Source organism: Aethalodelphis obliquidens, unplaced genomic scaffold (genome assembly GCF_003676395.1).
Source record: "Aethalodelphis obliquidens isolate GAN/ISIS:26980383/991018 unplaced genomic scaffold, ASM367639v1 scaffold58, whole genome shotgun sequence".
NCBI lineage: Eukaryota > Metazoa > Chordata > Mammalia > Artiodactyla > Delphinidae > Aethalodelphis > Aethalodelphis obliquidens.
In genome coordinates, this window is record NW_020838002.1 from 6,943,134 (window position 1) to 7,014,724 (window position 71,591).

The 71,591-nt window shown below is 41.6% G+C and overlaps 2 protein-coding genes and 1 long non-coding RNA gene across 12 annotated transcripts; 1 reads left to right on the top strand and 2 right to left on the bottom strand.

Moving 5' to 3' along the window:
- Positions 1-5,752: 5,752 nt before the first annotated feature.
- Positions 5,753-37,709, bottom strand: VEZF1 (vascular endothelial zinc finger 1). Of its 8 annotated transcripts, XM_027087152.1 has the most exons (9): positions 37,596-37,709; positions 35,635-35,684; positions 26,321-26,499; positions 21,315-23,000; positions 15,903-16,597; positions 15,079-15,142; positions 13,839-14,040; positions 12,230-12,364; positions 5,753-9,143 (listed from the first exon to the last, which is right to left on the bottom strand). In XM_027087152.1, the coding sequence occupies exons 4-9, from the start codon at positions 21,345-21,347 to the stop codon at positions 8,716-8,718; spliced, it is 1,557 nt and encodes a 518-aa protein (XP_026942953.1). In that variant the 5' UTR covers positions 21,348-23,000; positions 26,321-26,499; positions 35,635-35,684; positions 37,596-37,709; the 3' UTR covers positions 5,753-8,715. The 8 variants fall into 8 exon arrangements, with proteins under 8 accessions (XP_026942953.1, XP_026942955.1, XP_026942954.1 ...); XM_027087154.1 differs by lacking the exons at positions 35,635-35,684; positions 37,596-37,709 and having other exon boundaries at positions 21,315-22,516; positions 22,853-23,000; positions 26,321-26,434; XM_027087153.1 differs by lacking the exons at positions 26,321-26,499; positions 35,635-35,684 and having other exon boundaries at positions 37,596-37,705.
- On the bottom strand, positions 37,435-41,288 carry SRSF1 (serine and arginine rich splicing factor 1). Of its 2 annotated transcripts, none has more exons than XR_003428769.1 (4): positions 40,894-41,288; positions 40,292-40,476; positions 38,877-39,929; positions 37,435-37,961 (listed from the first exon to the last, which is right to left on the bottom strand). XR_003428769.1 is itself a non-coding variant. In XM_027087160.1 (4 exons), exons 1-4 carry the CDS (start codon positions 41,085-41,087, stop codon positions 39,363-39,365), a joined length of 747 nt encoding a protein of 248 aa, XP_026942961.1. In that variant the 5' UTR covers positions 41,088-41,288; the 3' UTR covers positions 37,435-39,362. The 2 variants fall into 2 exon arrangements, 1 of the variants encoding a protein (XP_026942961.1); XM_027087160.1 differs by having other exon boundaries at positions 37,435-39,557; positions 39,757-39,929.
- A 66-nt stretch (positions 41,289-41,354) lies between these two features.
- Positions 41,355-44,444, top strand: LOC113609694 (uncharacterized). Of its 2 annotated transcripts, XR_003428772.1 has the most exons (4): positions 41,355-41,767; positions 41,973-42,243; positions 42,902-43,109; positions 44,395-44,444. It is a non-coding gene; the product is annotated as an uncharacterized LOC113609694 (long non-coding RNA). The 2 variants fall into 2 exon arrangements; XR_003428771.1 differs by lacking the exon at positions 44,395-44,444 and having other exon boundaries at positions 42,902-43,868.
- Positions 44,445-71,591: the final 27,147 nt, after the last annotated feature.

Sequence of the window (71,591 nt, forward strand, 5' to 3'; positions counted from 1 at the left end):
TTAGTTGCAAGGGGGAAAACAGTAATTATATGATGGAGAAACTAGGCAATGTCTTGACTGACTGATCTAAAGTAACATCACCCAGGGAGATCAGCTCAGTGCTTTGTGACCACCTAGAGGGGTGGGATAGGGAGGGTGGGATAGGGAGGGTAGGAGGGAGAGAGACGCAAGAGGGAAGAGATATGGGAACATATGTATATGTATAACTGATTCACTTTGTTATAAAGCAGAAACTAACACACCATTGTAAAGTAATTATACTCCAATAAAGATGTAAAAAAAAAAATAAAGTAACATCACCTATGAGGCACAGAGGGCTGTCATGTGCCTCTAGATATGATATCCTGAGGACACATTACCTCAGCAGTATTCCAGCTAAGAATGAATAATCTCAATTTAATCACGGAGAACATCAGACAAACATAAAATGAAGAATGTTATATTAAAAAAAAAAAGCAGGGGTGTGTAATTTTTTTTTAAAAAAGCCAGCTATATAAATGGTCCAAATTTAGGGAGACTAAAGAAACACAGCAACTAAACGCAACACCTGACCCTAGACTAGGCCTTGTCCTGGGAGTGAAGATGCTCTCAAGGACATAATCAGATCATAATTGGAATGTAAGTTAACTAAAAGTATTATATAAGTGTAAATGTAGAAAGTTAATAACTCGACTGTGGTGTAAGAGCTTATCTTTATTTTTAGGAAATATACACAGGAGTACTTAGGGGTAAGGTCCATGATGTATAAAACCATGGAATGGTTCAGAAAAAAAAAATATATATATAGAAAGAGAGAGCCCATATGTGATTAAGCAAGGGATAAAACGTTAGCAATAGGTGAATGTGGGTAAAGAGTATACGGGTGTCTCCTGCACTATTTTCATTTTTGCAACTTTTTGTAAGTTTGAAATTATTTCCAAATAAAAAGTTTTTCAGAACTCTTCCAGGTTCACTTTGTGTTTTCCCTGCCCAAGCCCTGCAATCAGCTTTTTCTCCAGAGGAGCTAGTGAGCAGGAATATTTAACCACATTAAAAAAAAAAAAAAAAAAAAAAGTGAATGAGAAGGAAAAGCATTCCTACCATATGGAACAGCATGACAGAAGGCAAGGAAATGTGAAATATAAGTGTAGATGATAGAAAGGATCGGTGCTGGGAAAATGGCTCTTCTGAAAAGCTAACGCAGCAAATGGCATCCCGGGATAAGCCGAAGCCTCACCCCAGAAAGGCAAAACACAGCCCTCCTGCAGCTTCTGTCCATTCACCAGCACATGTGTGATTTGGAAATGGAATACAATAAACTGACAGATTCGGCCATCCTTCAGGGGGCCAACACTATATTGCGAAGCACATCATAGAACTTAATTTTATCTATTTACATAGAATGTGCACAACTATTGTGCAGAGTGTAGAAAGTGAAGCAGCATTGGAGTAAACTTCAGCGGGAGTGGAGCAATGCTCCCTGTGAATGAGCACCCTCACCCGACCAATCAGAACGCAGGAGACATCAACCAATCCCGGCTCCTCAATGCTCTAGTCGGGGCGGGGCTGACACGCCCAGAGTTGTTTGTTTGCCTCCGCTCTAACCGTAGTCTACCCGGGGCGGGGTCGGGGGCGCGGACCGCCGAGACGAGGCAGGCGAAGTAGATTTGGCCAAAGGGTGGAGGGCATCGGATGTTAGGCCTGGCAGTTTGGGCACCGTAGTAGGTTGACAGACCCATCCCTGACAAAACCCACATTTGCCGCGCGCTCTGCGGGGCTCCTCTCTCAGAGCGCCGAGTCCAGGACGCCTTCGGGAAAACAGGTTGGAGCTGATGAGGGCTGATTTAGGAGCGAGCAGGTCTGAGAAGTATGTCAGGCTTCTCTCCCACATCCTGCCTGGGTAGGTGGTGGCGCTCCCTTTCCTCTTGGGAAGGAAGGAGGTCAGGCCCGTGCCAGGCTAGCGGCAAGCTATAAGAACTAACTCTGTCAGGATGGTGAGATTGCAGAGGGAAACTGTACAGGCGACTTCTCTGGATATTAGTGCATGTTGGTGAATGACGTGAGATGGAACGACTTCTCTGACAGGCACATATCCTGACATTTTCCATGTCTCCCATCCTGGTGACTATTCCCTCGGTGTAACTTGAGCCCTCCCTGCCACATATTGGGCAGCCTTCAATTAGCTGCTGGTCAGATGTGTCTCCCATCTAAATTTCTCCTTCCCGAGATGAGGTTCTGGCTCCCATGCTGATGCCAATCCTCAAAATCTCAGCGTCTGAGATGGGGAAGCCATGAAGGAAGGCAATCAGCTCCTTTGCTCTTTTGGAGAAGGCAGTTGGTGCCTCTGAGGGAATTGATGTTGCTGTTACTACATAGGGTATAGGAGGACCAGGTGGGGGGAGTATATTGAATCTGAGGCTCCTTCCTCTATATCAGGCTCTGTACTAAGCACTTTACATGAATTAGATCTTCAAAAACTTTACCAGGTTGGAACTATTATCATCCTTGCTTTACGGCTGAGGAAACTGAGGCCAGAGAGGTTACATATCTTGCCCGAGGACACACAGTTCCAACTGGCATAGCCTGAATTTACACCCCAGCCTGTCAGACTCCAAGCCCCTGCTCTTAATTGCAACCCAATATTACAGCACCTTCCAGCTGTCCCTTATGCCAGGCCTTGCCCTGCTCTGGATCTTCTGGGGGCCTTACTTACCTGTTGCTGCTGTTTCTGGCCTTGGTACTTGGTGCCTTGTGTTTTGGGCTTCCTGAACATTGGGACTCATTGATACGAGGGCAAGTCAGCAGCAGGTTGCCATGGTCCCACTAATTTGGAACCAGAGATTTAGGGGATGTGGCAAAACATTTGGAATATACAGTCCGACTTAGGAACTAGCCTCCCTTCTGTGGGGCCCTGGACTACCTCCACTTTATTTGGGTATCTCCCAATTCTGCCTGTATACCAAGGAGGAATGAACCAACTGCCTAAAAGTTACAGGGAAGGCTTCGGAGGGAACAACATTTTAATTAGACTTTGAAGGATATCTAGTGGTTCACAACAGAGAAAATGTGTTGGAGGGTTGCTTGGGGGAGGACATTCTAGGCCTAAGGGACAGAATATACAAAGGTTCTATCTCCTTCCTCTTTCCACAACTCCACCCTCTCCCCAGTCTTCTCCCTCAGACATCCTTGATAGCCACAGTTTCTGGTGTTGGCAAAGTGGCAGAACTTCACTTGTGTGGGACAGGCCACCCTGGAGTCTAGGCCTACTCTCCTGGGATGAAGCTCTAGGATTTCAGGAAGGGGGACCCCTACCTCCTCAGCTGGAAGGGGCTCCTGGGTCCCCACCACAGGTGGGGATTCCCTACTAATCACCTGAATCTTGCCTGTTTCTTCAGCTACTGATTTTGTTCTTTTTCTGGCTAAGAAGAGCATGTCTTCTTTTCTGCCCATTGACTGGAGCTGAAATCATCACAGCTGGCTTACACTAGCAGCCTGTCTCAGGGTCCTCTGAGTAATCATGTCCAGCTCGGGGCAGATGCATGGAAAGGGGAGGAGGACAGGGTGGAGATGACACCACAGGAAGCACAAGGACAATTTCTCCAAAATCTCTCTCTCTCCCCCTTCCCTGGGCCTCTTTCTAACCTCCAAATTCCCCCTTTCCCTTCTCTCCCTCACCTCATAAGCAAAGCTGATTTCTCTCTGGCTCTTTTCCCACCATTAACAAAGCTCGGAATTTCTTGGCTCATGACCAAGGGCCTTGGGGATCCAGGCTCCTTCAAGCCTGATCTCTGAGTGGATTTAGGCTGACTCAGTAAGAACCATGGCTTTGGTGGCCTCCCAATTGCCCCTGAGGTTGACAAAGACTTAGCTTCCTGTCCCAGTCTCTGAGGCTGGCTCCCCTCTCCATGAGCAGCCTCTGGAATTGGTACATTACTCCTCCCAGCCTTGGACCTGGGCACTGACTGCCAGACAGAGCTGCTGGACCAGTCACTAGAAGGGCATGTCCCTTCCATTTCCCTTGGTCTCCTCGTCCTCTCTAGCTGCGTGCCAAAGGAATCGCTCACAGGCAGAATGAAAAGTTGTCCTCAAGTGTCCATCGTTAGCATATTAGTTCTTGCCCAGGGTCTTTATAGGTGTACTTAGGAAAAAATGACATTCAGGTGAAAGGGCTGACACAGCCAAATGCAGGTGGACCTCACTTTGAGAAAACTCCATAAACAATGTAAATTTACCAAAACACCCAAGAGAATTCTTCTTGAATGGTTGGCAGTTATATACATCAGAAAGGATTCACTCCAATAAGAAGACTGACTTTAAGTTCTTCTTCTTCTATGTACTCTTCAAAGAGATATTTAACAGTTGGGAAGGTGGGATGTCAACTTAAAGATCATCAGGGATGAAGACAATTTCTGAAGCTATGATGCAAGTCAGTGGTGATACAGAATCTGAAGTGTGAAACTCCATTCCCTTCCCATGACAGGGCAGTTTTTGTAAATGACAGAATACTTGACCCTCATGGTCCAAGGCCAAGATCTGGGTCAAGTGCCTGTCTTGGGAAGAAGAGAGCTAACTAGTCAACCCCTGATGGGCTGGTCCAAGGGGAGGGCTAGATCACACAAAGATCCTAAGCAGAGCCCTGGACCCTCCCTCCATTCCTTCCTTGGGAACTACATGGGCCTTTGCCCAAAAGTGAGCAGCCAAGAGAAGCTGGAGTCTAGATCAATGCACAAACTCAGTCAGTATTCAGCCGTGAACCATAACGCACTGATCTGCCTGGCCCCTACTTTTACAAGACAGGGAGAGATTATCCAGTAATCTGCCAGGGTCAGATCAGTTGTGGGGGAGATTTATAGGCCCAAATGGGGACAAATGGCATTCTTTCAGGCTACAAGACTCTTTAGAGAGGAAAGAGTACAGGACTGAAGGCCAGATTTATTAAGCCTGGGAGGGGAAAGTGATTACCATTCCAGGCAACGATACTTGAGGATACTACAGGGAAAACCTCCACCATGCCCTCTACATCCCGAACCCAGGTCTCTCCAGAGAGGACCAAACAGCAGCGCCCCTTGAGAAGAGTGGAAACACCTGGACAGCCAGGACGGTTAACTAGCAATTCAGTGAAATAACACTTCCCATTCCAGACAAAAGCAACATAAGGAACTCTTCCTCCAGCTGTTTTCACTGAGTCAATAAAGAGACTAAAGCAATTATCAGAGGAAGTTTGGAAAGCCTCAATTATATATGAAACAGATGTAGGTATCCAAAACTTTTTAAAAAATGGTGTGAGATCCATCTTGATTTGCTGTCTGGTGGTACTGTCACTTGGGTACTTGTCATACCTCTCTTAGCCTCCTTGGAGGCAGCAACCATGTCTTAATCACCTTTGTATGCCCTTTAGTGCCTAACAGTGCCTGGCACATTGTTGGTACTCAGTAGACATCTGATGAATCTAGTTGAACATAAATGGGTAGGCAACCCAGCCTAAAACCCTTTTCAAGTAAAGAAACTGGGTTTAGAGCATGCAAAGAAATGTTTGAAACCCACCTGCTCTGGGCTTTACTCAAGCTGACTGGAGGAGGTTACTTCTCTTACTGCAGCCAGTCTGGTGCATTTCCACTCTCCCTTCTCGGTGGTCAAACCGGCCTGACATTAGTCCTTCCCTCTCTCTCCAGCCCAATATCAAGACGTGTACACCTGGAGAAGCAGTGCTTCAAAAATTTCTCTGTCATCATGGTGAAATGGTGAAGCTTCTGAGGTATTAAGCAATCCATCATAACGTTTGTGACCGGTTAACTTTAATTTGTCAAAATAAATCTGCAGTTTTTGCATGTTAGTAATACAGTGCTGGTATTGACAGGAAAAATCATCCATCTGCTTACATAGAAACCTTCGTTTAGGAGCACACCTTAGGAGGGAAATGGATACACAATAAAAGGCAAATGTAGGCCAAGCAGCGAGCCCTAGAGCGTAACAGGCTGGATGTCAGATTTGAGGATGATCTAATACAACTGTTTAGCTGCCAATCTGATAAAGGGGAAGCTCTCAACCAGGTTACAACCAGAAGAGAAAAACAAACTCTCTGCTTTTTTCGTGAGCGGTGGCCTTCTTGCCTTCAACATTTGGTTGAATCAGTTCATCAGCATCAAAACTCAATTCCAGTTCCAAGACAGGAGAATTTCACCACACAACCTACTCGGGCCCTGCTTTCAGTGGCCCACTGCCACCCCCAGCCTGCCAACTCTCTCCCTCCCAAAAGAAGACACGACGTGGGTTTATTATTGCAGACAAGCTTAAGTGAATAAAGAATGCATACAAAATATCATTTTAACTGAAGTCATACAATGAATTCTCACTCCTGTTTATTATACAATGAATTGATAAAGCAATCATTCCTAGTATATATCTTTTTTTTTTTTTTTTTTAAAGAACTAATACTTTTAGGGTTCTGACGACCACACTCTAGCCTGGGGGTAGGGTCCACACCTGCCCCCACTGAGGACTGCTCCTTGGGCCATTGTGGAGGAAGCCAGGGCCATCTCAATCATGGAGGATTGTGATTGCCAGCCCAGCCAGAGAGAGACGACAGGTCCTAGCGGGCAGAGCCAGAAACCGGTCCTGGGGCTGCATGCCAGGAAACGTTGGCTTCCTCCAAATGTGGCCAAGACCTGCCCAATCCAGACCTCAGCAGGGCCACGCATGGGCCTTCCCTACACGAGTCCTTCCAGTAGTCCACACATAATGCTCTACATATTAAAAACAAACCATTTTGGTACTGTGGATAGGAACAGTTGTAACAAAGTCATAGCTACATATTTTTCTCTACATTTTGTTTATTGAGACAAACTAATTAAAAGGCACAAACATAGGGCATGTTTACATGGACATTATAACAAACATATACATTAAAAGTGTAGGAATGTGTTGCCTTCCTGCTAAACAGAAAGTTCCTAAGCTTTTATATATACAAAAGTTGTACAATTTAATGTCCTAAAGTACAAAAGATCATTTATAAAATTATTTTACACTAAGTACTATTTATTTTATTTTTTTACTACGTAGTTCAACCCCCTCGAACTGTTTTGTATAATGACACACAGATACCTGTCCCTGATGTAGGAAGTCTGCCTCAGATGCAAGGTATTTTGATGCTTGAACTGACACAGTGGGGTATAAATGGAAGTCATCCAGTTTGATAGTCAGTCCTGCAAACATTCTGCAAGATTAACACAACTAATGTCCATTTCTCTTAACTGCAAGATTAAAAAAAGGAAAAAAAAACCAAAACATATTGCAACTTAAAAAAAAAATAATCACAGCGCCTTGGTTTTAGTAACTTCTTTTTCAAAACACAATGCTTTAAAAACATTAATGTGTGACATGATGGTGTAAAGAGTATCTGTCTCCCTAGCTTTTGGTTTCTACTTTGTACTATGTACAGAGATAACACATCCTGCTAAGAAATAAAAAGCACATGTCTTAACGTGCACAATCATTGCTGGATTTCTGCAGGGAGTGCAGACAGCTGTCTCCCTGAAAACCCGACAAAGCTGATACAAGTGTTTTCTCAAAGAACAAAAAGTGATGTCCATATTTACAAAGTTGAACAAATCTGCACAATACTTAAGAAACAGAAGGAGAACTTAAAAAAAAAAGATACACTCTGCTTGTTCTGAAGGGGCATACTACCTAGTTAGTGGTTAGAATAAAAACTGTATACAATTTAATATAAGACATAAACTCTAGTGAGCAACTAACACACCTTTCCCTGTTGAAATATCAACAGGCTCTGATTGGGAGAGAGAGGGGCATATCACATCCCAGTGCCTCCAGCGTCTTCCAATTAAAGCAATATATTTTAACTGTTCCAAAGTACTCCTTGACCCCTGAATAGGAGTCCCATTGGCCTCTGTTTGTTAGGAGTCTGCCTGTCCGCACACTTGACTTCTCCTCTGTCAGCTGCGGCCTTTTCTTACCAAAACACAATGTGTATATTTTGTTTGTTTTTTTAAGTTTTTTAAAAAAGTCAACTACAATGCTATATTCCATCAGGATTAGTATGCTGAGCAATATTTACATCTCCAAATATCAGGTCACAATCCCTATTATATGTTGAAGATAGAATGATAAATTATCATATGCTTTGCATATCAGAGCTGGTATCACCTTTCCCATAGGGAATGCTGCCTGAAATTAACATATTCCCAAAGGTAAAATGCATATTCTCTGAAATGCATTTTATTATGACAATGCATGTATTTACTCATAAAAACAATAAACACAGACAATTTTACACTAGCTCTCAATCCCTGGATTTAGAACTTCAGGTTAAAATCAGCCATCCACCTTGTATATATGGGGAGAAGAGTTCTGCTAGTGTTCAGAATAAAATGATTTCTTGGGATCAAAAACAGTAATGCTGCTTTTTAATTTTGAAATGGGTTTTGCTTTTTCATGATTGGTTTTAATTCCGGCTTTCATCTTGCCAACTACTATCCTGTTTAAGCAATGCTGTCAGCTAAAAGGAATTTCTGATTAAACTAAAGTGGTCCAGTGATAAGTGACATACACACCCTACTTTGAACAATCCCAGCCAAATTGGAGAATAATGCTACTACACTATTATTAACTAATGTAATAAATCTCCCAATTTCATGGTTTACTTTTTGCTTTAATAAACTAAAAGTAAGTTGCTGGTAAATATTTACTTGAACCCATATTTTGATTTTATAATACTGTTTACCAAGGTGGTGATGTAGGCAAAGCTTGGGGTAAGAAAGGCATGCTCTCTACAGGCCTCATTGCTATATTGAGAGGGGCAGCTAACGTCATAGGCGTGGGCAGGTTCATTGGAGACGTGATCGTGACAGGGTGTGCTATATTCACTGGGGCAGTGACGGGGGTGGGGAGGTTGACTGGGGTAGTGAGTGTTAAAGGAGAGGTCATGGACAATGGACTGGTTATAGTCACAGGGTGCCCTATGTTCATTGGGCTGGTTATGTTAACTGCACTTGAAACATTTACTGGACTTCTCATGCTCATTGCAGCTGCCACTGTGACTGGGTTTGACATAGTCCCAGACGACACAGAGGACGTTATATTGAATGGAGTAGTGAGAGTCACAGGTGTCGTAGCAGCCGTGGAGGTTTGGCACAGGTTAGCAGCTTCTAAAATAAGAAGACAAAAGGGCCTTTAGACTCTCAAAACAGTGAACACAATTCAGTTTCTGAATCAACTTCTTTTAATTAAAAAGGACAAACATTTAATAAATTAAATTACAGTTTTCTACCCTGTGGTCAACAGGAAGGGAGGATCCTTCTGAGCACAAGACTGGGGGCCAGGAATCCCAGCACGGGAGCAGATCTCTTCCGATGCTGTGCCTTTCACAAGACTGAGGCAACTGGCTTAGCCTTGGTGCTTTTGGTTTGGAGTTTAGATTTACTTACCTACCTCACAGTGATGCTGGAAGATCAGGTAATTTCTGCAAGGCACTCTGGGGGGCAGAGATATCAAGTAGGGCTAAGTTTTCTCACTACCACTTCCATGTAGTTCCTCTGAATTCTAAAGACTTTCCCGGGAAGAACCAAGCACCCACAGGCCAGGCTGGAAGAGCTTGTTTACACAGAGCTGGGCAGATGGTTACACAGTAACAGATAATCAGAAAAATCTTCTCACAAGGCATACTGTAACTAGCAGAGAGAGGTGTGTGTCCTCGATGCTATGTACTCTAAAGCCTTCTCAGAGGTGAAGCCACATTCTGTTAAGGTTTTAAAACTCCATTAAGTAGGGATGGATAAACAAGCTGTTTTAATATCATCTGTTTATTTCAGTCTTAGAAAAATCATTTTAGTTAAATAATCCTGTTGTTTCTGGTTGTTTCTTAACGTTGTTTAGAATGAACAAGTATCCCTCAGTAGGTTTATGTTCTCCTCCCCGCTCCCGTATCTTCTTCTCTTTCTGAGGCTAACATAATCACCTACTTTATGCCTGGTGTCATTTAACTATACGTATTCCACACACCACCAGCCATACCAAGGGGGACTAGCCAGGCTAGGAGACCCTGCAGTGAGCTGGGGGACCGTGGTCCTTGTTATCAGCAAAGCCTGGGCACTTCTTAAGGAAAACTTCCCTCACAGGTGACACCCCTTACACCACCCCGCAACAAAATTCAGCACCACCTGCTGGTGTGTCAGAAAAGTGCAGTAAGAAGACAGATGGGGGTGCTGGCTGTGACTTGGCTGTCAAAACGGAGAAGTGCATTTGAGACTAAAGATGGAGGTCTGCCCGCAGGCCACGCATGGTCAAATCACCTCAGGTGGACCCTTGAGTCAATGAGCAGCCCTTCCTTGATGAGCATGATGTAACCTTGGCATTGCTCCATACTCTGTATCAGGGATTCCCAAACCTGGCTGATGATCAAAATCATTTACCTAGGGAGGTTTTTTTGAAAAAAACTGCTTCCCAGGAAATTCAATTGTGAGATTTAGATGGAACCTGGATATCTATCTATCTAAAAAGCTGCTGAGATGATGATCTCATTGTCATCCAGGTTTGGAAACTTATATTACCTTATTTAAGCCCAATATTTAAAAGGGACATGCTGATTCAAGTTCAGGTTTTCAGGTCAGGAGTCTCTTCTCCCCCCAGACGTGACATTTACTAACATGAACACAGAAGTTTCTAACATCAGTGGTCGTTTCCAAAGAGATTCATGCAACAAATGGGAATACAATAGCATTTTGTTTCACGCAGATCAGAAGATGAGCTAAACAACTGAGTCTTATTGTGCAAGCACACTGAAATACAATACCAAACAGAAGAGTGCAGAAGAAAAGAATGAGGGAGAAAACCGACTCACTTTTGAGGTGATGGTAGCATGCTAAAAATATTCTCCTCCTGTTTTCACCAAATAAGCTTTCACTTACTTGGTGGGTGTGCCATCTCCCCACCTCCCCTTCATTTTCTTTTTAATCTAACCCTATCCCTTTCTGTAACTTAAACACTTTTACTCCTTCTCTGAGCAAAGCATCCTTCGTATTTCAACCTTCGCTTTCAACCCACTATGCAATTATCACGGCACATACACACATATAAATTTTTCTCCCCTACCCACCATTCTCCATCCCTTCTCTTTATCACAAAATATTTAATCAAAATAATGACAAATATTCATTTGGAAGATAGGAATAAGCAGCATCTGAGGCAAAGTGGAAAGCCTATCTGAACTGCTGCATTCTTTCCTCCAGTGCCAGTAGATATATGGAAAAGCTATTCCTTTTATCTTTTTCCAAGTACAGAATGTTTAGAAGGGATCTGAGGAAGGGAATAGCTGCACTACATGAACGCAAAGGATGGAAGAAACTACACAGCAAAGGAATTACAGCACAGCCTACATGCAGGGGATTCCTTATGAATTTAAAATAAAACAGTAAGACATGACAAGGGTGGGGAAGGCAAAACGGAATTTAGGAATCTGTCCTGTGGCTGATGATACATTGACAAAATGATTTAACTGAAATGGCTGCACAGTAGTCCAGAAGCCAAAGCTACAACTACTAAGTTAAAAAACTGTGCTGAAAACCGATACTCCAACCGCTTCTTTATGAGATATATATGAGAGAAAAGCAAACCATGCCCAGTTTTAGTAACAATTACAGTAAAGTCACTAACAACTGAAGTACATACATGTTAAGCTAATGCCAGCCCCAGTGACAGACTGAATTAGATTAAGGGTGAGACCGAGAAAAAAGACATCAGCGTTATAGAGTCTGAAATATGTAATAAATAATAAAATTCAGAAAGAACACTAAAGAGCAGAAAATAACACAGTTGTAAGAAAATGAACTTATGTACACATAAGGATATTTCATCTACCTTTAAGAGTGGGACTATTTTAAAAACACAAAAAGGAGCCTTTAATGCATGAAGGTTGACATAAAAATGAACATAAAAAGGAACTCTGAGCGTACACAGCAAAGGACCAAATTTGGCTACAAATGTGTAACAAAATTAAGTCACAAGAAAGAACCTGACAAGAAGTACTAAGAATTTTTATTTCCTAGTAAAAAAAACTTACTTGGAAGCTTGGAAGCTTTGTTGCTAATAACTTTACCAGGTATTTCCTAGCATACAGTATCTCCTTAAAGTGTTTCCATAAAGCCGAATTCTCTAAGCTGTGGCTGTTTTACTTTGTTACTTGGCATACTAGATGAAAACACTAGCCACGCTGTGAGCACTGGATGCCTCATCTTACCTTTCTTTCTTGCTTTGACAGCTTCTTCCCACAGTCTCAGTGTCTCTACCTGCTTCCCTGGCCAGCTCGTCACATGCTGCTGCTGCTGCTGCTGCTGCTGCTTCTGGCTGCTGGTCTCTTCACTCATGCACGCTGCTCCAAAGACAAAGACAGAAACGCTATTATTTACCTGGAAAAAGTGTGGCTATTTTTTCAAAATCCGAACTTAGATACTTTGACTCCTCATGCCTCTATGATCTTTATCATTTGACCTGATGGTTTTTTACTATAGTACATCTTTTGTGCTGCTGTGTCTCTACTGGTCAAAATAGATAAATTTTAAAACTCCAGAGAGCTAGGGAAAACCAACATAAAAGAATTCTTTGCTACATTAAAAAGCAAGTATCTTTTAGAATGGAACTTGGGTAATATTAGCATGGAATAATTAATGCTCATCAAAATATGTAACATAGTTACCTGACCACAACGATGTACATTAAAAGTAAATTTCTGTAAAGTTAACAAAGTTTGACGTGCTAGATAATAAACCCAATGTACTTACAAAGAAGCAAAAACGAATGAGATTGAAACACATTAACCATTCTTTCCCATTCACTTTTGGCCACCTATTCTGAGAATCTGATGTTTCTGCAGCATGAAGTACATATATAATACAGAATTAGGAAAACACTTTCTTCTGATGGTTAGGGAGATCTTAGAAAAAAGCCTGGGTAAATGCAAGTATTGAATTTTATCCACAAGTCCCTGGAATATTCTATCTTTTCAACTCTGAATTTAAGGTAAGCAAAGCATTTAAACGTTCAAATGGGTACGCTATCCCTTTTCTCTATAGATTTGGGTTTGAGAAGTAAAATTATGTAACACTGCTTTTATCTTTAGGTTATGAAGGACATGTTATCAATACTATCAGGAGTTAGGGGGCACTCGTGCCTGAGAATCTTCCTTACATTAAATAACATCAGTTAAAATTGCCTGGCATAAGATGCAGCTTCCTAGTATGGCTTCTGCTGCCACGATCCTAACACACTAAAGCTTTTTATTCAAACCCCATAGAAGAAGGGACACACTGAAAAATAGCTGCAGGGAAATTGTGCTCTTCTAACTTGGACGTTATTAGTAGACAGTACAGGATTAAAAGCAAAATAAGTGGAGAGTTTATCATTGTTGCCTGTATACATGTACGTAAAGTGTATTTCCAACACTAATATACACCGTCCATTGACGCGTGTTTGCATACTGTAGCAACAGGAGGAAACAAGTAAGGTGAACATTAACATAGTCCTGAGAACACAGGTGAAAATATCTTCAATATATTATAAAAAAAAAAAAATCTAGATTCCATCAATCTGAAACGCAAAAGAAATACAATTTGGGCTTCCCTGGTGGCGCACTGGTTGAGAGTCCACCTGCTGACGCAGGGGACATGGGTTCGTGCCCCCGTCCAGGAAAGTCCCACATGCCGCGGAGCGGCTGGGCCCTTGAGCCATGGCCGCTGAGCCTGTGCGTCTGGAGCCTGTGCTCCGCAACGGGAGAGGCCACGACAGTGAGAGGCCCGCGTACTGCAAGAAAAAAAAAAAAAAAAAGAAATACAATTTGAAGTGTCACCTACTTTTACTGATGCCTTGTTTACATGTATTACAGTTGATACTTTGGCTCTGCCCGTGTGTCTTTAAGTGGCTGGTGATGTATGCTGCGCTCAGGAGCTTCCCACAGATGTTACAGGATACCTTGCCTTCGTGGCGTACCATGTGTGTCCGCAGTCTGTCTTTGGTGGCAAAGGCAGCAGTGCACGTCTGCATGAGGGAGGAAAACTTTTTTTAAATATAGACTATCCTGTTCTACTCATTTTAAAGTACGTTATATTCTAGGTATTACCCTACTCATGTCAGCAAGCAGACTGAGTTAGCTGAATTTTAACTGCATGTGTTACCTAGAATTGTACTCACGATAAAACACCTGGTGAATTTTAGACTCTTACATTTTGAGGGGAAGAAAAAAATATCAACAGAGTAGTGAAAGATGTGAGCTGTAGAGTCAGTTAAACCCGGATTTAAATCCAGCTCCCTGACTCACTAAACAATGTAATACTCAGCAAGTTAGCTAACCTATCTGAATTTACTTCATCTGTAAAATGAAAATAATACCTACCTCACAAAATTACTGGTGGATTAAGAGCCTGGCCCAAGGCCTCATGACAGGTAATCACTCAATGACACTAGCTTCCTTCCTCCAATTGGATTTTTCTTAGAATTCGAATCACTTACTTAATAAAATCAGTCATTAACAAAATTTAACTGAAAGGAGCACAAAAAGACTTCCAGCAAAAAACCAGAATTACTGACGCCTAACACGGTCATTTCATTTAGCAAGATTCTTAACCTCTTCATTACCACAACTTATGTCATTAGAGAACGCTCCAATTTGGCGATAGCAGACAAAAATCCAGTAAGTGGTAACATTTGGGAGAAAATTCATATTTTCTTAGATTATGGTTAAAACAACCTCAATCATCAACCCAGAAGTTAATTTAAAACACTTCATTCATTTATTCTTTTCAAATAAACGACCTTTGCAAGACAATAAATTTTTTTTCTTATAACAATAAATACTGTTGCCCAAGGAAAATGAAATGTAGCTTAACAAAAACAACATTTACATTTTTAAATGGTCTTGCCTCACAGAAATAGAAGCTGTCATTTATATTTTATAAAACCAGAATTCAAATGGACCACATTTACTCAAGTCAGTGATTTTACGACTATTCAAGAAAGGTGAGATTTGACTGGCTCAGACCTTCTGGATAATGTGCATTAAGTGCTACACTAAGGATAAGTCATTTTAACTCTTACTTGGCATTTGAAGGGTCTTTCTGTTGAATGGACATGTTTTACGTGACAGCTTAAGTGGTCAGGCCTGTGAAAGAGAGAGTTTCAACAGAAGATGTAATGGAACACACATAGAGAAATGCTACTTACTGTGATGTTTACATGCTTGGCAGACATGGGTGGGGGACATTTTAAAGAAAGACAGCAGAATTACCAACTCCCCCACCCCCCAGTGCAAGCCTCCTTACCTCTCTTACCATAAACAAAAGTCTTAGTCCTTTATACCTGTTAATTTTCTTTCCTAGTCAACATCAAATCATATTAGGTCTTGATTCTTTACAATTACAAAATACCCAAAGTTTAGTCCTAACACTTGCCAGAGACAACTGCTACTACATTAACTTTAAAAGCCTTTAAAAATGAAAATTAGTGAAATGTTAGTAACCACAGAAAAATGGAAAAAAACGTTCTCTTAAAAGTTTTAAGAGATTCCAAGGTCATCCCAACTTCCAGGATATGTTTCTTTGGTTTGTGCAGTGAATCTCATGTCCAGCCACCCAAATGAATTGAAAACTAATGGTTTCGCAGTGATAAGAAGTACTGATGTGCCGAAAGAAGGCCTGAGTCCACCAAGGCACTTCTTAAATGAAATAGTAAGTTAATCACTATGTCACCACTTGTCAGCCACACCAAACTGGAATTAGACCTGGAGGTGTAATACTTTATCTGTCACCAATCTCCTCTAATAACACAGGCCTGCAAATATCTATTCTCACATAAACCTTCTAGATCACGCAGAGATCGTACTGATACCATAATGAAAAAAAAAGCAAAGCAAAATGCAGTACCTCGAGAAGCCTTTCCCACAAACACTGCAAGTATAGGGTTTGGTGATGCCTCCTTCGTGAGACCTCACGTGGTAAGTCATCCGGTCCTTCCTCTTGAAGCGCTGATTACAAATAGGACACTCGAAGGGCTTTTCGTCCGAATGGGAGAGCTTGTGCCGATTGAGGTGGTACACATCTCGGAAGGCCTTCCCACACATCTCACAAGCATGGTTCTTCTTGACAGGCTTACTGGGTTTCTTGACAGACTGCGTCACGGGCATAGCTGTGGTGCTGGCACTGCTGCTGGGGTTGGTGCCCGAGGAAGATGTAGTGACTGTTGACAAGATGCCTGCAATGGTTGAGACCAACGAAGTTCGGCTGCTGTCCCCAGCGATGGTGGAGATAAGGGGAACCACCGTGGTGGGGGTTTTCTTTGGCCGGGACACCAACTTGATGCCTGTGTGGCAGGACTCGTGGCGCCTCAGGTGATAGCTGTCCCTGAAAGCTTTACTGCAGTAAGTGCACACAAAGGAAGTTTTGGGTTTTTCTTTTTTAATCCCAATGGCATCCTTTAATGTTTCTGGAGCAGCCTGAGGTTTCTGACTTATTGGTATTGGAAGCAATGGTTTCTGATCAGGGGGCTCCACAGCAGAGCTCAGGAGGGGCAGCAAGCTGTTCTGTGCTGCCTGCTGTTGGTGATGGGAGGCTTCGTGGGCCTAAAACCAAACATTTACACTTCAGAAATTCAGCCTCTCACAATGACCTTCAAAATTCAACATGCTTCAGACAATAGAGACCAGAAGAAACAATCAAGGAGCCTGTAAGCTACTCTCTGCAGCAGAGATCCAGCAACCACCTAGCTACTCTCAGAGCTCCCAATACAAAGCATTAAAATCACTGCACAGACACAAAACTTTTGCGAGTAAGTTGCTGACAGTGATCTTGCTTTCAAACAGCTGACTAAACTACACACCACCCTGGTTCACAAGGGACATACCAGCTGATGAAATGGGTCTGCATTAGTCTGTCAGTGCTGAGACCAAGTTTAAATAACTTGTCAAAAAAATTACACTCCAGACTTAACTATTTAACAGTACCTTACTGCAGTAATCCACAAGCCACACTCACACATACACATATAGACATGTAATCATCTACTTGTCTATTTTACCTAGGAAAATAGATGTCTCTCCCCTTCCATCACAAACTCTCAGTGACCGAGGAAAGAGGCTGTTGCTAAGTAATACAAGGAATCTAGGTCTCTGAATACATATGCTAGTGGTTAAGTTTACGTTTAAAGTTTCCACTTAACTCTACTAAAAGATTTGGTTGAAATGGAATCTGCTATTAATCATCCTGGAAGGCATCTGTGAAGGCAGCCCCCAGCAAACACCTGTCAATTGTTTCTCAGTTCATTTAATCTTACACTAGAAGTCTGCATCCTTTAGCAACACTAGCTGTTCAAACCCTAAACTCAGACTAATAAGAAAGAACAAACTATAAATAATTTAAATTCCTTTCATTTTCATCTTCTTCTAGCAGTGGTAGGGCGAGTTAAAGTATTGGACATTTGCTGTTATAAAGTGCTTTTCCACTCCAAAACTGGGAGCTGGACAATGTTTGGAAATTTTCTTTAGCTGCACTGAAACCAAAATTTCATTGTGGGTCGGGTTCTTGGTATTTAGGAGTAGTTACTCACTTGGTTTTGATTCTTCCAAAATTCTCCATACCTCTATACTGATTAACATTTAGGAAATGATGGGAAAAAATTCCTGAAATAGTTCTTCCTAATATGCTGTATTTGATCAACATTATTTTTGAAACTCTGGACAGTGAGCTCGAGCCCCTATGCTTGAGTTTTGTCATCCTAAAAGGATACATGCACTCAGAGGTAAGAGTTCCAAATATTTTAAGCATACAGTGTCCTAGGAAGGGCCCATCCCATCATCTCAGACACTCTAGACACTTATTTACCCTTTTCACTCTAAATCTAAGTTCTACATTACACTCCATTAAGTAAAAAAATATGGAGACACACAGACGCACTCACACAGAGCTCCTCTCCTGACGAGTAAGAACACCTACCACACGCAGCTCCATGTTTACTTGATAGCAGCACGACAGCTAAGCCTAGAACCAGACTTCCCTAAATCATCAGGAGGTGTCATATCCAGAGTTAACCACTTTCAATTTAACTATTTTGACTGAATCTTCCTTTGAGTCCTGGAAGTACTCATAGAAATTGTGTGCTTACTTATGAGTATCTTTCTGGACTTAGTGCTCACACTGAGTCCACTTTTAATTTAATTTATGGAGCTCCTGTAATTGTCAGGGTCTACCCAAGTGACTTTAGTAAAAACTTTATAGAATTTGGACTCTAATCTTACCCCCTTTCCAACCTGGCTGTAGGATGCCCAAGCTTCCGTACAGTATACAAACGGTTAATAGCTGAAGATAGCTCAAGATATACAATTTCAAAGGCTAACAGATCAGATAATAGGGAAAGCAAATCTTCTGGACAAAGTTCAGACTTATAGTGTTCAGAGGCATTTTTCAATTCTAAACAACCATTAGTTCGATGGAGTACTAAAAGCACTTACTGCCATTTTACCAATTCAGATGTCTGTGGCAACATAAAGTATTTTTACAGCATTGCTGAAGCTCACTCTCACAGGAGGGTCACACCAGGTCCCTGCTTCTCGGGTGAAATGCTGTAGAATGCCTCGCCCACTACGGGAATCACTCTCTGAGGATTCCTAGGATCCCCACACTTCTATATGAAGCCTTCTAAGAGGGGAACTGGGTTTCCCCAACTTGTTCTCTGAGGGAGAGACAGAGTAAAATAACAACCATGGCCTGCCTTCCGTTAAGTGATTTTTAAAAATATGTAACTTCTGGGTAGACTTTTATTTGACTAGCATCATCAAACCAAAGTTTTAATTTTATCTCCCATCTCTTTCAACTGCAAGGCTTTTTTAACCCTGCCCAAGCTTTCCTCTTCTGGGGCTGGCAAAAAAAACAAAACAGAAATGTTATTTCATCACCCAGGGTGGTAGGATATGGCACCATGAAATCTCCAGTGCCAGAGGGTAAAAGATTTTGTTCTGAAGGAAACTGGCATCAGTGAGTCATATCTTGAATGTCCTATTAGGAGAATCATTCATCAAACACTTTAACAGATATGGGTTTCACTTTCCACCAGGTTACTTGGAAAGCAAGCAGGTATTAAATTGTTTTAAAATATAAATTCAACAGGACGCTCCAGGAAACAAATGAGAGAGTTTAACTCTCCATTTCCCCAGTGAAAATTACTTAAAACTGGAACTGAGTAAGTCTATTCATACCTTTCCAGAGAAAAGACTGAAATATTCTCTTTACCCATTCAACTGTCCTCGGCTCTAAATTATAAGTTTTCCAACAATTTTCACTGCACACATTGCCAAGCCCAGGATCAAATATTAGCTTTCACACTTCTCCATCAGGTGGAAAAAAAGATTTTAATAGCTGAAAAAAATTAAATAATATAAAATCTAATTAAAAAGTTGATCATTAAATGCTTGGCATTTGCTTTCCCCAGGAAAAGAATAATAAAAGTATTCCAAAAGATTTTTCAACTAGTTTTCCAAAAATTAGTTACGGGGTTTTCCTTTACATAAAGAACTCTCGTTTTTTTCCAATCTCCATTGAGAGCACGTTTAATATGGTAAATCTAAATCATTCCTCATGTGAAAAATCACTGCAGTGGCCCATTAATCCCATATTTTAAAATGACCATTTGAAAGCTTTTTCTAGAGAGGGCATTTGCCACCTTTACACCAACCTGGATGCAAGCTAGTTATGTATCATTTTTTTCCAATGCATTTTTAAGTTGACTTATCACATTATCAAGCTCATCAAAGCACTTGTTAAAACAACACAAGATCACAATAAGGGCCAAGTTAGTGAATTCCGTAATTTTGGGTATGTTCAATTTTAAGAAGCCCGAATATATTTCAATTACTTAAAAATCAAATTACTCACATTCGAAAGAATATGTCTTAAAACAATAAACCATCTCTACACAGTAGGCACTGTTTGAATTATCCAGTTCCTTATATTAACTCCACTGGGATGGGTCCAGTGGCTGGGAGGATTTTTTTTGAAAATTCTGCATCCGTTCCTGGTTAGTTCCAAAAGGTCTCAAGCGCCCAAGCTACGCATTTGGGATTTCACGAAGTTATTCAAAGAAGGAAAATAACTCAGAGAGGCGGGAAGAACGCACTTAAAGTGACGAGCTTCCTAACCTCCGGTTCCTAAGTTTCCCCGTGAGCTCATTACTACTACCCATTAAGTGCTTCGTTTTCAAACAGAAACGAAGCGGGGAAAAAATAAGTTCTAGGTCTTCCAAATAGGGGTCCCCACCTCAGATGGGCGGGCAAGAAGGTTGCCAACGCATCGGCTACAGTCACCTTCAAGTTTCTTGCAAAAAGTGAAGACCAACACCCCACGAATGACTCATCTGGGGGCTCTGTAAGCGGACTTTGTTTGCTCTCTCCACTGGCCGTCTCCCCCACTTGGTTGGAGGAAACGCTAAAGGTGGGACGAGAGAGAAACGCGCCCCAGCAGAAGGTGGGGCCTCCCGGAGTGCCGGGCCCCCGCCCCCCCCCAACCCCCGGCCGGGGGATTCCCCGGGCTGAATGGGACGGCGGTAGAGCTGGACAGACGGAGAGGGTGTCAGCTGCCAAGGCTCGGCACTGGCTTGGGAATGAAAACACGTAAATCCAACGAAAAAGTTTGGGGAGGGGATACACGTTTACAGCACCCCCCAACTGGGTAAACATGAGGGGGGCGGCGGGAAGGGGGAGTGGCGGGGAGCCCAAGGATACCCGCTATTCGCGGGGACTCGAGCGGGGGGGGCTTGTCAGAAAGTCAACATATACACACAAAAAGAAGACAGGGAGGTGAAAAGAACGGAGAGCGAGCGAAAAGATGGATGAAGTGGGGGGGAAGTGAGCAGGACCCGGGGACCCCCCTCACCCCACGGTGCGGGCCCGGGCCCGGCGCGCCGTGGCCGAGCGGACCGCGCTATCCAGCGGCCCGGCGCCCTCCTTTCTCTGGGCCGCGGCTGGTGACAGCGACCGGCCTCCTCCCTTCCCCTTCAGGGCGGGAGGGAAGGGTGTGTGTGTGTGTGTGTGCGCGTGTGTGTTTGTGTGCTGGGGGGGACCGGGGGTCACCCCGAGGCCTGCTCTCTTCCCCGCACCCCGTGAGGCCGCCTCCTTTCACCTCAGCAGCCCCGCTCCGCCGAGGCGGGCGGGCGGAAAAACAAAGGGGGATTAAGGCCGGGCCGGAGAGCGGAGCCGGGAGGGAGGGGAGGAGGAGCGCCCGCCCGCCCGCCAGCCCCGGGCCCGGCCCCCCTGTCCCCCCCGTGTCCCCCCCGGGGGGGGCCCCCCGTACCTGGAACAGGAACGCGGTCCAGTTGGCCTCCATGGCTGCAGCGGCCGACCCCCCTCCTCCCCACTCCCCCCCGCTCGGGGAGCCTCCTCAGGCGGAGGAGGCGACAACAAAGCGGCGGCGGCGGCGGCGGCAGCGGCAGCGGCGGCTCCTCAACATGGCAGCGCCGAGCGCGGCCACTTCCGGTAACCTCCGGGACGCACCACCGCCGCGGCGAGCGCGGGCGGGGGGGGAGCCCCGACCCGGCCGCCGCCGCCCCCAGTGGCCCGGACCCCTCCCGGGCGTCCCCGCGGCCCGCTCGCCGCCTCGGAGCTCAGCCAGTGCCTGCGGGCGGTGGGGTCAGGGCCCCCGCGGGGGGGCTGGGGTGGGGCCGGGGGCGGGGATGGGGCGCGGCGTCCCCCCCCGCGGGGGTGTGTGGTGCTGCGGTCCGTGGCTCAGGCAGCTGGAACAGGGGGAGCTCAGGAGAGAAGATGGAGGACGCCAGGGTCTGGCGCTGGCTCGCTGGGCACGGCCGGGCCAGCTCCCGTGACTCAAACCCGGTGCCCGACAGCATCGCGTCCCTCTCAGGCCCTCAGCGGAAGGCACAGGCCACGGTGGCCCCCGGGCTCTTCAGTTCCTTTCGCGCAGCACAGCCCCTACCTCCAAACTGGGGGAAGCCCCTTCGACTTGCAGTGTCTTTCCCCTCTGGTATTTCATTCCAGCGAAACCTTCCGCACTCTTGCTGGATACGCATCTACCTCTGAGTGGCCTTCCAACTCAAGCAGGGAATCCCACTGGGGTGCAGCCTCAGATCCTCCCTGTGCGGAGGGAAACACTTCCCACGCGTAGAGGTGTCATTACTGGGTTATTCTTGGGTGAAGGGCTGAGCTTCCCCATCCTCTTCTTAACTCCAGATATGATGTGAAATTCTATCGAACACCCCCCTCTCCCGCCAACAAAAATATTTTTTTTTAATTAAAGAGAAAGTACAGACAAAAAATTGTTTTAGTGCTTTAGTACAGTCTACTTCCTCACCCCCCAAAACAAGAATCGAACTTCTGGTTGGACAGCGCCAGTTGTCACTGAGGTGACCCCAGCCTCTGTTTGCAGTTCCAAGTCTTCCGTGTAGGCGTCACTGCTACTGGAACTTTGTACGATGATGCCCTGAACATTTTCTATCAAAGACAAGCTGTTATTAAACAAGTGCCTCCAGTCCAAGAAGTCTCCTGTGGCGGGAAATGAGGAGGCAGCCTCTATCAGTGATATTTTTGTAAACTCTGGCTTTAAAAAATTCCACAGATGGTCACATTATTTCAAGACTTCAACCTCTTTCATAACCGACTGTCTCTTATCTCATTCCCTCCATTTATTCCTCTTAAATCACATTCTAATCAAGGTCACCATCTCCAACTTCCCCCATACATACACAATAAAAAATAATATGGTTGAAGAATTCTATTGGTAAAAGAAACTGAAGAGGTATAGTAATTTGACAGTCTGTGTTTCCTTTCCATCGACTACACATATATACCCCCTTCCCACACTTTCCTTCCCTCAGTCACCAGAATGAAGGGGCTGGCAAACGTTGGTCTGGTTCCTTTTAGAGTTGATTCCCTACTGGACACTGCCTGGAGGCCTTGGGAACGAATGAGAAGTTCTGCAGTTTGGATCAGTGGCAGAAGCAGGTAACACATCAGGGAACCAGTCAGCCTAAGACAGGAGGGGACAGAAAATGATGAATAGTTTCTGATTACATTCCTCAGCTAAACTGCTACAGTGGCCCCTATGTCTCCTATAAATGTCCATTAGTCTCTTTTGGAAAGAAATAAAATGGTTCAGGAAGCCTAAGTTTATATATACATACAAGATAAGGAGAGAACTAAGATGTAAACCTAAGGAATCAACTAGGTCAACTAAAACCTTTTTGCTCTGACCTCGGACACTTCGTATTCTTTTGTTTTCATTCAATGAATGCACCTTCTTTCCTGTTTTAACGTATTCACTTCGAGGTCTCTGTAATACATCTCCTCAGTCTTCCCTTCCCTGTATAGCCTCTCCTACTTTGCTGCCTTTCAAACTGTGGTGAAAATGAAGTTTCAGGATTATAAGACTAGTACTTGATGAAGACCATTTTTCTACTGACAATATTGCCACACTCTCTTGAACTTCTTTTCCCAGGATCTAGAAAACCTTTCTCTAGCAATCCTTCTCACAACCTCTGGAGAGGGGTCTCCCCACTACCACAAAGTAGAGGTCAAGTAAAAGCAGGCCAGTTCTCATTACTGAAGAGCTGGGATTCAGAAGTATCACTTTTCTTGAGGTAAACGGCTAATTTTTATCTCTATCCATGAGATGAAACCAGAATTCCTGATTGCTCCGAATTTTCTTTCCCATTAAAAATAAAAATTAAAAAAAAAAATAAAATAAAATAAAAATTAACAATCTTTTAAATTCAGATGAAATTTTAAATCTTAGGATATTTTCCAGAGAAAATATCCAAAAGTTTGGAATGAGTACTCAAAAACAATCAGCTCCAACTGTTTTGAGGAATATAATGAAATTAGGAGGGTCAAAGATTCCATTCTTAGGACAGAAAAAATCCTTAACCACAAACAAAATGAACCCCTCCTCAAGCCTGCTTCCACAGACTATACTGGGGTCCAATCAAAACACTAGCAATGTCTGAAGACAATAAATTCTTATTGATTATTGTAAACAACTTTCAGTGAATGAATCAATGGTGTTACCTCCAGTTATGATGTATAACTGAAATGTCTGGTGTCTAAGCCAAAAAATATATGTGCCTACATCCACCCAAATAAAATTCAGATTCCCTCCCCACCCTGTTCAGGTTCTTCTTTCCCATCTCCCCTGCCCCAGTGTGTATAACATGTCACTTAATCTTTTAGGGCCTCAGTTTCCTCATCTGGAGAATGAGGACAAAATAAATACCTATCTCACAGAGACAGGACTGTGGATTAAATGAGAAATGTGTATAAAAAGCTTAGAACATTTCCTGGAATATAACAGGTGCTAAGCAGATGTTTTTATTGGTGCTACTGAGTCAGGTTCTAGATTAATTCTGGGGCTAGGAACTCTGCATAAGAGCTCTAAGCCAGTTCTTACTTTCTCTCAAAGTAACAGGTTTTCCCCCTGCCCCATCCCCCTCTCCTTTGAAGAGCCCTAAGGTAAAGGGCCAAAAGGCTAAGGACACATGACAAAGGAAGAAACCTACCAAGATCAGCATTTACAAGGACAACTTTTAGCAAACATTAGAAAGTAACAGGATATTTCCTTCCCATTTTGGAAAGGATTTTAAAATCCTGTGAGTACGTTAAGGATTAAGATTAGATGCAGAATCCTAGGCATAGAAACTATCTCTGCTATTGTCAATTACCCTTCCCAAGAAAGACTAATCAACAAACCAAAACCAAATCAAATCCAAAACTGTCCATAGAGTCTATCTAGTTAGAAGCAGCTTTAAATTGGCAGTTAATGAACAAACTCTTCATGCAAGAAAGCTGGAAGTGACAATGAACAGATCTACTAGTAAAAGGCAAGACTGCAATACTTAGAAATACCAAAAACATTGGCCAGAGAGAAATGTTACCCTGCATTATCAGCCTCAGTGTAATCGGGGAGAAGGGACACACACCCTACCAGACCAAAGGCAACAACACACACACACACACACACACACACACACACACACACACACACACGCCCAAAAAAGAGACAAAAACAAGCCTCTCTGGGAGGAAAGCAGAAGTAATCTCCCCACCCCACCTCCCCACACTAAGGGCTTAAGCCACTTGCCTGTGGCCCATGTGGCCAGAAGCTGGATTTGTGTTTCAATTCTACCACCTGAAGTGTCATCACTAGTTTATTTCTGTTTTAACTGGTAAGGTGAGGAAGGGGAAACAACGAAGAATTTTTTTTCCTAAACACCAATTTAAGTTCCTTGACGGCTGGAACAGTCACAGAGAACAAAGGGACAGGGAACAAACCTACCCATTTTCCTAGTAGACATTTAGTTTAACTGGTAGTTGAGGGTCCTTAAACACTCTATTGTTTGTAAGAAGGGCCATATACCCAAGACGCCCAAAACATATCCAAAGCCAATGGAAACACATTTATCACCTTAACTCTTTTTGAAAGAAGCTGCCAGAAATCAATGCTTAACCTATCAGTTTCTTCCACAAAGCATTTGAGTAGAAATACCTTCCGTTTTACAACTCCTGAATGGCTGTCAGAGGACATCCAACAAATAGCAAGCAAAACAGCATAGGACACAAGAAGGAAAGAAACTAAGATAGGTCAAAAATACACCAAGTAAGAAATTCAATACAACTGGAAAACATACTCTCAGGCACCAACATTTCTCCTTTGGACACCTGTTCCTCCCTGCCCTCAGATGCCCCAAGTCCAGGGTAATGGCTGAGCTTGAAAAAAAGTTGCCACTTAACAGGTCACGCAAACTTCGTGGGCCTTAACCAACAACTACAAAGCTTAATTCAGGACTTCCCTGGTGGCGCAGTGGTTGAGAGTCCGCCTGCCAATGCAGGGGACACGGGTTTGTGCCCCGGGCCGGGAAGATCCCACATGCCGTGGAGCGGCTGGGCCTGTTAGCCATGGCTGCTGAGCCTGCGTGTCCGGAGCCTGTGCTCCACAACGGGAGAGGCCACAACAGTGAGAGGCCTGTGTACCGCAAAAAAAGCTTAGTTCAGTTACATCATGCTAATAAGTCAAAAACATAAATTAAATCCCTACATAAGCAGTTATTTTGGTACAAAGGAAAAGCTCTTTTCAGTGGTTATAGCCTCCACCCCAAATATATTCCACTGGTTAAAAGAGGGATGTAATGACACTAAACAGCATTGTGCTGGTAGCCAACTGCGTTACCAGAAAAATGATTCATTTGCAAAAAAAATTAAAAAATAAAAATTAGTACTTGTTAATGCCTGTCCAAATGTTCTTGTGAAGAGTGGGGCAGGGCAAAAACATACATATATCAAGTGAATACTCTTTACCCAAACTCCCAACAGAAACATCTCTTCAATTTCTTCTTCATTATCAGACTTGAGGATAGTCCAGAGTTCATATGGGATTCTGTTTCTCAGAAGTCTCCAAAGAGTTACCATATTAATACATGCAGATCTTATGGCTCCCTCTTTCTGAGTTGGTGCTCCTTCCTCTCCCTTTCATTGGCCTAGATAAAAAAAAAGCCTCATTGGGTCAATATGATCTTTGACTGAGGATCCCTCCATTCCTGGTAGTGAAGGAAACAGGAAATAATGAAACAAGTGTTGAGGAACCTATGCAGTATGTTCCTTGGGTGAGGGACATGAACAGTGGTGACCTAAGACACTGATGTGACATCACAAGACTAGTTAGACTAAGCTTTACGTAGGCTGCTCCATTCTAGGCAGCAATGCCAAGAGATGGCAACACAAGGCCAGAACAGCATAAGATCTGGCTAAGGCTCCAGGAGAGAGATCTGCTTCTTTAAGGATGTTTCTTGACTCAAAAGTCTCTGAACTAGAAGCTGCCTAAAGTTCTCCAGTCAGTTATCTGATCCAGGCATGTAAGCAGGTGCAGGGAACCTGGCAAGCTGGTTGTTAAAGCTCTACACAGGGACAACAGCTGTACTCAGCATTTACTCCTTAAGCTGGGGAATAAAACATCAAGCTTACCAGCTATCCACAAATACTACTTGAAGCATTTCACCCTTGGTTGCCTGAGCAGTGGCAGTAAGCTCTTTGCTAGACCTGAAGAAAGAGGACCACAATTCCTAGATTTTGACTTGATGAACAATTTACTATGGTACACAGGGAAGATGGGTCAGATTCAGAGAATCTAGATTTTTCTCTGAAGTAATTTTAGTCTCTTTAACAAAGCACACATGGCTCTACTCAACTAGATGACAGAATTAGCCCTTTACCTCCAAGGCCTGACACTGTCCTCTGCTAGCTTTCTGTTTTACTGACCTTACATCCCCCCCAACTCCCCAGCTCCCAGCTGCTTCCTCTTATTTTTCCAGCTTCCTTGCCCCCCACCCAACCTCTCATTTCACTTTCTCTCCCCTTTCATTCAGCAGCGAATGCTCAGAGAGCAGATGGCGAGTACTCAATTCAAGCCGGTGAAAATGCTCCCTGAGTATCAGGTACGAGGCAATCCCAGAAACAGGAATCCTAGGGGTTGCGATACAAACACTCTCTGCCTTTTAGTGATTTCCACTTTAGATGGGAAAGGCATAATATGCTTATTCTTCACATATGGAAGAATATCTTCAGACCAATTTATTAAATAAATAACTAGTTTATTAATTAGTTATACTTAGTTATGTTTCTCAGGGACAAGAGGATTTTTTTTGTTTGCATCAGAATTGACTTTTATTCCTAAAGTAATTTGTCCAGGACCTAAATAGTACCTTTAGCAAAACTCATGAAGCTGTAGGAATCCCCCATATATGTCCTATACAAAAGTTCATTTCGCTAAAGATCAGTTATTCTCATCACTTAAACAAAGCATATGGAAGGATCCATGTTGGTACTACAATCTGTGTTTAGCCCTCTCCCCAGAGAATAGCTGCAAAAACTGAAAGGAAACCTTGACTACTAGAGGTAGGTTTGGGATTTGTTCCACAGTGACCTTAAAACTGCAGGAATTTTGGGATGGAAACTTACCCAGGGAAACAGGGAGGGGAGAGGGAAAAGGGCACTCCCAAGTCCAAGAGCTCCAATCAGTAAAGTTTAATTTAGTCTCTCCTGGTGGCTCTAAGAGCCCTGGTAAACACCTGGTCCTAGAGATATTGCACGGATGATACCTAAAGAGAATCAGCAGATACAGACCAAATTCAGTCTGTGCTAATTCCAACCCAGAATGACATACTCAAGGTTTTGAAAGGCCAGCCGGGACACCCCAGGGACTAACTTCCTAGTTCATAATGGATTCTAATCAATTTGAAGACAAAACAAAGACCTCCTAATGTGGATTCTCTTAGAAAAATGGCTCATGAGTAGGACTATGCCATAACTATTATCCTATTTCGGTAAACAAATATTTATCAAGCATCTATTAAACGCCAGGAGCTGTACCAGTCAGTTACTGGAATACTTTTTAAGAATCTCCTCCAGTAGAAAAATCAAAACTTGGAAAGAAATAATTATAGAACAGTTAGACGTTTATACAAAGTGCTTATAAGATCACTGGGAAGGAAAATTTTAAAGGGGCTACTTGCTCTAATACTAAATGAGACTGCACCTCATTGGTTCTCACGTGATAGCTTTGATACTGAAGATTGTCATCTAAGGTTGCTGAATATCAAAACTAATGCTTAAGAGGCTGTATGCTCAGGGCTAAGTATAATCCAGACTGTTACTGCAAACTGGAAAGTGGGAAGTGACCATGCATTGGCTTTTAAAACTGGTAAAGTAATTCAGTCCAGTTTTGTGTATTGGATCTATTTTGCTAATACAAATTTGTGTAAGTGTATACTCAGCTAACAAAACAAATGCATGTTTATAAACATTTACCCATTCTCAGAACCTTTTTTATGCTACTGTCTGTGGGGCTGCTGCCTAGTAAGAGTGACTGACCAGGCTCTGGCCGCTGTCTGACCTGCTATCCTTCTGTGGGGCCAACCTGACCAGAGGGGGTCAAAAGCTTCTCTGATGCTAGCTGTGCACTGCACACTGGAAAGACCCACTTTCTTGCTGCTGGGCTCTGGGCCACGGCCACTCTGACAAGATTAACACCAGCTTTGAAACAGCCCCCATCAACTCGGATAAGAACATGGATCAAAGACAGCACCATGGGACACCCTGGTGGCATCAGGTGGACATTACAGGTGGTGATCATTTGGGTCAAAGACTTACCTTCCCCCCCAACAACCTCCCCACTGGAAAAACGCTGTCCTTTAAAAAAAAAAAAAAGCAATGTAGTAATAAAATAAACAGGAATTTGTCGCTAGAAAACATAGATTCAATTTCTGGGCCTGTCACTTTAACATCTCTGAGCCTATTTCCTCAAACCCCAAAATAAGGCTAATAACATTTGAGAATTAAAAGGAGTCAAAGCACTTCATAAAACAACTACTTCCATTACGAATGATGAAGTATTTGTCCTATGTCCTTGCATTTTTCCCTCCAAATTTTACATTAAGAAGGTAAAAAGGGCATGAACCCTTTAAGTCACTTCTTTGGAAATAAGCCCAATCTGATTGGAGGACCACACTGCATATCAGATCTAAGCTATGCAGTCCACCTGCCAAGGATTTCATGAACATACTTATTTATCCATAAATATTTATTAAGGTGTGTATGTACTAACATACTATCTTGGAAAAAGTGTCAAAAAGTTATTAACATAGTCTTCGCTAAGAGTTTACCATGTAGCTGGGGGAAATAAAACATACATGAGACAACCAGACAACTTAATGGCAACATGCAAGTGTATGCATTATGTGACACTAAGTATGCTGAAGAAAAGCAAAGGAAAAATACAGTGCAGTTAGTCCAAGAATGCTTTTGTCTTTAGCTGATCATGAAGGGGTGGAAGAATATTTAATGGCACAAGGAATGTGGGTGCTTGTAAGACTTGTGGGTGTCTGCTAAATGTTTGCTGAGTCTCTTGGCTTTGAGAGAACTGCTTATGCTAGCTGATCCTCTATCAGCCTAAAGACCAGGGTCAGGGTCCTGGAGTAATGTTAAGATTCCCAAACCAAGGAAATACTACCCAGTTTTTTCACTCTGTACGTGAATGCCTCTATAGATTACTAATAAAAAAGAACCAAAATAATTCAATCCCAACGAGAAATCTGTAGAAGTTCTCACTGATACAGGACCACTAAATTCAGAGAGAATTTAAGGCTTCTTTAAGAATCACGCTTAAGCAAGAAAGATGGAAAAAGGAGACCCAGGAGAAAGCAGCAAGAGAGCGAACTCCTCTGCTCTTTTAGGAGACAATGGCATCAATTCTTGAGATCTGTACTGAAAAGTAACAACTTTTGCAACAGAACAACTTTCTTTTTGACTTTGCAAGAATGATTTTGGGGGCAACATTTACTTTTCCAATTATACTTGGCTTAGGCTCGCATTTAAGTTACAGTTGACCCTTGAACACAGGCTTGAACTGCACAGGTCCACTTATACGTGTTTTTTTCAGTACATGTTACAATACTACACAACCCGCGGTTGTTTGAATCTACAGATGCGTAACTGCACATACAGAGGGTTGACTGTAGTTATCTGGAAATCTTACACTGCGTGGAGGGTCACCCCTGACCCTGGCATTAAGGGTCAACAGTAATTTGCATTTCCTAGCTTCATATCTGAGGAATTATTTGATGCAATGTTAGGATTATTACTTTCTCCAATTATCTACCCAGTTAACCAACAGTTCGTAAAATAGGTTTCTATAGCACTTTGCTTTTAAGGAGTACTAAGTTCTTTCTCTTGTCAATCAACGTTTATTAAACTTGGCCAAATGGAGGTGGGAGACAAATCCAAATAGCATTTTGAAGAACCCTATCTGGCAAGTAAACATTTGGCTCACTGGGAAATACAAACACGACAAAAATTCCACTGGGTAGAAAAAATTAACAAAAATTTCAACAGTCATAAGATTGGGAGGAGATTAAATGCATCACAGAGAAGAGAGCTATTATATGGGTTTAGAAGCTTGCTTTTTATAGTTTCAGAAATTAAATTTAACTTGATAGTGATAAGGATTTGAAGCTGCAGGGTGAGTGCTAATAAGAGGGAAGGAGAAAAGTCTGAAAACATAAAACACAGAAGTAAAAACAAGCATGGTCAGTAAAATATTTACCAGATCAGCCAGAGCAGGGGAAGATGTGATTGCAAATGGTGCTAAATTGTAGACTATAACCCATTGTTTCATACTAGGGAGTGACAGTTTTAGGAAGATCAGATTTGATGGCCAGGATGGAGACGGGTCATCAAAACCAGTTAACTAGTTTTTCATTACTTTAGTAATGAATTTGGGTGCACAGACAAGGATGCCAGTATGGCAAATGAAGATGGGACACAAATCCAAACAGCATTTTGAATAACTCTATCTGGTAAGTAAACAGAATCTCTATCTAGCTCAAGTCATAGATACAATGGTACTGTGGCTAATAACTGGTGATATTAAGTCGCAGCACTTGACTCTCACATTGCTGCATGTTTACTACCTAGTTTTAGAGGACAAATGAGTCATTTAAGATTTTTTTGGTAGTGTGCTTGCTGTACTGCTAACCAACATTTTACATTCCTAGTCTTATGCTGTGGACGTCACTCTTATTTTGTAATTCAAGTTAAGAAAAAGTCTCCAAAAATTGTTAGAAACATACCAGGAGGTAAAAGGATGGAAAATGTCTTAATGTTACTTAGATTTTTCTATAAGTATCAACTGAATAAGGATTTATTTCCAACTTGGAAACAAGAAACTGGGACTCTATTAACTGGTTACTTATTCAAGATACTCAGAAAGGGAAGTAAAGTAATGTGAATTTCTAGGTTTCTCTTCAAATGCAATTGAACTGAGTGCCTCCTCGGTGCACAGCATTGTGCTATGTACCTGGGAGGAAAGGGGATGAGGTTATGACCTGTTGGAAAGGAGATATATATGTAAACAACTCACTGATAAAGGCAGATTGGCTTAAGTTTTAAGATACAGTAGAACAATACTCTTCAGGAACAATGATGAAGGACCAATAGTGCTTATTCAGTGACTATCATGTGCCAGACACTGTCTTGGTTCCTTAGAAAGTAAAAACTCATGAATCAAGTAAGATAAGGTAGATAAGTGGATAGAGCAAGCAAGGTAGGTGATAAATGCTATACTAGACATACACAAAGTCTGTGCCAACACAGTATGACAGACGTTAGTTTTCAGAGAGGTGACTCGAGATTATTCAAGGTACGTTGCAGAGGGCTGACTCCGAATGAAGAAGAGATGGACGGCACTGCAGAAGGAAGAAACAGGAGGACCAAATACAAGAAATGCTGGACAATGCCAAGTCCTGGGTTATAGAGTATATCAGGGGGAAGGCTAGAGATCAGACTAAAAGGTAGGCCAGGGGCCAGGTTACCAATGGCCTCAGATTCAGTCCAGGACTTCCAAGTCCTAGTTAAAGGTGGTAGGTTGTCTTTTGTTCAACTGATGTAGCAGTCCATTCCAAAGGATTAAACCTAAATAAACCACCTGAAAGCTTATCCCAAACTTACAAACGCTCTCCTAATACCCAGCACTTCAGGGTACAATTCTGCCATGCCATCTGGCACTTAAAACAATCTCCAAGTTTAGTCTTTTTATTTTATAAAGAGAATTCTAGATTTTCATTTGAGCAATTTAGGATTTATGGTCTCTCTTCACAAGTTAAATCAGGAAGATATCAGAGCTAAGGTTTTTAGAATTAGGAAAGGCATAATCTAGTGCACTTTTAGTTCTCTCAATCCAATTTGCAGCAAGGCTGCTAGTCCGCAACTACCTTCTGTAGCCTCATTTGCTACATAAAATGTGAGTTTAGCAAAGTAATCTCCACTTTGTAAACCTGATTGTATTTTCTCTTCTAAAATACCTTTATTTGTCCTCTTTTAGTGTCTTATTCTTCAAAGTAGACAAGTTCCTAACATTTGTGTTTTAAGGCAAGTGCTCCCATATTGGTGTTGACTAAATTGGATCAAGTGGGCCTAAAACACTTTAATACAATATTCTTGGTGACAATAAACAGGAAGCCTGTGTCCTTTACATTTTTGCAATGTAAAGTTGAAGGGGGGGTGGTGGGAATGACAAATGCTGAAGTGTTAGTTCCTAATAATTTTGGCTTTCTTAAAATAAAATGGCATTAAATAAACATGTCAAGAGAAGTCTGTACTGACTTTCTGATCACAAGATACTCTGCCTACTGAAACAAGGCCTGCAGAACAGAAAAATAAGGCTAACCAACCTGATGAATAAACAGGGTTTTAAGGCACACTAACAATCATTGGAAGTCTCAGTAATGCCAAGAAATAAAGATTAATTTCACTCCCCAAAGTGTTTCACACCATAAAAACAAATGATAAAGGCTTCTGAAAGCATACTTCATTTTTACATTATATGACCAATTTTTGGGTTAGATTTGGGGGGGGAGGCACACACACATCTACTCCTGTACCCAATTCTTACACGCTGGCCTTACTATTCCATACCTGGATATACAAGGTAGGCAGAAAAACAAGCAGATTCACATCTTTTGCATTTTCTCCTAAGTCCCAGAACCCAGTTAGTTTTCTGATTTACAGATTTACTCATCAAGTACTACTCAAAACCTAAATGAAAAGGGAAAGAATTCTGCCCAACAGATGGGGAGGCAAAGGTAAAGTTTCAGGAAAAAAACTTAGACCCAAAACCCTAACTTTGGAGCTGATATAGAGGATTAATATAGTTTCCACCTTGCTGTATGGATTCTTTACCCTAGGGTATTTCCTGGTTGATTTTGTATCATAGCTCCCTCTAGTGGCTAAGTAAATTTCCCTAGCGTTTACTCAAATTGGGAGTGGAATAGACCATTGTAAAAAAACCCTACAAAAACCCAAACAACTCATTAGGCATTTGGCATCCCTACAAAATTAATGTTTGTTCAAAGTATACTTGGTGAGGATGAATAAGGCATTCTAAGAAAGCTCTCAGTTTCTACTATCTTCACATTGGTAATTCTATTAATAATTGTAAAAGGAGTTAAAGATACTTTAACCTGATGGTTGAATGTTAGAACTTTTTCTAAGAGATGAAGATGAAACACCCAGGATCTACTTAACTCTAAATGTTTGTTCTGTTTCATTTGTGTTTTGCATACCTACCTAACCGGGAACGTCCTTATGCAAAGGTATGCTTGATTTTTCTCTCCCATAACCCAGTGAGGCATCTATTTTGAAATGTTTATTATGAGGTTACTTCTGCCTAAATTAACTAGTATTTGACAGAGACTACAGAAGCACCAAGCGACTTTTGTAATAAAAAAAAAAATCCTTCTCTCCTTCCATCCCTACAAAATCACAACCACATTCAAGGTTGTCGGGTATAGCTTTCAAAGTTAGCAAGAAGCACCGCCCCCTACCCCCCAAGTTCTCAACCACAAGAATAAGCTGGTTGAAGTATACCGTTAACTTCTTGGATCTATATTTAAAGCAAAAGTTTTTGCCAGGATTACTATTTATTCAATAGACAATCACGAGAGACACAATGAACAGATGTTTCCTTATAATCTCTTTACTTCATGCCAATCCCACCTTTTCCTATAGGGTCATATTGATCAATGTTCCTGTAAAAAAAAAAAGTACCAGAAAAAATTACCCCCAAATAGAGTATTCCACCATATAGGATGGGATGGCAGGATATTTCCTTCAATGGAGTACAACTGATGAGAGTCCACCATAGCAACAGAACATAAAGAAATGTGAGTCATACCTTTTCTTGTGGCTACTTCAGTCTAAAAAGACGGGGAACTTACAGCTCAATCAATAAAGGATCCACAGTAACCGGTTTGTTTTCATTCACATGCTCAAAACTACACAGCTTTCGCTCTGTGTATCCTGTAACAGTTCTACAATCCCTTATCCGGAACTCTCTGGGGCAGATGTATTTGAAATTCAGAGCTTTTTGCACTTTATAAAATGCATATATATACCATATATCATATATAGACCCTTTATCACATAACACTCTCAGCAAAACCTATGGCAACTGACACATCAATATTTCTGCAGGAAGACAATTCAGTCACAGTTAAGTGCAAAACAAAGGCATCGATTTTGGTCACATTTTATATTCAATTTGCTCCACAACAAAAAACTTTGTTTTTGGAGTTTTGGGATAAGAGATTGTGAACCTGTTTTCTGCCTTTGCATTCTTCATACCATGACAGAAATAAGCTAAACCAAAGGATGGTTATAACAGAACTTCAGTCTAATGGAGTTTCTTTCCTTTTAATACTATTTATGGTAAATAACAGACATATAACTTATTTTGTTTGCAATTTCATCACAACTTCATGTACAAAGTAAGCAAAAACGCACACAAGAAATTCATCTTCACAGAAACTTGAAAAAAGAACACCAGCCCTAATGAGCAAATATATTTCAAAGACAAAACTGAGAAAGTTAAAATTCTAGAATCATATGGAACTTAAGCACTATGCGTGGATACACGAATAATGGAATATATTATTAAAACTATAAAATTTAGGGGAAAAAACATTTTAAATGAGGGAAATCTGTCCATATTCCAAAGAGTTTCTTTTTTAAATTAATAAAATTCAGATCCCAAACAATTAGGAATCAGAAAATGGGTTTCTTACCTTTTGTTTCCAGAAGGATGTGGGCTGAACAGCAAGGTGGGTTACTCAATCTGACGTTATGAAAAATAATTGCTTCTTAGAGACTTAAGTTTTTCCTTGGTTAGAAAATAATAAACTAATTATAGGCTCCCTACAATATCTAAGGGGACATAAATAGGGAGAAAAGGGGAAAATCCAAGACAGCTTTTTTAGTTCCAAAAGGGTGTGACTTTCTTCTAATAGCTGCTAATCTAGGTAGAGATTTAAGGTCCATTTCCTAAGACTGAAAAACAGCAAGTCTGCCTCTCCCCTTACAGCATTTAGCTGTCTGGTCTTACTGAACTGGAAAACCTGCATCCTTCTACCTTTCAAACAGTTACGTCCTCTCTAATCTTAAACAGCCTATATACTAGGGAAGTAATATTTTCTACCTCACTTCAGTCAGGGGTTGGAACTACCTGTAGTAGAGCACATCTTTCAGCGTAGCTTAAATGCAATTTAAGTGATGGCAACTTAACTTTGCCAACTTTGAGCGATGGCAATTTTCATTTTGGTTCTGTTTCCAAAATATTCAATGAACACAAATGAACCCAGGCTTGCTTAAGTCTAGCTCATGTTAATCTTTCCAAAATTAGTCATTAAAAAATACCAATTGTATATTCTACAGATGAAACAGAACTTGTTTTACGTGCCTGTCTGCTCTTGAACAGTTGTTTTGAATTCTCACATAACTAGAGTTACTCCCTTAATGAATCTATACCAAGTGTTTTGCTTAAATACTTAAAATGGAATCCTAATTTTGAACTTCCTCCTGACATTCCAAAATCCCTCCTCTTCCTCCTGACATTCCATAAGGTTCACTTAAATGTACTGGTTGGGTGATCTTATGCAAATCCCTTTGGGCCCATTTTCTCTACTACCAAGATTTCTAGTGTTTCCTAGGTTTGAAATTCTGTCAACTGAATAGCAATCTTAAATTCTGCTTCCAAGGATAATTAACACCCAAGGGAAATGTTACGACTTAGCTACCTTTTGGGTGTAGAAAAAGAATGGTTTGATGGTTGTGACTAGCTATCAGGAAATCAGAAGATTAGGAATTCTAAGTAAAAACCCCTCCCCAACTCTAAATTGAAAACTTAGCACCAAGGGGCTATCAGGTAAAGATACAAAAACCAGTAGACTACAAGACGTAATCACTGCTTTGGTATGTTCTGGATACAGAATAACTTTATGGTTGAGAAGACTTCCAAGGCAAAATTCTAAAGAATGCCCAGCTTTTTATTAGCAATGATTTACTCAAATAAGCAGTTAATCTTCTAGTGTGCTATTCACACTTTGAACAGAAAATGTAATTTACGTTAAGAATCCTAATCTGTGCTGAATTTAAAACTTACCAATTTTTTAGATGAGTTTAGTTTTATTGAGAAACTCAAAGGCTAATAACACCATTAATTTACTAGTCCTCACCCAATTTTGCACAAAACCCTATGCTGTCTAGATGATCACCCAAAATAAGCAGCATCTATAAGCTTTTCATCATTTTTAAAATCAAAGCTCTGAAACTTATCCTTCAGAGACTAGATCACCGCCTCACTTACCATATTACATACACAATTGCCTTATTCTCATTTTTTATCTTCCCCTGAAGACTTTTCACAACAATTAACAGATAGCTAATAACATTTATTAGAAAAGTCCTTTCAAGAACCTTTAATTTACTAACACATAAACACAAGAATCGGAATCTTATCAATTTAAAGTATTAACTGAGACTAGTCAACCAGTAAAAATTCTTACAAGAGGAAAAAGGACAACCATGCATAGTTTTTTTAAAAAAATGTTTATTTTTTCAAAGAAAAACGGCAATAGCCAATTGGAAACCTACTTAGTCTTCAACTCCAATTTTGTTTTCTTTAAATTTAGAAGCGACTTACTGTTTTACTATTTTAAACAAACCCCCCCTTTCCCCTTTAAATGTTTACCATCTACTCGTGCTGAATCCTTCCAAGGAGATTGCTCCAGCGTATATCTCCAGGTCCTCGCTTTGCTCCTTTTACCAAAAAATGCAAAACACAATTCCATCGTGCATCTTAAGGGCTCCAATCGTCAAAAATAGGAAAAAAAAAAAAAATCTTTGGAATAGCCAATTAAGTTGAATAAAAAAAAAAAAAAAAAATCCACACGAATGCGGTTTGGTTGGGGCAGGAATCCACTCCTATGTTCCTGGTAATCTGATCCCGCTCCATGAATCCTTGTAATTCATCCTCCCTATCCTATCCACATTATGATTTGAATCCAATGATCCAGCTCCAAGGATTGGGATCCAGTGAGCCCTCTCCAATCCAAACCTTTATAACCAGCAAAACCAAAAAAGAGGAGGCAAAATGTTAGATACTGTAATCAAAAAAGGTTTCTGGGGAATGATGAGTTATGTCTGTCATCAGTTTAACAGATGTACATCAATAACTATCAAATTCCCCAAAACAAGTTTCTGAATGGTGTTCAGATAAATTTTAGAAACTTAATCATCATAGAGACTAACTGGAAGAAGCATTTTATATTTACAGTTCAACTGATAATGCCAACACTTGTTACTGTACAGCGTATTACAGGTTTTGTGGTTGCAAAAAGTCATGTAGTTGAGTTTACTGGTATTGCTACCCACCTAAGTCTAAACTAAATCTAATGCTCCCATCTGTAATTTAATTTGTAAATTAAAATGTTTTAAACATATGAGTCAATTATGAATATTAGTTTAAAGGGGAAGGTGAGACTTAAAAGTATTCCCAACTAGATTATCTACACCAATACGTTGGAACTCTATATTTTGCTTTCATTTTGTCTTAAAAAAAATGAAGTAGCAACGCTATATCAGTCACACAGAGGACATGCAGATTTAGCAGTATTGATATTATACTCTATCCGGTTGGAATTAAAGACACCCTGTACCCACATGTACACCAACAGCAGGTCACACATTAACAGTTGTAACTAAGCATTGTGACAAATTAGCCAGTTCTTCCCACATTAGTCCCTATTAAAACAAAAAAGGGTAGGGAGCAAAATAAATTGTTACAAAATGGGCAACGTAATTTTGCCACAATTGCCAAGGTTTAAAGAGCAAAGCAATTGTAGCTAAAGGTCACTGCATAAGATGTTTGCAAGTGTTTTAAGGTAGATGTACAATCATTTTAAACCCTTGCCTTTTAGTATAAGGTCAATACTGCCAATTTCATCTGTGACAATAGCACTTGGAGTCATACCATTGCCTCCATTATTGATCTGATCCTCCTCAATCCTCCTTTTGACAATCCTAAAATGATTGAAATGTGCTCCACAATCCTTAATCCAAAGCATTCTTAATCCATCTCTTCAGATATGTCTACAGAAAGACACATGAAAAGCAAGATAAACATAAGAACTTCCCCAGGTAAGATAACCACAAACACCCCCAACAACCCAGTTCACACAAACCAGAGCAGAATAGACATTTACATAATATCACAGTCTGAAGAGCATGGAGAGTTAACTAAATTTAAACAATCCTGTCTATGACATCACTTAAAATACAATTTATCAGACATGAGGGGAATGTAGATGTTAGGAGCAAGGGGATATTACACAAGAATGCAATTCAACACTTTAGCCCATTCTGAACAAAACAGTTTGAATTAAAAAATGAAAAGATTGTACTGAATAAAGGAAAACTGTATACAACATGGGTTCTACAAAAAGTGTCACCAATCATCTTATGTACGAGAGCGAGATCTGCTATGACGGGGAGAATAGCGTGGTGATCCTCTGCTTCTCCTTGGGGAATAACTGCGACTCCTGCTGTTGCTTCTGCTACGGCTTCTGCTACGACTACGGCTTCGAGATCGAGATCTTCCATAACTTGGACTTCTGGGCCCATCAACTTTAACCCGGATGTAGGCAGTTTCTCCCTATTGAATAGACAGAACTTTCGATTGAAAGATCTAAGCTTTCACCTGTCTTCAGGCATGCTGAATTCAATGTAACTTAAACCAGAGGCACTTTACTGGGTTTACTCGGACACCCTTGCCTGAATCTTACCTTCAAATTCCACTGTTAAGACCACTGTATCCAATTCTGGCCAAAGAAAAGAATAAGTGTATAACCTACCTCATGAGATCTAAACTTAGTGTTATCCAGTTTTCGAACTGCATAGGTCATATCTTCTTTCCGTACAAACTCCACGACACCAGTGCCATCTCGGTAAACATCAGCATAACATACATCACCTGCTTCACGCATGTGATCCTTCAAATCCTGCCAGCTTCCACTTGGAGGCAGTCCTGAAAAAGTTATTTTCAATACCAATTATCCTAAAGTTCACATTAAACTTAAAATTTACATTAGAACAAAGATTACTTTAAAATTAACGATTATTTTTAACATCCTAGGTTAAGGAGCTGTTAAGATTCTGGAATCAAGAGCCCAAAATTATTTGCAAAGTAAGGATCTTCATATTCTAGGTACTGCAACCTAATTTGGCAAATCTCAAATACAGCAATCCCTGTTTACTAAATTCACCCACAAGACTAAAATAATTTAAGACCTGGCATGAAAACTTGCATTTGTCAAACTGGTCATGCAAGGAAAACTTTAAAATGGTTTCTGCCCCCTTTCATCAACTCGCACGGAACGGTCAACTCACCAGAGACAACCACTCTGTTTTCAGAGCGCCTGGACGGGGGACCATAGCGGCCTCGGGGAGCCCCGCCACCTCCACCCCCGCCGCCGCCTCGGCCTGTACCACGGCCGCTTCGAGGAAACTCCACCCGCAAACGGTATCCATCGTAATCGTAGCCGTCGCGTCCATACACCGCGTCTTCCGCATCCCTGCGTGATCACAGAAAAGCAAAGGGGTAAGGAAAAGGACCGGGAGGGGCGGCTAACTCGGTCGGAGAGCTAGCGGCCCCCCGCACATGCGCACCTGGGGTGGAAGAGCCCACATGCGCTGCATAATAGGAATGGCCCCTCCCCCACCCAGAAGCACGCCAGGCTGCCGACCACTACGGCAGCCCTCGGCGCCTCAGTTTCCCGCTCCGAGCCTGCAAGTCGGCTCTGGGGACGTCCGGAGGGCCCAGCCACAAGAGAAGCCTCGACGACTCGGCTCCTCACTCCACTCCTGCATGAGCGATTCGTCTTGCTCCCAACCTCAGAGCCCACCTCCCCATTCTCCATGCGAAGGCCTTGGAGCCTTCCCCAACTACTCCAACCTATTTCCTCAAGGCAGCAAGACCCTGACCGCCTCACCGCGGGTCCTCGAACTCAACGAAGGCGAAGGGCGGTCCTCCGCGGCGGTTCTTCAGATCGATGTCGCGGATAGCACCGTATTTGTAGAACACGTCCTCAATGTCCTTGGTTCGGATGTCTGGAGGTAAGTTCCCCACGTAGATGCGGCAGTCGTTGTTCCCTGCCGGCCCACGAATCACACCACCTCCCGACATGGCGGCGACGAAAGGCGCGGACTCGAGAACAGGTCTTCCCACCAAGCCTAGCGAACAGCAGAGCGAGCCCACAGCTACACCACGTCTCCCGCGGCCCCTCCAAAATGGCGCCTTTATCAGCTCGGCGCACGGATATGGGGGGAGGGAGGAAGAGAAGCGGGAGGAAGCAGCTATTCGATCTCACTACGCACGCGCAGAAGCGTAACGGGTGCTGCGAAAGGCACGCTGGCGCACGCGCGACGTCACCCTCCGCGCGAAGGGAAAAAAAGTTCCCGCGTTTCCGATTTTGTGGAGAGGTTCGCGAATGAAGTGACCGGCTGAGTGGTAAAGATTAAATACACAGCCCTCATAAAAGGGGTTATTAACCTCTGTCGAGTCCTAAAGAATAATCAGTTTCCCCAGGAATGGGTCTCTTAAAGCAACGGCGCCCTGAAAGGATTTGGTGAAACCTAGCCGAGAGCTTTGTCCCACCATGCTCTGCGGTGTTAACGGCCTTTGGCGGGAAAGACTCACGGGGGCGGAGTCTAAGGGGGCGGGACCGGGCGGTTGCTCCGGAAACGGGGGCGTCCTAGGAGAGTGCGCCTAGTTCAGCAGTTGCGTTGTCTGTGATTCAATGCAGAGCCAAGGCGTGACTTTGTCTTTCCGCCCCGTCTCCTGCGAACTGGCCGTGGGCTGCTTACGTAAGTGTCTCATGGAGGGGAACCCAGCTTAGATTCCCTAGTAAATAGACTACACTAAAGTACCGTTCCACTTTCGGTTCGGAACCGAGCTTTGTATATAGCTCAGTTAAACACTCCTTGTGCTAGTGGCGGTGATTCGTGCTCTGACCAGTCATTGGTGGTACCTGCCACCCAGGACCCAGACCTCTGCTTCTCTCTTCAACAGCCTATCGCTAGGCCCAACGCAGCGGAAAGGTCCAGTGAAGGTTGCAGAATGAATTGTGCCTGTTATTTCTCCAGCTGCTTTCAAAGAACGAGAAAAAGCGCTCCTGCCTCTGTGTATTGCAGAATCCTGAATTTCCTTCCTTTTTTTGAAGTCATTACCAGGCTTCTCAAGTAATATGAATGAGCACAATGAATGTGTGAGTACTACTGGGACCACTGGGGACCACAGTTGCTGCTCAGGACTGATCCTGGCAGCATGCTGGTCCAGGGAGGTAAGAACTTTTTACATTTTTTCCTCAGTGACATCTGAAATCTAGATTTTTATATGAAATGCTGGGGTTTTTAAATATTAGTGATGAATTCAAATTAAGAAAAACAACAACAACCCTGCAGTTATCAATATGCTAAAACAGATCTGCACTCTAAGTGTGAGGATAATTTTTTTCATATTATGTATTTATTTGCAACTCCCTCTCCCCAGGGATGTGAGGCAGTTTACAGAGATACCATAAAACTTTACTAAAACTGGATGGAGAAATCACGGGGAAAATAAGGGAGGAGGATTAAAATGAAGGCATTGATAAGATTAGTACACAAAATGCCCGCAGTAATAATTTGGTGAACTCCTAGAGATGGACTGCAAATTTGCCTGTGGCCATCCCGGAAGTCACAGTAAAGAAAGGAACACAGTATGTTCAAAATCCAAAGTGCCTTTGAAATTTAAAAAAATAGATCGTTTAGCAGAAGGGCATGTTTTCAGTTCTGAAAGTTGACTGAATGTATTTTACAAATGTTTCTAGTAATCCCAAAATACAAATTTAATTTGCTCCTCAACAGATCCATAGAGGATCTTTGGTAGTCCTTGAAATCTCTTTGGTGGTTTCCAAAATTATGAGTATATGTGCATGTACTTTTTTGTCTGTCCTTTAGCTCAGGAGTCCCCAACCCCTGCGCCGAGGACCGATACTGTTCGTGACCAGGCCGCACAGCAGGAGATGAACGGCAGGCGAGTGAGCAAAGCTTCATCTGCCGCTTCCCACCGCTCCCCATTGCTCGCATTACCGCCTGAACCTTCCCACCCGACCCCCCATCCGCGGAAAAATTGTCTCCCACGAAACTGGTCCCTGGTGCCAAAAAGGTTGGAGACCACTGCTTTAGCTCATCCTTCAATGACATATTTTTAAACTGAACTTTCAATTTAAAGAGAGAAGACCCTGGGAATTTCCTGGAGGTCCAGTGGTTAGGACTTCTTCCTTCCACTGCAGGGAGCATGGGTTCCATCATTCCATCCCTGGTCAGGGAATCCCACATGCGCAGTGCGGCCAAAAGAAGAAAAAAGAGAAGACCCTGATAATTTTTCAGTGAGAAGCTGACCAAAAGGGACACTATTTCAACAGATTTATTCATTTCTAGCACTATCCTACTTGGTTAGCAGCAGAAGAGATGAGAGTTTTTAAAGAATTCCAGGCACATCATGTATTGGTTCTTACATTCAATATTTATTTACTGAGCACATTTTCTATCTAATTTTATCCATCCATTTATGATTATTCAGATTCATCTTTGGTTGATTAATGTTAAGTCAGTAATAACTGAAGTGATTTAAACATAGGTGCTTTTGATTTCAAGGCATTTTCATTCCAGAAAAATAAGAAAACCATGAATTGGCTTTGATTTATTCTTGTCCAATTTAATGCAGTCATTTCTGATTCTGTTCAGTTCAGAAGAATACAGGGTAAAATTTAATAGAGAGTGAATAGGACATTCTTGTTTCTCTCTTGGCCTATTTTACTGTGTTTGAGTGTAACCAAATTGTAGGTTCTGGGGTCTCTTGTAACCGAAAGTGGGGTTCGGCTGCTCACTGCTCAGAAACCAATAAAGGCCAGGTTGGTGGAAAGGAATGTTCGCTTTATTTTGGATGCCAGTGACTGTGGGGGAGGGTAGATGCCTGTCCAAAAGGCCGACTCCCCCCACCCCTCCGCCCCCGACAATTGGGGCAAGAGCTTTTATAGACAGAGGGAGGGGGCCACATGCAGAAATAATACAGTCAGCTCTGACAGTCATCTTGAAATTGGTCATCAGTGGTCTTACCAGTGTCATCTTGATTGTTTTATGTACAGTTAATCTTCAGTTCCAGGTTCGGTTTGTTTCCATTTCTTTGAGGCCAGTTTTCGGAATTGTGGAAGCTTATGTCATGGCTACAGCCTGGTCATCATGTAGTTAACTTCTTCCACCTGGTGGGGGCTTCAGTGTCTATAAGACAGCTCACAGGATGTGGCTCAGAATATTGTCTATAGCCCTTAAGGAGGAACTAAAGGTCCTTGACTATGCTTAATGACTAAACTATTATTATTTGGTCTCCTGTGTTTTCTTTGTTTCTGCATTTTCTCACTTCTCTGATTAAACTTATCCTTTGGCTAAAGTTTTTCCACAGACAGAAGGCAGGCTGGGACTTCCTTGGTGGTGCAGTGGTTAAGAATCTGCCTGCCAATGCAGGGGACACGGGTTTGAGCCGAGGTCCAGGAAGGTCCCACATGCCGCAGAGCAACTAAGTCCGTGCGTGACAACTACTGAGCCTGTGCTCTAGAGCCCGTGACCCACAACTACTGAGCCCATGTGCCACAACTACTGAAGTCCGCGCACCTATAGCCTGTTCTCTGCAGCAGGAGAAGCCACCGCAATGAGAAACCTGTGCACCACAATGAAGAGTAGCCCCGCTCGCCGCAAGTAGAGAAAGCCCGCGCACAGCAACGAAGACCCAACGCAGGCAATAAATAAATAAATAAATATTTTTTTAAAAGGCAGGCTAAGGACATGGGTGCGGGATGGGCAAGGACCATAGGGTCCTGGTCTATTTCACTATGACAAGGTCAGGGTGTAGCAAGAAAAGTCTGGATGGCTGTTTATCAAGGTCTCCTTGGGTGACATTAGCTTGGAAATTATTACATTTAAGGGTATGATCTTATACTATCAGTGTCCCAGAGTAGATTGGCATGTTTTAGTACACAAGAGTGAAAAACAAGAAAGCGAATAAACCAAACCATTTGTTCATTTGTTGGGGGGTGAAACAGATTCATTTTTGATAACCGTGATGTTCAAATTGTACTCACCAAGAAAACTTTTTGTCAGATCTGGAAAGCAAATCAGACAGTTTCTTAGTAAATAAGGAATCAAAACAAAATGAGGTGAATCGCTTTGAGAGATGTCTCATTCAGATCCTGGTGAAACCTGATAAATGATCTCTGCCCCACAGCAGAGTGTACCTCTTCAAAGACAGGAAGATTCATACCCTCTGGACTTTGCATCTCTGTTCCCCGAATAGTGCTGGGTAAAGATTGGCAATTCTCTGTCTGTAGGCTAATCTTCATGCAAAATTTTCTCTGAACAGTGTACTATACAATTAATTAGATCTTTGCTGACCAGATTACAGCCACTTCGTTTTGCCTCCTGAGATTACCTCCTCATCTTAATTAGGGCTTTAGAGTGTTTCTAAACTCCTCAGTTACACAGTCACGGACAGTTTTATGAATTGCTCTCACAATTCATTAAGTATGGATTTTACCAGTTTAATTCTTAGAAGCTGCCTATTTCAATACTGTTGCTGTGTATGTAAAGTTACTTCCGCAAAAAGAAACTTTAAATGCTTTCGATTCAATCCTGTAAGTATAAACTAGTGTAAGCACTATACTGTACCCTGGAAATAATTACTTCGGGAAAAAAGGAAATTCAAAGAGTCAGTTACCGTAAGGGTTGAAATCACAAGACTCAGTTTTTCAGTGATTTTCCTAACACTTAAATCTACCTGTGGTGATGGTTACACAAATCTGTAAATATACCAAAAACCATTGAATTGTACAAGTAAAGCAAGTGAATTGTATGGTATATAAATTATAACTCAATAAAAAATTTTTTAAATGACTGGGGAAAAAAATATCTCCACAATCAGCAAAATCACTCTCCAGTACCATTCCTCTAAAGGTGTTATTAAGGCTTGGAGGTGTTCTAGAGTAATTTGCACTGAAATATGCCTTCCCTAATCTGGAAATTCTGTTTTCAGTATTTGTGTATCAATCCTTACTGTCATTTCTGGGGATAACTGTTAGCTTTACTAGGTGAAGAGACACAAAGATTAGGAGTACTTAATTCTGCCATGAATAGCAGTTACTTCCAGAAAGAGTTCACTTGCATAGTTCTCTATTCCCTTGTTCCACCTGTTTAGTGATTAGTATTCTCTGAGAAAAGAAGAAATATTAATGGTATATCTTTTTATTTCATTTATATTTGTTTCATCTTCCCTAGTAAACTAGGTTGAGGACAGATTTTTGCTGTAATTCCCTTTATTACGAGTACATTTTCTGTTAAAATGAATATTATCGACTATTTCCTGACTGCTCTTTGAAAATAATGGGACTTTAGATGAGCAGAATGTTGTTTCTATGGAAACTGTATCATGTTTCTGTCAGTGGATAGACACAATGGGTACAAGGATTGTTTTTCATTTCACAGTGTAATAATGATAGCCACTTTTCAAGCCCAAGTAAATCATCTAATAATATAGTCTTGGTAATCTTATTTTAGGACTGGCCTCCCTCATTCTTTGATTCTTCTTGTTTTGTTTTTGGCTAATTCTGCCCATCTTTACTGTCCTATTACGGATAACAATAACATGATTTTGCCAGAAAACAGCTCTCAAAATGATCTATTACAAAGAGATATATTTCTTCCATGTCTCCCTCTTCCTATTGATATTATTACTCCCTCTCTCCCTCTTCTTGCTTAAGTTCTTTCTCTTAAAAATTAAAACACCAAATCATATTGTACATTTCTTAATTGGAGTAAATGGCTGTTTAAAAATTATAATAAAAATATGGCAAATATCCTTTATTTGCTAACAATGCTATCTTTTTTGGCAATTTTATCTTATACTGTGAGCCCTATATAAGTGTTAGCTATTATTATTAGTAGTAGTAATGGTATTATATGTTAATGTGGCTGTCAAGTATGTTAGAAATAATTTCAATAAAAATTTTTTTATTTGAAATTTTGAGAGTATGACTGTTTTTTCCCCCTTCATTGTTTTAAAAGTTAGATTAGCTGAAAACTCTCAGAATTACTTTTCTAAATTTGCTTGCGGAGTTGAGTAGTTGCAACATAGAATACATGGCCCACAAGCCTAAAATATCTGGCCCTTTACAGAAAAAGTTTGCCAACCTCTGGCCAAGAGGGAAAAACCTGCTTTTGTAATTTTTGCCTAAACCTAATTTATAAGTTCAGTTTTGTCATGTTCTTTCTCTAGTAGGTGTTTTTGATGGGTAATATATATATATAATAATATATTTTTTTTTTTTTTTTTGCGGTACACGGGCCTCTCACTGTTGTGGCCTCTCCCGTTGCGGAGCACAGGCTCCGGACGCGCAGGCTCAGCGGCCATGGCTCACGAGCCCAGCCGCTCTGCGGCACGTGGGATCTTCCTGGACCAGGGCACGAACCCGCGTCCCCTGCATTGGCAGGTGGACTCTCAACTGCTGCGCCACCAGGGAAGCCCGATGGGTAATATATTGTTAATAGTTGTAAACATAAGTAGTACACTTCTTCAAGTGATACTTTGCTTACACATGCTTCAGCAGCCATTACTACAGTGTAATGCTAAGGTAACCTGCCAGCCTGCCCAGCCCAGAAGGGAAGGTGCTGCTCTGTTCCAACCAGTTGCATTTTTTTGTCGTCTCGTTGACTCAAAATTGCTCGTCGTAAGAGTGCAGGTTTCTGTAATTGTTCTTGCATTGACGCAAAGTCGTATGCAAAGAGTCCATACAGGTTCTGTTCTAAGTATCTGTTAATGTCCACTCACTGTGGAATTTGTAGGTAAATTTCCAAAATTTGCAGATTGTGTTCCACAGTTCTGGGAGCCCAGCAGCTTTCAGGCTGCTGCTAGTACCACCACTCGCCCCAGAGGACTACTAGATGTGGATACCTGTGTAGTCTACAGTCTAGACCCATGCCCATGGGATCCTTCCTTGTCTGGCCCCCACCTGCCTCCATGTGGTCAGGAGCTCACCAGCTGCAATTCCTTCCAAGTTAATTTCTACCCTTTGTAGTATCCAGACTCCAGGGGAGGAAAAGTTCTTTCCCTTAATTTAGAGTCTCCATTTCCTGTCTTGGGATCTATCTTTATATAAGACAATTGAGAATGAGAATATTTGCTTCTAAAGGAATTCCCTCTCTTTTCTGCAGGAATATAACCTCTCCCTCTGCCTCCTTATGGGCCAACATTGATATATTTTCCAAAGTCTGGGTTGTTTGCAATTAATACCACATGTAGGACCTTCTCACTGCATAGTCAAGGTTGAACCTCATCAGCCAAACATGGTCCAGTACATTTTTCTTTTTCCAGTTTCAGTTCTTCTAGTAAGTGATGAAAAACAAGTTTGAACATCCTTTATGTGGTCTCCTGGATCTGTTTCTGTTATAGTGCAAGACACAGCTTAAACAGGAACACACATCCCCGCAAAAACATATCTACATCCATATAGAGGTAAGTATTTCTGTCTATGCATTCCTAATCCCCCATAATAATTTTGCAGTGGTATAGCATGTGTTTGCCAGAAACAATGATTTACGTGCCCAAGTACTGATAATATATTCAGCTTCTCAGTCTAAAATATCTGCGGTCAGAAAGGAGCTTTCTTTATAATTTTTCCCAAGGTAAGTGGGTGTTATTTTATATTTGTGCAACTGGAGAGCCCCATTGGGTAGGCTTCCTAACATAAAAGAAAAGAAACAGTCTAAAGGATTATTCATATCTTCTACCTTTATAGATACAGTAACTGCTTATCACCTTAAAATGTGTTTTCCTAGCTTCAACTAAATCCAGGTTTTAAAAAAACTATAGATATTTCTGTTAATGTTTTATCAAGTCACAATTCTAGAACGTTTCTTATAAATTCTTAGTTTGCAAGTAAATATATAAATATTTGGGACTCTAGTTACAGTTCCCACCTGACAATGTACTTTTTTTTTTTTAATTTATTTTATTTATTTATTTTTGGCTGCATTGGGTCTTCGCGGCTGCGTGCGGGCTTTCTCTAGTTGTGGCGAGCGGGGGCTACACTTAGTTGCAGTGCCCAGGTTTCTCTCATTGCGGTGGCTTCTCTTGTTGCCGAGCACGGGCTCTAAAGTACAGACCCAGTAGTTGTGGCACACGGGCTTAGTTGCTCCGCAGCATGTGGGATCCTCCCGAACCAGGGCTTGAACCCCGTACCCCTGCATTGGTAGGCGGATTCTTAACCATTGCGCCACCAGGGAAGCCCACTGACAGTGTACTGTTAAAGTTCTCTAATTGCCCTTAAGAGAATATAATTGCCTCTCCCCAGTCAAGGAGACTGTCTCTCAACCTCTGTGACTTTGAAATTCCACCAAAAATAGCCCCCTTTTGATATGAGCTGTATAAGGAAGGCTAGACCAAGCTATTTGCCCCCTGCCTCCAAGATGACTTGTAATTTGGTGTCCCTTCAAACTGATATTCTTTAGTTTCTCAACTATGATTTAAATAGGAGATTTAAAAGATTTTCTCAATTTAAAAAAAGAACAACAAAAAAGAATATATTTCTTTAGACGTTTATGCACCAATTTGTATGCAACTATTTGAATGCCAAAGCCATGCCCCGACCGACTCATGGTCTTTCCTGCAGAGCTTCAAGCACTTTTGAGCCTTTGTCTTAAGTAAAAGTAAGTACTTGTTCGGGGATGGTATAAAGTAATAGAGACTCTCACTAAGCATGATTTGCACCGTACCATGTTATTAAAGTGGTTTTCAAAGTTCACGACACTGTATTTAAAGACATCTATACCAACAAACTTCTGTTGGGTAATGCTTCAATAATAAAACAATCCCCATATCTCAGTGGCTTAGCAAAATAGCCAAGGTTTACTTCTTGCTTACGTTACTTCTTGGCAGCTAGGCGTAGGCAGAGGCACTTCTCTGCGTATCTTATTCTGGAATCCAGAAATCTGGTATGGGTATGGTGGAAAGGTGTGCTTTGAACAAGATGGGTTTTTGTTTAAATCCCCTATACCATTTACTACCTGTGTGATCTTGCATAACTCCCTTAACCTACTTAAGACTCTGTTTCTTCATCTATAAAATGGGGGATAATAATAATACTTCTGGGGTTGTTGTGAAGATTAAATGAAATACATGTGGAAATCAACTAGTGGTAGAGTGCTCTGCACACAGGTTTTCAATAATTAATAGTCGTTCTTATTCAGGCTGTAAACACCGATGTGCTTGGATTTTCAATGTTTTTGGCTCAGATATCGGTCCACTTTACTCCTCTTTGGAAGAAGAAAGAAGTGAAACTCAAGTGAGTCTGTCTTGTGACTAATTTGATGTTGTGGATAGACAGCTTAGTAGAAAAGAAGGTTGGAGGTCTTGCCTAAATTGATTTTGTTTGTTTTTGTTTTTGAAATGGAAGATATGACCTATGCTGAAAAGAAGTTGAGACATCCTCTCCATGTATCACATAGAGAAACAGAAGTGCCCCTGGCCACACAGAATGCAGCCTCTAGTGCTATCCAAACATGTAGCTATTGGAAATGTGATGCAGCTCTCTTTCTATGTTTCTGAAGGATGTCTCCCTTGTGGAAAAGCTGACTGGATGATTAAAAACCTCCTGATCAATGTAATGCTTTTTTTTGTTGCTCGGGGTTTATCTATGTGTTCTTTTTTTTTTTTTTTTTTGCGGTACACGGGCCTTTCGCTGTTGTGGCCTCTCCCGTTGCGGAGCACAGGCTCCGGACACGCAGGCTCAGCGGCCGTGGCTCACGGGCCCAGCCGCTCCACGGAATGCGGGATCCTCCCAGACCGGGGCACGAACCCGTGTCCCCTGCATCGGCAGGCGGACTCTCAACCACTGCGCCACCAGGGAAGCCCCATGTGTTCTTTTTTTAACCAACTAGTTGGAAATACATCTCAGGTTCCCCCTTGCTAATCTGGTGTGCTGAGCAGGAGCCGGTTCTTAGGAAAGTACAGACTTTGGAGCTAAAGAGATCTGAATTTGAATCCTGACACCTCTACTTACTAGTTGTATTATCTGGGGCATCTTCTTTTATTCATTGATTCGTCTATTTGTGTTTTCATTCTCATTCAGAACGTTTCTCGAGCACTCTCTCTATGCCACGGGTACAAACATAAAGCCACGTGACCCTGCTGAGGACAATTTGTCCTCGGTCTACCCCAGTAGCCTACAAACTTTCCTGACCACTCACACCATGAATAAAACATTTTTGAGCACAAGCCCTTCATATATGTACATTTTAATGTATTGTGTATGTGACTTCTACACAATCGTGCACATAATAAGACATTTGATTTTAAAATGTATAGTATTGTATCACATACCACCAGGGTGAATACACCCAATTTTAGGGGCTACTGCCCTAGTGGTAAGCTTATCTGAACCTCACTTTCTTCATCATTAAAATTGTGATGATAAAATCTGTTTCATGGTATTGTTGCTCATTCATTCACTTAACAAATTTCATTGAACACTCTCCAGTGCTAGATGCTGTCTGAGGGACTGGAGATAGAGTGTTAACTGTCCATTGTGTTTTTTACTAAGGGGAAACTTCCATTGGGGCGGATACTATTATACTTACTTATGTTTTAATTGATATTCAATTCAGCTGGCCTTCTGTATCTGCAGGTTCCATATCTGTGCATTCAACCAACAGCGGATTGAAAATACTTGAAAAAAAAAATTCCCAGAGAGTTTCAAAAAGCAAAACTTGAATTTGCTGTATGCTAACAACTAGTTACGTAGCATTTACATTGGATTTACAACTATTTACATAGTATTTACATTGTTGTAGGTATTATAAGTGATGGAATAAGATTATTTTAAGGCAAGAAAAATTACAAGAAAAATTAAACGTAAAATTCTCTCTCTGCCTGTTTGAGCCACTATCCCACTCCCCTTTAGTAGGCATTGTGCATCTTCATTATACATTAACTAGATCCCCTTAGAAGATGGCTACTCACCAAAAAAAAGCAATTTCCTCCTGGTGCCCTCAAGGTAACTACTTAGGAGATAACGTTCCTGTCTCAATCCTGTAAGGTGTCACAATAACCCACTACTCACCTTGTTGGACTATGCAAACTATCAATATGTTACTTTGACGTACAACCCTTTGTCTCAAAAACTTATGTAACTGTGCCTTGACCTCCAACAGGAGGAACAGTCCTCAGAGCTTTCAGAAAGACTGTCTCCCAGGTTATAATCCTCAGGTGGCTTGAATAAAATTTTCCATTTCTCTCTTAGATTGACTATTGATTAATTTTTTGTTGACATAAGCAATCCAGAGATGATTAAAGTATATGGGAGGATGTGTTTAGATTATATGCAAATACTATGCCATTTTATATAAGGAATTGAGCATCCACAGATTTTGGTATCCACAGGGAATCCTGGAAACAATCCCCTGCGGATACTGAGGGATGACTGTATATTAAAATGCTTAACTTTTAAACTCTAGTTTTTTTTAAACTTAAAAATCTTGATAATTATTAATCTAATCATACGTTGTATAAGGGTAAGATCCATTATTTTTACTTATTCTATGATTAATATTCAATTAATACCTACATTTAAAAGGTTAAATCCTCGGGCTTCCCTGGTGGCGCAGTGGTTGGGAGTCTGCCTGCTGATTCAGGGGACGCGGGTTCGTGCCCTGGTCCGGGAGGATTCCACATGCCGCGGAGCGGCTGGGCCCGTGAGCCATGGCCGCTGAGCCTGCGCGTCCGGAGCCTGTGCTCCGCAGCGGGAGAGGCCCGCATACCGCAAAAAAGAAAAAAAAAAAAAAAAGATTAAATCCTCAAACATTTAGCATATTATATAAGTAGTTCATCAAATTTTATTAAACATTTGAAGTACACATTTAATATACCTGATTCTATCAAACACTTCGAATTCTTAATATTAGTTCTACATTAGTCAGGGTTCACTGCAGGAAACAGAAACACTCCAGGTGTTTTAAGCAGAAAGGGATTAAATACAGGAAGTTAGGTACTTACAAAATTGTTGGAAGAAATGGAGGAGTGGGCTCAAGGCGTACCTCTAGGTGTGACTCCCTGAACATTGCAGAACTGACCTCTCAAGAATGCTGCTTCCTCTGCCACAATCAGGAAAGTGGAGATCAGGGGGCCAGAACCTGAACAGTTAAGCCAAAAAAAAAAAAAAAAAAAGTCTTGGCACACCGCCTAAAATGCTATTCAGGGATCACGGAGCTGCAGTAGCCACTACCACAATTGCCTCGTCACTGAATTGTGCTTTCTGCCACTGCTGCAATTGCTTCTCAACACCCAAGAGGCTGGGGACTGGACACTGGCAACTCCAAATTTTACTAGCACTACACACAGCAAAGTGTCAGGAAGATGGACCTTGCCACACTCCTATCTCCTGACTTATTTGATCATTGTTACTCATGTGTATAATGTGATTCCTTTAAGTGAATTGAAACCTCCATGAGGAAAGATGTCATGATTTCTTTTTATTTTTCAGCCTGTAGCACAGGCACACAGAGTTTGTTCAGTAAACATACATCAGTGCTTGAGTATTCAGTACTCAAGGTATTTGATACTGTCATTTTGATGCCTTGGTTTTGATTGATTATTCTAATCCCCCATCTCCTGCAGCTCAACTTCCAGTGTGCCAACCATAAGCAACTGAGCATGCACAGTAAGTACTGCTGAAGAACTGGATCACTTCCATTGGCAATTTGTCAGAGACAACCATTGTAGACATTATCATGTGGTTAAAAACATCTGCTGATGAACACGGGGAAGGGGAAGGGGAAGCTGAGATAAAGTGAGAGAGTAGAATTGACATATATACACTACCAAATGTAAAATCGTTAGTGGTTAACAGCTGCATAGCTCAGGGAGATCAGCTCCGTGCTTTGTGGCCACCTAGAGGGGTGAGATAGGGAGGGTGGGAGGGAGACGCAAGAGGGAGGGGATATGAGGATATATGTATACATATAGCTGATTCACTTTGTTATACAGCAGAAACTAACACACCATTGTAAAGCAATTATACTCCAATAAAGATGTTAATAAATAAATAAACAAACAAATAAATAAATACCCCCCCCAAAAACCATCCGCTGGTAATAGATGTTTCGTAGTGGTTGTCCACAAAAGGAAGTTTTATAGTTTGTTATATTAGGGCACCAGTACATCTAACTTCATTTATACCCAGAGCCCTAACTGTACAAACGTGTTGGGAATGGTACCCGTATATAACGCTCATGGCCATCATGCAAATCTAATATAAAGAAAAATTTCCTAATGTAACACTACTAGCCAACCCAATGATTATAAAATTTGGGACTTCCCTAGTGGTCCAGCAGTTAAGACTCCGTGCTCCCAATGCAGGGGGCCCAGGCTTGATCCCTGGTCAGGGAACTAGATCTCGCAAGCTGCAACTAAAGACCTGGTGCAGCCAAATAAATAAATGAATATTTTTTTAAATTGTAAAATTCTATTTAGAAAATTATAAAATTCTATTTAGAAAATTAACCAAATTCTCTTCAACTTTCAGATTAAAGTCACAAATATGAATCAAAACTTTTCAAACAAATCATGATTCTAGAAGACTTCTTATTTTAAGATAGCAGAGTATAGACATTTCTGTCCCATTCTCATCTGAAAAAATACAAGTACAGGGCTTCCCTGGTGGCGCAGTGGTTGAGAGTCCACCTGCCGATGCAGGGGACACGGGTCTGCGCCCCGGTCCAGGAAGATCCCACATACCGCAGAGCGGCTGGGCCCGTGAGCCATGGCCGCTGAGCCTGCGCGTCCGGAGCCTGTGCTCCGCAATGCGAGAGGCCACAACAGTGAGAGGCCCGCATACTGCAAAAAAAAAAAAAAAAAAAAAAAAAAATCCAAGTACAGAAATCAGAAATGCAAACCCAGTCTTTGACGAAACTAGAAGATATCTGAGGCCTTAAATCATACAGGGAAGTAGAAAGTGCAAGTAGAAAGTACATGGGTGACTTGACAGATTGGCAGAGTTACAGAAGGGCAAAACTGGCCACCCTAAACAATAAGCTGAATTCTCACAAAACCCATGAAAGGCTCAGAAACAGGGGTTCCAGGTATCTGGGTGGGTGAGGCTGACATAGGAGATAGACTCTCTGGAAAAGTTCAATTTGACCAAAAGCAAAAGAATTGTAGCGAGCTCTCCCTTAAGTGAAGTCCTGCCCATAAATGGTGCTTTCAATTAAGTTTTTAGTGCTGGGGCTTTCCTGGTGGCGCAGTGGTTAAGAATCCGCCTGCCAATGCAGGGGACACGGGTTCAAGCCCTGGTCCGGGAAGATCCCACATGCCACGGAGCAACTAAGCCCCTGCGCCACAACTACTGAAGCCTGCACGCCTAGAGCACGTGCTCTGCAACAAGGGAAGTCACCACACTGAGAAGCCCATGCACCGCAACGAAGAGCAGCCCCCGCTCGACACAGCTAGAGAAAGCCCGCGTGCAGCGACGAAGACACAACACAGCCAAAAATTAAAAAAATAAATACAAAAGTTTTTAGTGCCTTACTGCTGTATATGAATGGCCAGTCAAGGGCTGCCAGACATTTAAAGAAAATATCTAACAAGAGAGAGAGACTGAAGTGAATAAATAGGAAAAAGAGATTGGACATGTACACGTGGTGTATATATAAAGTAATCATGGAATAAGAAAGAAGTACTCTTGAAAATTCAAGATATGATCGTAAAAATTAAAGAAAAAGCTAAACAGAGGAGTAAAAAGATAAAATCAAGGAGACCTCAAAACATAAATAAATAAATAAATAAATAAATAAATGAGACCTCTCAGAAATTAGAACAGAAAAACCAATAGATGACAATAAGGAGAGAAAGGATAAGAAAATTAGAGGATTAATTCAAGAAGTTTAAAAACTACTGGTGAGCATTCCAAAAAGGCAGAACGGTAAGAAGAATATCATCAAAGAGACATGTTTCCCAGAACTAAAGGATAAGAATCTTCAAATTGATAGAGACCACCAAAATGCCCAGCACCATGAACAAAAAGAATACTCTCGCCAAATTACATCGCTGTAAAAATTTAGAATACCATAGATAAAGTATTCTAAGAGCTTCTAAAGAAAAAAAATAGATCACATACAAACCTCTCTCCCCCACCCCCAAAATCAGAATATCGTCAGATTTCTTAGTAACAACACTGGAAGCTAAAACAACAACAATAGCAATAATGGAGCAAATCCCTTGACACTTTCTGAGTGAAAATTTATTTTCAGTGTTCAACCCTATACTGAGCCAAACGCTCAATGAATGAAGCCAAAATTTTCAGTGATGGTATCTTCCATTCACTATTTCTCAGGATGCTGCTGGGGAGCTAGAAGAAAGAAGTAAACCAAGAAAAAGGAAGACGTTGGATGCAGGGAACAAGAGGTTTATATAGAGAGAGAGAGAGAAAGGAAGTTTCCAGCATGATGTCAAAGGATAGACCCAAGAGCATAATTCTGTAGCTTCTTTTGAGGAGAGCTAGTCTAGATTGGAGCTGGCCAATGAAAAAGTACAGATGTGGTGCCTCTAGCAGGGGAAAAAGTAACAAATAGATCATTGAAAAAATTGATCATGTAAAGCTTGTAATGAAACATTTCCATACTGGGGAGTATTGCAAGATTTAACTCAAGTTCAAAGAAATTTAAGTACATAAAAAATGAGGTTGGTATATCCATACAATGGAATATTACTCAACAATTAAAAGAAATTTGTTATAAAAAGACATGGATGAATCTTAAATGCATGTTGCTAAGTGAAAGAAGCCAGTCTGAAAAGACTACATACTGTATATATTCTAATTATATGACATTCTGGGAAAGACAAAACTATAGAGATGGTTAACAGATTAGTGGTTGTCAGGGGCTCAGGAGGAGGGGCGTAGAATAGGTGAAACAAATGGGATTTTTTTTAGGGTGATGAAACTATTCTGTATGATACTATGAATATAAGACCTAAAACCTGTAAAACTTTATAGCACAAAGAGTATAAAGTTTAATGCATACAAGTGTTTTAAAAATTTTATTGAAGTATAGTTGATTTACAATGTTGTGTTAATTTCGGCTGTACAACAAAGTGATTGTTACACATATATATTCTTTTTCATATTCGTTTCCGTTATGGTTTATCACAGGATATTGAATATAGTTCCCTGTGCTATACAACAGGACCTTGTTGTTTATCCATTCTGTATATACTAGTTCTCATCTGCTCATCCCAAACTCCCAATCCATCCCTCCTGCACCTCCCTTCCCCTTGGCAACCATAAGTCTCTTCTCTATGTCTGTGAGTCTATTTCTGTTTCATTCATTTGTGTCATATTTTAGATTCCACATATAAGTGATATCACATGGTATTTGTCTTTCTCTTTCGGACCTACTTCACTTAGTATAATAATCTCTAGTCACGTCCATGTTGCTGCAAATGGCATTATTTCATTCTTTTTAATGGCTGAGTAGTATTCCATTGTGTATATATACCACATCTTCTTTGTCCATTCATCTGTTGATGGACATTTAGGTTGTTTCCATATCTTGGCTATTGTAAATAGTGCTAATGTATACAAGTTTTAATTGCCATTCAGGAGGTTTGGGGAATCCAGCATGAAATACAAAGTGTGATAAAAGAATCTAAATATATTGCAAATATATGAAGCAACCTCTCTGAAGCAGGTAGGGGAATAAAGAAAATGAGTGGAGTCTATAAAACTAAAGGCAAAAGGAACTGTACATAAGCACTGTACACTAGTTAATAAAAAACAAGTTGCTTCTGGGACTTCCCTGGTGGTCCAGTGGTAAAGAATCTGCCTTCGAATGTAGGGGACATGGGTTCAATCCCTGGTCAGGGAACTAAGATCCCACATGCCGTGGGGCAACTAAACCCACGCGCCACAACTACTGAGCTCTTGGGCCTCAACTAGAGAGGCTGTGTGCCATGAACTACAGAGCCCACGTGCCCTAGAGCCTGCGTGCCACAACTGGAGAGAAGCCTGTGTGCCACAACAAAGAGCCTGCATGCCACAACTAAGACCCGATGCAGCCATAAATAAATAAATCTTAAAAAAAAGTTGCTTCTCATTTTAACAAATCTGAAATCACTACATGTGTATACTGGAATTGAACAAGTAAGTAGATGGATGGCTGACGGTGGGAGCTAAATTCTCATTGGAATTGTTGGGATTGTTTTATGGAATAAAGATATAATCATTATTCAACTAAATGTATTTATTTTATAGCTCATCCAAAATTGCCACACATCAGCAGAACACCCAGAGAAGCAAATAATTATCTTTATGCCCTTGGATTAGGCAATGGTTTCTTAGATGTTGACACCAAAATCTCAAGTGACAAGAGAAAAAAAATAGATAAATTGGACTTCATGAAAAGTAGAAACATCTTGTGCTTCCAAGGACAACATCAAGAAGGTGAAAAAAACCCACAGAATAGGAGAAAATGTTTCCAAATCATTTCTCTGATAAAGGAACTTGTATCTAGAATATAGAAAGAACTCTTACAAATCAATAATAAAACGACAAAATCTAATTTAAAATGGACAAAAGATCTGAACAGACATTTCTCCAAAGATATACAAATTGCCAATAAGCACCTGAGAAGATGCTCAACATTATTAGGATCAGGGCAATGCAAATGAAAACTGTGAGATACCACTTCACACCTACTAGGGTGGCTATAATCAAAAAGTCAGATGACAAGTATTGGCAAGGATGTGGAGAAATTAGCACCCTCATATACTACTGGTAGGAATGTATAATGGTGCAGCCACTTTCGAAAACAGTATGACAGTTCACCACATAGTTAAACATAGGCTACCATGTGACCCAACCCTTCCACTCCCAGGTATATATTCTAGAAAAACATATGTCCACATAAAAACTTGTATATGAATGTTTATAGCAGCATTATTCATGATATCCAAAAAGTAGAGCAACTCAAATGTCCATCAACTGATGAATAGATAAACAAAATGTATATCCGTACAATGGAATATTATCTGGCAATAAAAAGAAGTGAAGTACTGAAATATACTACAACATGGGTGAACCTTGAAAACATTATGCTAAGTGAAAAAAGCCAGTCACAAAAGACCACTTAATATATAATTCTGTTTATATGAAATGTCCAGAATAGACAAAGCAGATTAGTGGTTGCCTAGGGTGAAAGTTGGGAGAAAATGGTGATGTGGGTATGTGACTGCCAGTGGGTGTGGAGTTTCTTTTGGGGGTGATGAAAATGTTCTGGAATTAGATACTGGTGATGGTTGCACAACTCTGAGAATACACTAGAAACTATTAAATTGTACATTTTTAATTGCACATTTAAACATTGAATTGTACATCTTAATGGGTAAATTGTATGATATGTGAAATATATCTCATTAAAATTGATATTTAAAAAAAATGCCACCTAGCACTGTGCCTTGCCCATGGCAGAGACTGAATGAAAAGTTCTTTTTCCCTTTCCTCTTCCCCAAATTTCCCTACCCAGGACACCCCTGAAAGACTTCCTAGATTTTTTTCACCTCTGACAGGATTTTACCTACCACTATCTTAGCAATCAAGATTTTCTCTTTTCACACAAATACCACACCCTTTAGATCTTCCCCTTCTGCTGCCTGCTGTCACCCTCAAAGTAACTTTCTAAGATAGGACAGCCTTAGATGACACTCATTTGATTGCTGAGGGGCCAGTGACTAGCTTGAAGCAGCTTGATAACCCAGGCTCTGCACAGGCTGTATCTGGGCCCTCCACCTCTGAGGTCACTACACAGCTCTAGCTGGAGGTTTCCAAGACTCACACCTGCCTCTCCTGCCCCTCTCTTCTTTCTCTGGTCCAAGCCAGACCATTTCTTCCCTCAGCTCCCTTAATCAATGACAAAATGCTCTTTCTCTCTGGACGTCAGGTCTACCCTTTAGTAAAAACTTACTTAAAATTAAAAAAAAATCAACCCACCAACAAAACCCAGTAAATATTAATTTCTTCACAACTCCCTAAAACTTGATGGAGAAATTTTTCCCCAAGTCTCCAATTTACCAAAATCTCCCTGAATTAGTCCTACTGTTGGCTTGATGTCACTCTTTGGGCTTTCTTTGCTTATCTATAAAGAAAGAAGACTTCAAGAGTGAACGGAGTCCAGATTATCTGAGGCTACTCCAGTTCTTATTACCTTTACCTTCACATAAGCCTTTTCTTTCTTTCTTCTTCTTCTTCTTTTTTATACAGCAGGTTCTTATTAGTTATCTATTTTATACACGTTAGTGCATATATATCAATCCCAATCTCCCAATTCATCCCACCATCACCATTCCCCACTTTCCCCCCTTGGTGTCCATACATTTGTTCTCTACATCTTTGTCTCTATTTCTGCCTTGCAAACCGGTTCACCTGTACCATTTTTCTAGATTCCACATATATGCGTTAATATACGATATTTGTTTTTCTCTTTCTGACTTACTTCACTCTGTATGACAGACTCTAGGTCCATCCACGTCTTTACAAATGACCCAGTTTTGTTCCTTTTTATGGCTGATTAATATTCCATTGTATATATGTACCACATCTTCTTTATTCATCGTCTGTCGATGGGCATTTAGGTTGCTTCCATGACCTGGCTATTGTAAATAGTACTGCAATGAACACTGGGGTGCATGTGTCTTTTGAATTATGGTTTTCTCAGGGTATATGCCCAGTAGTGGGCTTGCTGGGTCATATGGTAATTCTATTTAGTTTTTAAGGAACCTCCATACTGTTCTCCATAGTGGCTGTATCAATTTACATTCCCACCAACAGTGCAAGAGGGTTCCCTTTTCTCCACACCCTCTCCAGCATTTGTTGTTTGTAGATTTTCTGATGATGCCCATTCTAACCTCATGGGTGCGAGGTGATACCGCATTGTAGTTTTGATTTCCATTTCTCTAATAATTAGTGATGTTGAGCAGCTTTTCATGTGCCTCTTGGCCATCTGTATGTCTTCTTTGGAGAAATGTTTATTTAGGTCTTCTGCCGATTTTTTGATTGGGTTGTTTGTTTTTTTTTTTAATATTGAGCTGCATGAGCTATTTATATATTTTGGAGATTAATCCTTTGTCCGTTGCTTTGTTTCTAAATATTTTCTCCCATTCTGAGTGTTGTCTTTTTGTCTTGTTTATAGTTGCCTTTGTTGTGCAAAAGCTTTTAAGTTTCATTAGGTCCCATTTGTTTATTTTTGTTTTTATTTCCATTACTCTAGGAGGTGGGTCAAAAAAGATTTTGCTGTGATTTATGTCAAAGAGTGTTCTTCCTATGTTTTCCTCTAAGAGTTTTATGGTGTCTGGTCTTACATTTAGGTCTTTAGTCCATTTTGAGATTATTATTGTGTATGGTGTTAGGGAGTGTTCTAATTTCATTCTTTTACATGTAGCTGTCCAGTTTTCCCAGCACCACTTATTGAAGAGACTGCCTTTTCTCCATTGTATATCATTGCCTCCTTTGTCATAGATTAGGTGACCATAGGTGCGTGGGTGGGTTTATCTCTGGGCTTTCTATCCTGTTCCATTGATCTATATTTCTGTTTCTGTGCTAGTACCATATTGTCTTGATAACTGTAGCTTTGTAGTATAGTCTGAAGTCAGGGAGTCTGAGTCCTCCAGCTCCGTTTTTTTCCCTCAAGATTGCTTTGGCTATTCGGGGTCTTTTGTGTTTCCGTACAAATTGTGAAATTTTTTGTTCTAGTTCTGTGAAAAATGCCGTTGGTAGTTTGATAGGGATTGCATTGAATCTGTAGATTGCTTTGGGTAGTAGAGTCATTTTCACGATATTGATGCTTCCAATCCAAGAACATGGTATAATTCTCCATCTGTTTGTGTCATCTTTGATTTCTTTCATCAGTGTCTTATAGTTTTCTGAGGTGTTTTACCTCCTTAGGTAGGTTTATTCCTAGGTATTTTATCCTTTTTGTTGCAAAGGTGAATGGGATTGTTTCCTTAATTTCTCTTTCTGATCTTTCGTTGTTAGTGTATAGGAATGCAAGAGATTTCTATGCGTTAATTTTGTATCCTGCAAATTTACCAAATTCATTGATTAGCTCTAGTTTTCTGGTGGCATCTTTAAGATTATCTATGTATAGTATCATGTCATCTGCAAACAGTGACTGTTTTACTTCTTCTTTTCCAATTTGGATTCCTTTTCCTTCTTTTCCTGCTCTGATTGCCATGGCTAAGACTTCCAAAACTATGTTGAATAATAGTGGTGAGAGTGGACACCCTTGTCTTGTTCCTGATCTTAGAGGAAATGTTTTTAGTTTTTCACCATTGAGAATGATGTTTACTGTCGGTTTGTTGTATATCTTTATTATGTTGAGGTAGGTTCCCTCTATGCCCACTTTCTGGAGATTTTTTTTTATCATAAATGGGTGTTGAATTTTGTCAAAAGTTTTTTCTGCATCTATTGAGATGATCATGTGGTTTTTATTCTTCAGTTTGTTAATATGGTGTATCACATTGATTGATTTGCATATACTGAAGAAATCTTGCATCCCTGGGATAAATCCCACTTGATCATGGTGTATGATCCTTTTAATGTGTTGTTGGATTTTGTTTGCTAGTATTTTGTTGAGGATTTTTGCATCTATATTCATCAGTGATATTGGTTCGTAATTTTCTTTTTTAGTAGTATTTTTGTCGCGTTTTGGTATCAGGGTGATAGTGGCCTTGTAGAATGAGTTTGGGAGTGTTCCTCTCTCTGCAATTTTTTGGAAGAGTTTGAGAAGGATGGGTATTAGCTCTTCTCTAAATGTTTGATAGAATTCACCTGTTAAGCCATCTGGTCCTGGACTTTTGTTTGTTGGAAGATTTTTAATCACAGTTTCAATTTCATTACTTGTGATTGGTCTGTTCATATTTTCTATTTCTTCCTGGTTCAGTCTTGGAAGGTTATACTTTTCTAAGAATTTGTTCATTTCTTCCACGTTGTCCATTTTATTGGCATAGAGTTGCTTGTAGTAGTCTCTTGTGATGCTTTGTATTTCTGCGGTGTCCGTTGTAACTTCTCCTTTTTCATTTCCAATTTTATTGATTTGAGTCCTCTCCCTCTTTTTCTTGATGAGTCTGGCTAAAGGTTTATCAATCTTTTTAAAAAATAAATTTATTTATTTATTTATTTTTGGCTGCATTGGGTCTTTGTTGCTGTGCGTGGGCTCCCTCAGTTGCAGCGAGCAGGGGCCACTCCTCGACATGGTGTGCGGGCTTTTCACAATGGTGGTCTCTCATGCTGTGGAGCACAGGCTCCAGGTGCACAGGCCTCAGAAGTTGTGGCACGCGGACTTCAGTATTTGTGGCTAGCGGGCTCCAGAGCACAGGCTCAGCAGTGGTGGTGCACAGGCTGAGCTGTTCCGTGGCATGTGGGATCCTCCCGGACCAGGGATCGAACCCGTGTCCCATGCATCGGCAAGCAGACTCCCAACTACTGCACCACCAGGCAAGTCCAAAGGTTTATCAATTTTGTTTATCTTCTCAAAGAATCAGCTTTTACTTTTATTGATCTTTGCTATTGTTTTCTTTGTTTCTATTTCATTTATTTCTGCTCTGGTCTTTATGATTTCTTTCCTTCTACTAACTTTGGGTTTTGTTTGCTCTTCTTTCTCTAGTTGCTTTAGGTGTAAGGTTAGGTTATTTGAGATTTCTTGTTTCTTGAGGTAAGATTGTATTGCTATAAACTTCCCTCTTAGAAGCTTTTGCTGCATCCCATAGGTTTTGGATCATCATGTTTTCATTGTCATTTGTCTCTAGGTGTTTTTTGATTTCCTCTTTGATTTCTTCAGTCATTTCTTGGTTAGTCAGTAAAGTATTGTTTATCCTCCATGTGTCTGTGTTTTTTACGTTTTTTTCTCTAAAATTTATTTCTAGTCTCATAGTGTTGTGGACAGAAAAGACGCTTGATATGATATCAATTTTCTTAAATTTACCAAGGCTTGATTTCTGACCCAAGATGTGATCTATCCTGGGGAATGTTCCATGTGCACTTGAGAAGAAAGTGTAATCTGCTGTTTTCAGATGGAATGTCCTATAAATATCAATTAAATCTATCTGGCCTATTGTGTCATTTAAAGCTTGTGTTTCCTTATTAATTTTCTGTCTGGATGATCTGTCCATTGGTGTAATTGAGGTGTTAAAATACCCCCCACTATTATTGTGTTACTATTGATTTCCTCTTTTATAGCTGTTAGCATTTGCCTTATGTATTGAGGTGCTCCTATGTTGGGTGCATATATATTTATAATTGTTATATCTTCTTCTTGGATTGATCGCTTGATCATTATGTAGTGTCCTTCCTTGTCACTTGTAACATTCTTTATTTTAAAGTCTATTTTATCTGATATGAATATTGCTACTCCAGCTTTCTTTTGATTTCCATTTGCATAGAATATCTTTTTCCATCCCTTCACTTTCAGTCTGTATGTGTCCCTAGGTCTGAAGTGGGTCTCTTGTAGACAGCATATATATGGGTCTTGTTTTTGTATCCATTCAGTGAGCCTGTGTCTTTTGGTTGGAGCATTTAATCCATTCACATTTAAGGTAATTGTTGATATGTATGTTCCTATTACCATTTTCTTAATTGTTTTGGGTTTGTTTTTGTAGGTCCTTTTCTTCTCTTGTGTTTCCCACTTAGAGAAGTTCCTTTAGCATTTGTTGTAGAGCTGATTTGGTGGTGCTGAATTCTCTTAGTTTTTGCTTGTCTGTAAAGCTTTTGACATTTCCATCAAATCTGAATGAGATCCTTGCTGGGTAGGGTAATCTTGGTTGTAGATTCTTCCCTTTCATCACTTTAAATATATTGTGCCACTCCCTTCTGGCTTGTAGAGTTTCTGCTGAGAAGTCAGCTGTTAACCTTATGGGAGCTCCCTTGTATGTTATTTGTTGTTTTTCCCTTGTTGCTTTTAATAATTTTTCTTTGTCTTTAATTTTTGTCAGTTTGACTACTATGTGTCTCAGTGTGTTTCTCCTGGGTTTATCCTGCCTGGGACTCTCTGTGCTTCCTGGACTTTGGTGGCTATTTCCTTTCCCATGTTAGGAAAATTTTCGACTATAATCTCTTCAAATATTTTCTCGGGTCCTTTCTCTCTCTCTTCTCCTTCTGGGACCCCTATAATGCGAATGTTGATGTGTTTAATGTTGTCCCAGATGTCTCTTAGACTGTCTTCATTTCCTTTTATTCTTTTTTCTTTATTCTGTTCCATGGCAGTGAATTCCACCATTCTGTCTTCCAGGTCACTTATCCATTCTTCTGCCTCAGTTATTCTGTTATTGATTCCTTCTAGTGTATTTTTCATTTCAGTTATTGTATTGTTCATCTCTGTTTGTTTGTTATTTAATTCTTCTAGGTGTTTGTTCTTTAATTCTTCTAGGTCTTTGTTAAACATTTCTTGCATCTTCTCGATATTTGCCTCCATTCTTTTTTTTTTTTTTTTTTTGCGGTACGCGGGCCTCTCACCGCTGTGGCCTCTCCTGTTGCAGAGCACAGGCTCTGGATGCACAGGCTCCGGATGCGCAGGCTCCATAGCCATGGCTCACGGGCCCAGCCGCTCCGTGGCATGTGGGATCCTCCCGGACCGGGGCACGAACCCATGTCCCCCGCATCGGCAGGCAGACTCTCAACCACTGCACCACCAGGGAAGCCCCTGCCTCCATTCTTTTTGTGAGGTCCTGGATCATCTTCACTATCATTATTCTGAATTCTTTTTCTGGAAGGTTGCCTATCTCCACTTCATTTAGTTGTTTTTCTGGGGTTTTATCTTGCTCCTTCATTTGGTACATAGTCCTCTGCCTTTTCATTTTGTCTAACTTTCTGTGAACGTGGTTATCGTTCCACAGGCTTCAGGACTGTAGTTCTTCTTGCTTCTGCTGTCTGCTCTCTCGTGGATGAGGCTATCTAAGAGGCTTGTGCAAGCTTCCTGATGGGAGGGACTGGTGGTGGGTAGAGCTGGGTTTTGCTCTGGTGGGCAGAGCTCAGTAAAACTTTAATCTGCTTGTCTGCTGATGTGTGGGGCTGAGTTCCCTCCCTGTTGGTTGTTTGGCCTGAGGTGACCCAGCACTGGAGCCTACAGGCTCTTTGTTGGGGCTAATGGTGGGCTCTGGGAGGGCTCACACTAAGGAGTACTTCCCAGAATTTCTGCTGTCAGTGTCCTTGTCCCTGTGGTGAGCCACAGCCACCCCCCCGCCTCAGCAGGAGACCCTCTAACACTAGCAGGTAGGTCTGGTTCAGCCTCCTATGGGCTCACTGCTCCTTCCCTCTGGGTCCTGTTGCACACACTGCTTTGTGTGTGACCTCCAAGAGTGGAGTCTCTGTGTCCCCCAGTCCTGTCAAAGTCCTGCAATCAAATCCTGCTAGCCTTCAAAGTCTGATTCTCTAGGAATTCCTCCTCCAATTGCTGGACCCACAGGTTGGGAAGCCTGAGGTGGGGCTCAGAACCTTTACTCCAGTGGGTGGACTTCTGTGGTATAATTTTTCTCCAGTTTGTGAGTCACCCACCCAGGGGTTATGGGATTTGATTTTATTGTGATTGCACCCCTCCTACCATCTCATTGCAGCTTCTCCTTTGTCTTTGGGTGTGGGATATCTTTTTTGGTGAGTCCCAGTGTCTTCCTGTTGATGATTGTTCAGCAGTTAGTTGTGATTCTGGTGGTCTCGCAAGAGGGAGTGAGAGCCGTCCTTCTACTCCACCATCTTGATCCCACGTAAGCCTTTTCTAATGGCTGCTCATGATAACTGATCATACTGTCCCCTGTATGTTATTTTTGATTTTTATAGCATTGGTGCTGGAGGGGGTGCTTTGGGACTCATGTTGAAAGCAAGGAAATGAGAGCAAGGATTAGAACCTGGGCCTCTGTGTTCTCTCTCTGTGTCCTCTCATTACCCAACCCTACTCTCAAGGGCACAGAGCCAGGTGACCTTGAACCCTTGGTATGTTGATTAATCTTATTGTAATGTGAACCACAAGGGCCAAGCACAGTGCTAACAGCTTCACATGCATTATTTTATTTAATTCTCATAACCCTATTGTTACTTTCTCTCTTATAAGCAATAAACTGAGGCACTGCGAGGGTAAGACTCTAGTCCAACACCAATCAGCAAATAAAATAGCTGTCTAGCATTGGTACCCAGAGATGCCCAGTCCTTAATGCAAATGTTGCATTTCTGAGGACTAATGTTCTGATGACCCTACGTCCATCTGAATAGGGTTCTCAAAACGGAGAGGAAGGAGGATAGGCCCTGTGACCCTTGATACCCAGAGTGGGACCAAAACAGTCACCTAGTACCAGATAAGTAGGTAATCCTAACATCTCTTGGCCAGGTTCTTGGAATGTGGGAGTCTCCAGCCTTTCCTGAGTGATGAAATTTCAGTCTGATTTGGGTTTTGAAAATATCATTGCAACTAACCCTTTGCCCTTCTCTCCTTTAGAACCCTGTTCCTGTGGCCCCAAATGAACTCAGAGCCTTTTGTGATGTTACAGCTTGGCTAGCAGAAAATTTAAAATGCTTGAACCATTTGAAAGGGCTTCAAGTCAAGTTGTTGCCTTAAAAACACAAGTAGTGGGACCCAGAAGATACTAAGAAAAAAGAAAAAGACAGAATTTCCTTTTCTGGTAGAGCTGCTCATAAAAGGAAAGCAAGCTCTTTGCTGCCCAGGAGAGAAAAATGTGTATAAAGAGTAACAGAAGAGATGAAGTGATTGTCGTGGGATTTATGTCACTTGGGCCTGGAAATCACCTGAGAGGCAGAGGTTTGCTTAAAAGCAGGAGAATCACTAACTTTGGACTAGAAACAAACAAAAAAGTCAAAATCATTCAGTCTAATAATTTAAGACAGAAAAAAGGAGACTAGACAGTGAGGTGGCTTCCTGAAGGTCACCTGTCTGAAGAGAGGCAGTGGCAGAGCCAGAGGCGGTGGCCGGGCCTCAGTTCCAGTCCGCTGCTGGCAGCTCTGCCCGCCTGGCTGAGGCCCGGGGAAGCACGTGAACCAGAGAGGTGGGAAGCGCAAAGCATCTTTGGGGGTAAAGAGAGAAGCAAAGCTACCGAAGAAGGTTTGTTTGGAAGAAAGCGCCACCGAAGTTTGAGAAAGTGGGTGATTTGAAACCCTCCTAGGACTTGGGCTACAGCCTGAAGGCAATGGGGAATCCAGGAGCACACCTGAGGAAGGGACGTGTAAAAACGGGACTGAGGGATGTTAATCTGGTTGCGGTGGGCTTGATGCATTTGAGGAGGGATATTTTAAGGCAGAGAGGCCAGTGAGGACAAGATAGGGAAGGCGTGTGCTAGAAATCCTGCGGTTTTATGTCTTACTTCCTAATGCTGCATGTATGAGAGAGAAAGAAAGAGAGAGTGTGTGTATGTGTGTGTGTGTGTGTGTGTGTGTGTGAGAAAGAGAGAGAGAGGTCTCAGCCTGATGCTCACCTGGAGCTCAGACTTGTCAGGACTTGACTAGGGAACAGGTTGGGCTGCCATCCAGAAGCACGACCTCTAAACTTCAGTAATTCCCAGCAGGTCTATTTCCATCTTCCCTTGCCCACCTGCGGGCCTCAGATGAAATCGGTCTGCTTCAACCCAGGCACTTACATACAAAGAGGCCTATTGATGATACATTGTGAACAAAGAAGCAAGTGGCACCAACAGCTCAACAGGCCCTCGCACCCAGCCCAGAGCGGAATTCCTCCCATCCCGACAACTGGAGCAGATTCTGTGCTCCTGGCTCCTCCTGCACCAGAGTCAGCTCACAACTCTCCATCCTTCCTGTCGCAGGAGAGCCGGCGGACACTCAGGGCATCCTCAGAACAGGCCAGTGGTGTCCCACCAGCTGCAGACCGTGCTCGGGGCGAACTTGGGTACTGGTTACCCCAGCTCGATCCTATAGAGGCAGGCAGCTCCTGGCCGGACACTCCCCTCAGGTCCCTTAGTGAGAGTGGAGGCTGCTCTCTCATTGGCTTCTCTCTCCCCAGTAGTCAGTCTGAGGAGTGGGTTCATTTATGAATGGCATCACTGTTTCTAGGTTTCTTAGGACAGCAATTTAACACATCAATATTTTTTTAAATTGAAGTGTTGATTTACAATATTGTGTTAGTTTCAGGTGTACAGCAAAGTGATTCAGTTATACATACATATCTATCTTTTTTCAGATCGTTCTCCCTTATAGGTTATTACAAAATATTGAATATAGTTCCCAATCAGTATATTTTTTGAACAACTGTTACATTAAACAAGCACAACTCATGGGAAGTAATTATAAAGAAACTTAAGTTTTCTCTCTTGTTAAGCCTTTGAATTCGGTAGGGCTGCTGCGTCTACTGCACCTGAATAAAAATTCAGGCAGGCCCTGTGACTTCCTTGATCTTTCTTAGGAGGCTGTATTCACCTTAAGCCTGAATATAGACACAACTCAGTGTCTAAAATGTTCATATAATCATTAAAATTCCAAATATGATGTAAAATTAGGGCTTTTCCCCTCTCCTTCAGCCCAGACTGAACACTCACAGTCGACAACACTTCTGTCTCTCCTCTTCCATCCTTTTAACTGTGGTTTTTGATGCTTACAGTGTTGGAGTGGGAACAAGCCGGGAAGTCCCCCTTGACTGGTGCAGGGGTGGGAATCTGGCATTGGTGTTTTCTGGGCTTGCAGGTGTTTAAAGCTGACTTTTGTGGATACTTTATATCCCCTCCTTAGTTCAGGCTGCTATAGCAAAATACCATAGACTGGGTGGTTTATAAAAACAGAATTTTATTTCTCACAGTTCTGGAGGTTGTAATCTGAGATCTGGTGGCCAGCATGGGTGGGCTCTAGTGAGAGCTCTCTTCTGGGTTGCGGAATGCCGAACTGTCTCATTGTATCCTCACGTGGCAGAAAGAGAGCAAGATAACTCTTTGGACTCTTCTTCTACAGACACTAAATCCCATTCAGAAGAGCTCCACCCTCATGACTAATTACTGCCCAGAGGTCCCACCTCCTAACACCATCACGTTGGGGTTAGGATTTCTACATATGAATTTTGGGGGGACACAGACATTCAGCCCATAACATATGCAGTCCTTTAGCCTGGGTGATGTACTTTCCTCAGGCTCATCCTTTACTCCTTCCTCCATCCCTAGGAATCTGACCATACCTCCAGCTTGTCCTAGCTGAGTTCTCTTTGCCCCTCTAGGCTGTCCTCTTGGATAGGATCTTTGACTATCCTAGGCAGCCCTCTCTCTCTCCCACTCACAGCTCTCACCTTTGTCCCAACAACTCGGCTTGCGGGATCTCAGTTCCCCGAGCAGGGATTGAACCCAGACCACGTCAGTGAAAGCGCCGAATCCTAACCACCAGACCACAGGGGAACTCCCCTGGTTTCTCAGTCTGGACACCTCTGAGATAGGGGGTGGAGTGGAACTCATAACACAGCTTTCTCCAAAGAAATTCTCATCTAAAATCTTACTCTCAACTCTTTTGCCACTTACTTTGCAAATCCTGGTGTAGCACTTCACTTTGGAATTTGGTATTTATTGTGATTCAGCGGAAGCTTCTATTTTAATATCTGCTTTCCTTTGATTTAGGATACATCTTGTACAAAAATGCTTCTATTATCTGAATGCTGAGTGTTGATATGACATTTACCTCTATTTTTTAGCATAACATACTGTCTACCATTTGGATGTATTTTCGACACCCTGCCTTTATAGATCCAAATCTGGATTGTAGTGAGAGAGGAGGCTCTAATTAAAAAGAAAGAGAGGCAGCGTTTCAAGTAAACTCTGTAAGGCCGTGGGGGCATCCTTGTGTGGTATTCTAACTCCGGAGGGGAGTTGCTGTCCCTCCCTGCTTTCCAGCATCTGCAGGGTGTGGTGTGAGGTTGTGGAGCAGCGACAAGGGCAGACTGGGGCATCGCTGGGGACTCCCTGCAGGAAGAGGCAAGAGTCAAAGAAATTGGGAAACTTGGGCAATACATGACCTTGAGCAATTTACTTCTCTGAGCCTTGGTTTCCACATCTGTAGAATGAGAGCAGGAATCCCTATGTTCCTCGCAGCTGAGAGCCTATGAAGTGCTTTCTAATTTGAGAAATGGGTCATGAGGGTCAGGAAGAGGGACTGGTCAGTACACACTATTTAGTCCCCCATCTTGGACTGTGTGGACCTTGACATCAGGGTCCGTGTCATGTTGTTCTTCTTCTGTCTCAATGTGAGTACAGTTTATTGGATGGAATGATGGTGCTGTTGGCCTGTGTCTCTTTGGAACGTTTGTGGTGTGGGTTTACTTTGCGGAGCGGCCTATTTATTTCACACGTGCTCTCCATCAGCCTTAACCCGCAGAAAGTGAGCGAAGGACCAGTGCTTCTTCAACTTCATCACATCCCAGAAAACCCAAGCCAAAGCTCTTTAGCGATTTATGTGATTACTTTGGTTCATTTTCCAAGGGATTGAACCCAGTTCTCTTTGCTTCTACTTTTGCTGTGATGCCAATTCTCATTTCTAAAAGAGTTTTCTTGCTTTCTTCCTGATTCTTTCCATAAAGTTGATTT

Coding starts and splice junctions, on each gene's coding strand:
- VEZF1 (XM_027087152.1), bottom strand. CDS start 21,347: ATGGAGGCCAACTGGACCGCGTTCCTGTTCCAG. Junction 14,041..15,078: donor AAAGACCCTTCAAATGCCAA/GTAAGAGTTAAA, acceptor ATTTAAAAAAAG/TTTTCCTCCCTCATGCAGAC. Junction 12,365..13,838: donor TAAACAAGGCATCAGTAAAA/GTAGGTGACACT, acceptor TTGTCTTTGGAG/CAGCGTGCATGAGTGAAGAG.
- SRSF1 (XM_027087160.1), bottom strand. CDS start 41,087: ATGTCGGGAGGTGGTGTGATTCGTGGGCCGGCAGGGAACAACGACTGC. Junction 39,930..40,291: donor AAACAGAGTGGTTGTCTCTG/GTGAGTTGACCG, acceptor TAACTTTTTCAG/GACTGCCTCCAAGTGGAAGC. Junction 39,558..39,756: donor CTAAGTTTAGATCTCATGAG/GTAGGTTATACA, acceptor TCTATTCAATAG/GGAGAAACTGCCTACATCCG.